Source organism: Pinus tabuliformis, chromosome 8 (genome assembly GCF_031772625.1).
Source record: "Pinus tabuliformis cultivar Carrire ecotype Pingquan chromosome 8, CPIR1, whole genome shotgun sequence".
Lineage (NCBI taxonomy): Eukaryota > Viridiplantae > Streptophyta > Pinopsida > Pinales > Pinaceae > Pinus > Pinus tabuliformis.
Window position 1 is genome coordinate 21,350,449 of NC_142294.1, and position 72,089 is coordinate 21,422,537.

At 39.6% G+C, this 72,089-nt stretch overlaps 1 protein-coding gene across 1 annotated transcript; it reads left to right on the plus strand.

Moving 5' to 3' along the window:
• Positions 1-37,711: 37,711 nt before the first annotated feature.
• Positions 37,712-41,643, plus strand: LOC149233947 (pto-interacting protein 1-like). Its single transcript, XM_089371691.1, has 6 exons — positions 37,712-38,838; positions 38,970-39,221; positions 39,548-39,714; positions 39,913-39,992; positions 40,393-40,537; positions 40,894-41,643. Exons 1-6 carry the CDS (start codon positions 38,190-38,192, stop codon positions 41,245-41,247), a joined length of 1,647 nt encoding a protein of 548 aa, XP_089227817.1. The 5' UTR covers positions 37,712-38,189; the 3' UTR covers positions 41,248-41,643.
• The last annotated feature ends 30,446 nt before the right edge of the window (positions 41,644-72,089 follow it).

Here is a 72,089-nt window from a genome sequence, read left to right on the forward strand (position 1 = left end):
AAATTGTTAAGGTTGATCAATTGGATTATTCTCCAGTTGATCCTCGAGCAACTTTGGATTCTACTATTCCCTTAGTGGATAACCCCTGTCCACCTACTGAGAATCTAGGAGTTGGGATGTATTCTTCATTGATGGGTACATTTGATTTTCCCTCTCCTATTGCTAGAATCAATGTCATTTCATCATCCAAGGAGTCTTCACGAGAAGACTTCCTCCGAACTCATTATTTTTTAGACCCTTGGACCTTGCCTTCGCCTACAACCACATTAGATGAAGGACAAGTTGGTGGAATGGCATTTCCTATGTTTGCAGTAGAGCTTAGATATCAGTTTATCATCAACTCTGCAGACAACCATTCTACTCCTTTCTCTGAAGAGGAGTTAGATGGTGATGTGGCCCCAAATTGGACCCTTGATTCTACCTCCACTATGGACTTCTTAGTTACAGTTTTACCATCGGAAGAAGCAATCTTAGAAGCGATGATTGGTGTAGATCGACCTTGGGGAGACTTACACCATCGTTCACATTTTCTTCCCCCATTGCGAGAGGTCGAGTTCAAGTTTCCCAATCTGCTCACTAGCGATGTTTGTATGGTTTCAAACCCTTTGGCTCCAACACACATTCATGTTGAAGGTAACATGTCGGTCATTTCAAAAACCGTATCAATAAACATCTCTAGGAACCCTAGTGTGATAGAAAATGTCTTCATCATGTTGGGTGTGGAGCCTAATTATCTTTTGTCTTAAAAGGTTTCAGCCGGATGTATACCCTAGGAAGACTGTACACCCCTCCACATGGGGGGGGGAGGGGGACTTGTCCCCCTCGTGGGGGTCTGGGGGCTAGTGGTCCCCAAGTGGGGGTTCGGGGGCAGTGCCCTCGAAGCTAAAAAAATATGTAAAATTGCCTTGTAAAAGTCTAGTAATTTCTAGTCAATCTGGGTCATTCATTATGTGGATGATCTGACGGTAGAAGTTATGTTTAATTTAGGGTTTTTTTCCCTAGAAGGAAACCCCTCACTATATATGATGGAATTGTATAGAGTCTATGTAGATTTGTATTATGAGTGAGGAAGAGAGAGGAGATTGAGAGCAAAGAGGGTGTTACAGTGAATCTGTTGTAGGTTGTATCTCTTCAGTTTGCTAGATAATATAATAAAAGAAGGACTGGTTGTTTCTCCATGGATGTAGCCCAAACTGGGTGAACCACGTATATCTGTGTCTCTCTTGTTTTTATGTGTTTTCTGTGTTTATATTTCTGCAATATTTTATGTGTTCCATTGCTCTGTAATATATAATTTTCTAACACATCGGAGCCGAGTGTTCCCCTAAAGAAATCCAAATTTACATTGACCTTTTTAAGGAGTTTCGAGATGTATTTGCTTGGTCTTATGAAGAAATTCCTGGTATTGATCCATCCATCATTCAGCATGAGATCAAGACGTGTGAAAACGTTAAGCCGATTCATCAAAATCTTCGGCCGGTTAATCCTAGGAAAGGAACAGCTATTAAAGCTGAAGTAGAGAAGCTGCTCAAGGTGGGTTCCTTATACCCTGTTGTTTCTAGGAAAACTAGTATTCCTAAAGAATGTTGGCCCTCTAGGTTTGGCAACTACCCTAGAAACAACAGTTTAAAGCTATTCAAGATTTCTTCTATGTGTAACAGATAAGAGAAAGATAATGGAACCAACCTGGAACTTCTGCTTGATTCCTTGCTTAATCTCTCTCCCCTTTGACAGAACCCGCAACTCCTCCCCATACTTAACACACTTGGAGAGTACATGCACATGTACAGCAACAAATAACTGTCAAAGAATTGTGATCTATTACAACATAAACATTACAGAATTAGATATATAATAAACAAATGATAGGATTCACAAATGATAACATTCACAATTACACCATCATATGGAAGAAAAATTGAAGAAATTTATTGATAGAAGGGAGAATTACAACCCATTTGTCTGATCTAGCATCATCCTCCCAGCTTCAATCCTTCTTCACCTCATGAAATATCAAGATCACTCCAACAATACAATGCTCTTTCCTTAATTACAAACTATCAGCACTTACATGCAATTCACAACATTCCAGCCTCCGGATCTCTTGAATGAGGGATCCATTTATAGATTTTTGAAAGGGTGTGAGTCATCCATGGGGTTTGATTAGTGTCATTCCACTTGTTACATTTGGTTCCACAAGAGAGGGGGTAACTGAAGTTTAGATCCCTTACTCATCCTTGGGCGAATTTAGAGAGGCAACTGGCATAGGAGAAGTTTCTAGAAGATTTCATGAGCATCCACTTAGCAAACTGTCCCGAACATTTGTCCATCCTTGCCCATCACACGCTATAGAAGGCCTGAACAGTATGCATCACACCCTGGTAGTGTACCACTCAGTATGCATCACACTTTGCCAGTGAAGCAGTCAATATGGTTCAGTTTAGGCATTTTCTGGATGGTTTCTCAAATGGAACTTTTGGGGAATGATGTATTCAAATGATTATGTTCTTCTAGGGTATGAAACAACTCTTTTAGGGGTTGAATGAACCCTAGTTTATCGACATATAAGCTTGGGGTTGATGTGCCCAAATATTTCTATAACACCTATTCCTCTTACGGATTGGGTTTCTAATCCAGTTCTGTCAATAAAAAGCAAGGAACAATCTGTGTATGCATTGACTTTAGGAATTTGAACAAAGCTTGTCTGAAAGATAATTACCCCACACCATTTATTGATCAGATAATTAATGAATGTGCAGGTAATGAGATTTTTTCCTTCATGGATGGATTCTCCGATTATAATCAAATATCTATCTGTCCAGAAGACCAGCACAAGACAACTTTCATATGTCCCTGGGGTACCTTTGCATACAAAAAGATGCCTTTCGGTCTTAAAAATGCTGGAGTGACTTTTTAGTGGACCATGTCATATGCTTTCCATGAAATTAATCATGTCATCGAAGCATACTCAGATGATTTAGCTACTGGTTCTCGAAAGAGAATCGATCATCCTGGTCACCTTCGATTGGTTTTTGAACGATGTTGTTTTTACAAGATCTGGATGAATCCAAATAAATGTGTTTTCGCAGTTACATCAAGTCGGTTTCTAGGGTTCATCGTGTCAACTGAAGGGATTCAAGTTGATCCCTTCAAGGTAGAGGCAATAATTCAATTACCTCCCTTGTCCTCTATTCGTCAACTTCAAAGTCTTCAGGGGAAGGCTAATTTCTTAAGAAGGTTTATAGCGAATTATGCCGAGATCACTAAAGGGTTTATGCATTTTCTGTGGAAAGGAGTTCCATTCGTATGGGACAACTTTGCGCAGCGGTCATTTGATGCTTTGAAAAAGGAATTAGTCTCTACCCTGCTTTTGAGTCCACCGAATTATCGTAGGGATTTCCTTTTATATCTCGCCACTGCAAAATCAACCATAGGTATGGTTCTCATTTAGGAAGACGATGCTCTCATGGAGCATGTGATTTATTACTTGAGCCGAGGCTTGGTAGGTCCTGAACTTCACTATTCTCCTATTGAGAAGTTGGCCTTAGCAGCTGTCCATGTTGTCCAGTGGCTCTGCCATTATATCTTGCTACGCAAAACTTTTGTCTTAGCGGCGGTTAATCCATTCCAATTTGTCCTCAGTAGGTGAGTGATTGGGGGAAAATACAATCGATGGATTGTCATTTTACAAGAATTCGATCTCGAGTTCTTGTCCGCCAAGTCTAAGAAATCTTTGGTTTTCACGGAGTTAATTTCCGAGCTGCCTTGTGGAGAGGATATTGTTTATGAGGAAAGTTTTCCTGACGAACATCTATTCCTCATCTCTTCACTAGACCCCTAGTATGGAGATATCATTGTCTATCTCCAGACTTCGAAGTTTCCCTCTACTTTCTCTAAGGATGAACGTCGAAAATTACGTCACCTGGCTAAGAACTATGTCATCATTGGTGATACATTATATCATCGAGGGGTTGATTCAATCCTTAGGCATTGTTTAACCTTAGAGGAAGCAGAGTCAGTGCTCAATGATTGCCACAGTGGAGCTTGTGGTGGTCATCTTTTAGGGCTTGCTATAGCCCAGCGTATCTTGCGTGCCGGCTACTTTTGGCCTTCACTCTTCAAAGATTGTGTTGAAGTGGTCAAACGTTGTCACCCCTGTCAAGTTTATACTCAGAAGATGCATGCACATCCAGCTCCTCTTTTCCCCATTGTCACTGTCAGTCCTTTTACTAAGTGGGGTATTGATTTTACAACTTGTAATCCACCTTTAGCAGTGAATCACAACTACATTATCGTGGCCGTAGACTACTTCACAAACTGGGCTGAGGTCATGCCCACTTATAAAAATGATAGTGAAACAGCGGCATTGTTCCTTTTCAATTGGATTATCTCAAGGTTTGGTATCCCGAGAGAGATTGTCACTGACCATGGCAATCATTTCTAGAATCAACTAATGTCTATGGGTTTCCATTAGGAGCACTCATCTCCATATTATCCTTAGGCCAATGGACAGGTCGAGGCTATGAACAAAACCCTTAAGACAATCCTGGAAAGGATGATTGACGAAAATCGGTCCAATTGGCATCTTATTTTGTATCCAACTCTTTGGGCATACCAAACCTCGATAAAGACCTCCACAAGTTTTACACCTTTTCAGTTAGTTTACGAGCTGGAATCTATCTTTCTGGTTGAATGTGAAATTCCATCTCTTAAGCTAGTTGTTGAGCTCCTTCCAGAGACCTCTAGTCTCGAAGAGCACCTCCTTCATTTGGAACATCTCGATGAGCAGCGTCAAGATGCCACCACAATCAATGAGACTCGTAAGAAAAGGGTTAAAACTCAATACGATAAAGCTGTCCGTCCTCGAGTCTTTTCTGAAGATGACCTTGTCTTGGTCTATGACAAAGATAAGGATGCCTTGGGGGCAGGCAAGTTCAAGCCTATGTGGTACGGTCCCTTTATAATTAAATGAGTTTTAGAAAAAGGGGCATGTGAGTTAGTTGATTTTGAAGGAAACAAATTGGCAGAGCCCTGAAACGGGCTATACCTTAAGAAGTACTTTGCTTAAGTGGCAGCTAGGCAATGGCTTCTTTGTACATTTTGTATTTTTGTACATATCTCATAGGGATTTTTTTATATCAATGCTTTTTGGTCTGCTGTGGCAAGTTTTGATGGATGACTTGGTCTATTTTGGATTTGCTGATGGTGCTAGTAGGCACACTCAAAACCTCGCTTCCACAGCTTGGGTGATCTACTATCCAACTGGTCAATTGATGGTGTCAAGGGGAGTATGCACAGGTCCTGAATCAAATAATATGGCTGAATATATTGCCGTCATTAATTTACTATCCGAAGCTGTTTCGTATGGAATCAATTCGTTGGTAGTCTATCTTGATTTACAACTGATAGTGTCACAATTGAATAACATTTATCAGGTAAGGGATCCATGTTTATATCGCCAGTATTTAAGAGTGAAGTTGTTGCAAAGATCATTTACTTACATTAATTATTTGCACATTCCAAGATCTCATAATTGGTTAGAAAATTCTATCGCTAATCAAGCTTTAGACTAGCATGTCATTCATTCATCACAATAAAATCAAGCATCAAAAAGTCGAAACTATATATATATATATATATATCATAAAACATCCCGAGTGTACATAAGTGTGTCCAAAATAATATACAAAAATTGGGACACAAATGCCCATAATCATGTCCAGTGTATCTAATGCCCTAGCTTAGGATGAGTGACTAAGTATGCGACTACTGCTTTGGCCACATGCCTAAGAGTCTGAACCCAGTCTCATGGCATTCCAACCATGTGACGCTGCATGTCTATAGGGAGATCCTCTATAGCTTCCATCGATACTCAGTGAGTTAGCCTCACCAAGTGCCACTAAACTGTGTGTAGGAGTCACTCTGTATCAGTAGCCACCTCTTCGGCACCTCAGCCGTGATGTCCATGCCGTGGGAATCCCTCTGGTCGTACTGGCCCAATATCTAGAATATGATCATTACATTAGTCATTTGAATCCCATCAAAAAATATTTTTCAAATTTCATTTTAATATTTGAAAAAAAATCGTAAAAATCATAAAATCATAAAATCAAAAACATTTGTTACCTATATTGCCCCATGTCGCGCTGGTGGTAATGCTAATCTCCCTGGAAGTCCAAGCCGCATAAGGGTAATCATACACTGCGATGATCTTTTGCTCCCACCAGGAGAAGAAATCATCATTGAAAGTTGTCTGTTGTCCGCCTAGTCGTTTCATAAGATCATCCCCATGGATCTTGCAGGCTACTGATCGGAACTGGTACTCTAGGGCATAGCATTAGGACCCTCTCAAAAAATAAGGAGCATAGAATGGTCCCATACCCAATGTTTTTGGTATGGCCCTTTTTGATAGATGATAGTTGGCAAGCCGTGAAGCTTGGTGTAAGGATGTTGATCCATTCACTCTGGCTATAGTGAACAAGATGATCATGAATGATAAACTCTCCACGTGCTTGATTGGAATTTGGCTTCTAATATTTTCTGGATGACCCGGGCAATATATATGCACATAGTCCTTGATAGACAGGCTACCTCATGATTGGCCCATGGAATGTACTACCTCTCCCCTTTAGGAAAAGCCTATGATGAAATAGATATCCTCAATCTCTATCTTCAGTGGCATTTGGTCAATCATGAATGAGTCATCCTCGATGCTCTAGTAGTGAATGAGCATTTCGAGCAAACGAGTGTTTGCCTTCATATTTGGTATTTTGAAGAACTTTAGCAAACCGCATCCTCTTAAGGCATCCAAGGCCTATGGATCATTCATAACCTCATCATCCATTGTGGCATGCTCCCTTTCCCTCCAAGTGGCTGGCATCTTGAGGAAAAAATAGGTTTGGACCGTTAGTTTTTGTTTTGAAGTTTAAATGGCATATACGCAGGTCTATTTCATACACAGTCGCGTCTAGGGCCTGCGTATATGCAGGTTGCATATAGCCAACCCGCGTATACACCATGACAAAACGTTTGACATAAATTCAATGGTGAAACTTGAACTAAATTTTTTAAAACCAATCACAAATGAATGCAAGACAAGTTTAAGAGTTACCTGGTGATTTTGGGAAGATTTGAACGGTCGAATTTGGAAAATGGCAAAGCTTGATTCTTTTCTCCACTCCTCATGCTCTCAACTCAAACGGTAACAATGGTGAGTCAAAAAACTATTTTATAAGCATTGAAAATGTCAAATTTTTTCAAAACTTGATTTTGTTTTGTCTCATGTAACTTTTAACTTGGGAGCTTGGAGTGTTGAGAATGGTTTGTTTTTCAAGACATTTTGGATGCTTTTTCGATAGTTTCGAGACGGTTCCATGACTGTTGACCCATCATGGCAAGTATCGTTTTCTCACTGGCATATAGGTTAGGGAAGCCATTTTTCCATTGCATTATGCATACTAGCCTCCATTTGTTGATACACTTGCCATAGGGTCAATCCCATCGTGTTATAGTTAGTAAACCATCTTCACTCGCCGATTTTTTTAAATCATGGCATGATGGTAGAGTCATACTTTTCATGGGCATCATAGTTAGCACCTCACTGACATTTGTTGCCCATGTTGCTTCGATTTGAGTAGGCTCGGGAGTCCTCTGTAGTCCTACCATGACTTATGCGATGAAGACTCATTCCTCTTTGCTTCTTCATTTCATTCTGGCCATGTCATCTGCAAAATCAAACTTGCAATCGCTTAGCTTCTACAACTCGACACCTTATGACCCATGGAAGGAACATACCTTTGAGTGTCTTTGACTAGTTTTTGCCTCGCTGCATTGAGCATAGGATTGTTCCAATCCCAGGAACTAGAGCATCTGCTTCATCGACACTCATTCTTTCCACTGTATGATAGAATTCTTTTATTCTTTTTCCAGCAAAAAAGAAAAAGACAAAAAAATTATATATTCCAAAAAAGAGCAGGAACTGGACAATATTTCCATTTATTGTTGGCAACAAGATTCAATCATGTCACCCTTGAACAAAGCACTCTAAACAAACTCTCCTCCATTTGGGTGGGATTTAGTTTGACTTAGGTACGCCTTAACCTTGTTATTGAGTTAGTTCTCCTCCAATTGGTAATCTCTTCCAATCATATGGAGAGTTTTTTCGTGCCTCCTGCATGACGAAATTATACAGAGTCATCATATGCTGCAACATAGTCATCATTGAGTCGTGATTTTGTTCAAGGGAAGTTAGCCTAATTCGGCCTCTCTGCGATGTCTCTTGACTCATTTTCAGTCGGCCATCCCTAGTTGTCAGTTTCTTGTCTATCATCACATCAGTTATATTGGTCCTTTACTCGTGCCGGTTTGAGAAGGTCTCCATTGACTTCTTGCTGGCGGGTTTTATCCTTATCAGTGACGACATCTTGCTCTGAGGACAGGCCTAGAGCCGCACCCTGGCCCTATTTTCATTATTGATAGGTCACCTTGTGCTCAGCATTGATCAATATCATGGGTCTTTGACTGAGTGGTTTCCCTTGTGTTCGATATCAGCTTGCACTATCACACATTGGGATTCATTTAGTACCTTGGTTTCCATTTGACCTTATTGGTGGATACCTTGCCTCTGTGTCAGCTTTCATTATTGGTTGGTTCAAAGGGTTTCCGTCGTGCGCGAGCCACATCTTGTGTATGTCGAGAACGTGCTTCAGTTGGGTTACTACATCTTTTTTGTCTGATTCCTTCCACATTATTGGCCTGTGGGTTACACTCGCACTAGATTGATGAAGGATGCCTTAATTCCTTCCTTCTAGTGGATCTTTCCCCATCGACTATGACTCATTGCTCTAGGGGCAAAGGTCTAGAGTCCATTTGGAAGTACCTTGGAGTTTGCAGTCATTAGTGGCAGATCCTTCGCTATTGATAGTGGGAAACCATCATTCTCTCCTGATCGATAGATTCTTCCAAGTGTTCAACTTCAGCTCATCTATTCACACTTGTTAGATTGTACTGGGGACCTTGACTCTCATTATCATTATCGGTGAGTAGTCTCACATTTGTTAATGGTATACATCAATGACCGATAATCAAACGATTTCTCACATGGTTGACTTCAGATCATTTATTCCCATTATGTAGAAATGTACCACGGCGGTCAGTGAAGACCTCAGGTTGCATCAGCATTCATTGGTTCACTTGACAGTTGCTCCTGTTGCTGCTAGTTGATAGCATTCCACCTTATATGTTGCAGTCATTCATGGCAACATTCTATATGCTGGCACCCGAGTTTTCAGTGTAGTGCCATCTTATTCCATCATGTTCATTTGGTACTATTGGGATCATCCTTCAGCATCATTGACATTCTTATATGTGATATTCAGACATGTACTTGTTCAATCATGATCAGATGACCCATTATGTATTTCATGTCTTCTATACTTGTATACTTAGTGGATCCGGTTGCACTTGATATGTGGACATGCTTTACTTTCTCTGAGAATGGGTGTGCCCACCTCAGACAATGTTTCTTTCTGATCTCCTTTTGTGGCTTGGCAGGCTAAAATCTGGTGAAGTCCTTCTCAATTTTTGACAGGTTTCCTTTCCATGTACTTAATACATTTCAGCCATCACGTACCCCTTCTGACCTCATATATTAGGGGGCATCTATTATAGCTCCAAATATCACCCTTGATATTTTTATGCTCCATTTATGGCCTAGGGCAAACCCTCCTTCCAAACCTGGTCCAAATAATTAAAAAACTGTGTTTTACTCCCTATACGCAACATTGTCCTGAGCTAAATGCATGTGTACATGGTTCTAGGTATACCCAACCCGCATATATGTCTTAAAACACTTAAAAAAATTAAATCTCCTTAATTTCGGGTGGAGATCATGGGTTTTACCTATTGATTACCTATTAGTGCCCGTGGCCCAACTGTTCCCAATGAATTCCCAACTAAAAAACTACTTTGGGAGAAGTATAAAAGGCTTCAATGGGAAGGCCTAAAGGAGGAGAGAATAGAGAGAAAATTACTCTGCTGAGATTATCCCTGATCAGTCTGAAGATCCTTGTGCTTCCAGCATTCCCTCCATTACAGGAAACCCTTGTTTCCTTGAGCTTTGATGTTATTTCACTAGTTGAGATATCTTTGTATCAGTCATGGAAGGAGCCTTTTGAAGACTTGGGATTGGATGGATCCGGAGGACAGTTCTGCTTGGACCCAGCGAAAGGAAGATTCAAGTGATATCATTCCTTGCTTTGTTTTAGTTATCTGCAATAAAGAAACATTTGTCTTGTTCCCGAAATCAATCTTCTTCATGCATATGATGTTAATGTTATGGTTTATGTATGAATAATTGTTTCAATTGTATACCTAACTACCTTTCAATATGTTATGAAGTTGATTTCTATATGATACTTGGTCCATACATTTCTATGCTTCTTTGAATCGGTTGTTTTGTAGGTCTAAGGATCGAAAAGAACTCTAAGAGGGTTTAGACCCTGGCTGGATCTACCTGAACGAAGGACCCCCAGGTGCACGTCTCTTCACGTAGTTTTCTTATTTAAGTATCATGGCTATGTGGAATTCTTGTTTTGCTATAGATAACCCCCGCTCTGCTAGGGTGTTGACCCAAAACCCTAGGGGACTCTGTCCCTCAACACCCCCATACTGCTTCCGGTGAGACTTCAGTCCGCACTCTGCAGATTGATGCCAAAATGGCTAGTAATGTAGGGATTTGCTTGGCTGACTAAATGCTGAACCTGGGTCACGACCCATCAAGCCAACATAGGTACCAGAAACCATCTAAAAACTATCAATAATTATAACATCATGATAATGTAGAACTCTGTCCAAATCCCCATGAATTTTCCCTACCTAGTAGTCCACCTCATGCACTCCAAGGGTAAACTCCTTAAGATACAACCTAATTCCTGTGGAGATGATTCTCTCTTGCATGAGCTTCCCCTAATATCCTCTTGTTAACCAACATGCCATGCTCATGAAGTCTTCCATGCCATCAACAAGTCACCAAAGCCTAATGAAAGATCTAAATGATCTCCCCCTATAGTAGCTAGCTCATCCCTAAAGGTCGTTGAGATGTCAAATAATGTTGTCACTGAGTTCCATGCTAGTCTCAGAAGGGTGCCACCATGCTTTCATTGTGCCAGACTAACTCTAACGGGATGCCCATCATGCACACATTATATCCTCCTCCAGTGAAACTTGGTGGCGAAATACTAATAAAGGCCAAGCTCAACCTACCTAGGTATCTCTATGATGTCAATATCTACCCATCCATTGATAATCCTGGTCTTGAGCTTCAACTAAAAAATCTGACCTCACCATAAAATGGAGGCCTTAGTTATCCCCTATGTATCAACCCTAAGGTGATCTATATCACCCTTTGTTATGGTCCTGCTCCTCACGAAATGAAGTGGCAGGTCAGCCAACAAAATTCCTGGATTCCATAACTAGATCTACTGTAGCGTATTCCTTATGACCACTGAAATCCACATGCCCCACATCTCTACCCCCAACATGTAATCGATATATATACTCCACTTACCATGAGTAAATCTAGTGCATGCAAAACTACCCAGCGCATGCCATACCACACTATGGGATCTTCTGTCCTATCTCCAAAAAATGCACCCAGATACTTCCTGGAGACAAAACATCCACTCATAAGAAAGGTCAACCATTTTTTGTATATGCTCTTGTGACACCTCAAAGTACCTCTCCCAAAATGTATCATGCATCCCTTTAAGTGTGAACTCGAGGATGGAACATATGCTACCTCTGGAAAAAACCTCACACTCCCCGAACTTGTACCTGTCATCTCGTGGCCTAACCCAATGCCACTGCTAAGAAGTCCCTCCCTTGGTGCATTGAGTCTCATCCAAATATCTCATGTGAGCTCCCCGCACCCTACTACTCATGCCCAGAGTGTCAAGGGAAAATAGCCAAATCATATATGCCTATAAGTGATGTAGAAGAGGGACAAGCATGTGAGTCCCCATGGATACAATCAACTATCATTGATCTGCATCCTCATCGATCATGGGTGAACTAGACCCAAATATATTCCTGGTGTCCCTGTCCATAAGTCTCCTTGTAGGAAAAGCTCCAAGACGCCATCGTACAACACCATATGCCCCTACATACCACCAAGTATCCTTGTACTCCTCGACATGCCATTGTACACTGCGGCCTATCCCTATACACCATTGGATACCCCCTACTACTATCGTACCATATTGTACCATCTTGTGTCTTGCCTATGTCACTATACCTAATACTCCCCATACTTAATCAATGTGATATGAGTTGCTCCTCCCACTTTATGATGTAAATCCATGCACCGCAACACATTGCCATGCACCATCGTGCTCACTTGCAAACCACTGCTCAACGTTGTATGCTCCTACATGCCATTGGATGCCATGATCTAAAGCTAAGAAAGTACATGCTTTCCCACATCTTATCGGTATCGCCACCTCCATTGTCACATTACCATACCATATGATGCATGGGCCTCACCTCCAAATCCTTTTTGAGAGACATAAGAGGTGAATCCCCTAATGTACCAGTAGTCATGCCACCAATGCATTGCTCCTTTATGACCTTTGTGCCCCACATAACTGGGGAGAACCCTCAGCCCCATACAAGCCATTGTTTGGTAGCCTACTAATGTTACCATTGAAAAACTTCTGCTAGAATATGATGATAATCCTGTGATCCCATGTACAACCACCATACCATGACAACCCAAGGGGTTTTTCCATAAACTAACTGGCCACTAGTGTTGACTGAAACTCCCCTATTGAATGTGTTCGCTCAACTGCTAGGTCAACCATACCACCAATTTCATAGTCAACCAATATATCTAGTAAATGATTAGTATTCCCACCTAAATCCTAATGCTAATCTAGAATTTGGTATCCCTAATATCTGGAAGCTCTTGCTAAGCTTCACCCTAGACTAATACCATCTCCATAATCCTAGCCCACTCCATTGGGTACTAACTCAGAATCTCTCATCATCCAACCCTAAGAGAGGAATCAAATGCATGAACTCCCATACACATAACAAGCCCTCCATCCTGCAAATGTTGCACCCTATGAAACTCAAGTCACCTCATCTCACTGTCCCGGTCAACACATAACACTGTTGAGGTGACTTTTCCTCTCCCTCTCCAATGTGAAGAAGCAACCTACCAGTGCTACAAACCCAATCTATGTATGTTTGAAGAGGGCTGCTCTAATGCTCCAATATGTACCATAGTTGTACCATTAGGGAATCCAACCATTCCCCAACATGAGTTATTTTGGCCACTAACTCATCAAAAACCATTATCATTCCCTCCACCTCCTCGTTTTATTGTAGAATGGCATCTTGCACTCCCGTGGCCTTCTTTTTCAATGGTAGAAGGTCGGCCTAGAACTAATTGTGGGCAGCTATCATCTGTAAACTCGATCACAAATAAGGCACCTCATCAATGGAGGATATGTCTCTTGGTACCTCATCAATGGTGGATACCTTCATGTCTCCTAACACCTCATCAACATGATTTAGGCGTCCATCATCTAGAAACTCTTTCCCAACTTTGGGTGTCTCATCAACGAATACCTCCTCAACGGATGGCCCTACAGGTGTATTCTCAACTATCTCTAATTGAATTGCACAATTCCTTAGTTTGATCATCTGACTTCATCCAACACGTGTACACGCAAGACTGGTCTATAAATGATGTTACACTATCTTGGAATCTCCACCTTAACTGGGTAACTCGAATTCTCTACATTCACTAGCTATTTTGGGTTGATTAATTAGTTAACTAGATGATCACCAAGTTTAACTGAACTCCCCCTGCTTAACTGACCTTCCACTAGTTCCTCTAAAAGTTAAAGCTAGTTTAACTAAAAACAACTTGAGATAATTGACCTTGATTGCAACAAATTAGCAATCACACATGTAGAGCAGAACTCTACCTCCTCCAACTCGAATTCACTGAGTAAACTAGGGGACACAAGCCATGTCACGCAATTTAACATCATCCAAGTTGTCTGCTGATGTGGAAATTCGAATCTTCTCAATTTAACCAAGGAAAATTCAATTTGAGAATTTCCTGTTGCAATTTTCAACACTCCCTCTCTACAAGAAAGGGATTATCAACCACCCCTATCCTGCACTTGTGGAACTCGAACTTCCCTCTTGACAAGGCCTTTATCAAAATGCCAGTGTCTTCTTCCTCTTTCAGAATGTACTGCAACAATATTATCTACCTCTGCACATAGTTTCATAAATGGTGATATCGTATATCTATATGCTTGGATTGATCATGAAAAATAGTATTCTCAGAGAGCTTTATGTAACTACGATTATCACAGTAGATCACATTTGGATCCATCATCTAACCAAACAATCCAACAAGTATCTTTCTCATCCATATTACCTCATATGTTGCTTGATTGGAAGCCGTGTATTATGCTTCTGCTAAGCTGAGTGCCATAGATATTTGCTTCCCATTGTACCAAGAAACCGTTGCAAACTAAACACTAAAAATTCCACTTGATGTACTTTTTCAATTTTTTGGACTCCTTGCCCAATCTGCATCTGTGAACCCACATAGCTTCACTCCCTATGTCTGTTTGTACCATATTCCGAACTGGGTAGTGCCTCTAAGGTATGATAGAACATGCTTAGCTACCCTCCAAAATAATTTGGTTGGCCTAACCATAGTTTGGCTCAGTTGGTTGACTGCATAACACATATCTGGTCATGTGTTCACAAGATACATTAGTGAACCCACCAATTGTCGGTAAACAGTAGCATCCACTTCCTCACCTAAAGTGGCATCCTCTTTCCTCCAGTTGGTTGCTAGATGTGTTTCCATGGGTTTGCAAATTTCCATGCAGAACCTCTGAAGTATCTCATTGGAATATTTTCCTTTGAGAGATAAACAGTTCCCCATCGCCTTGCCATACTTTCAATCTAAGGAAGTAGTGCATGAGACCCATGTCCTTCATTTCAAACTCTCTTGCAAGGTCCTCCTTGCAAGATCTGATCAACTGCTCATCACTAGTTAAAATCAAATCATCAACATATAAGACAATAATCAACAATTTACCTTCTACCAAGATATTATAGAGGTTTGCATCCGCTTCACTTTTGGTGAAGCCAAAACCAGTGAGATATCTATCAATCCTGATGTATCATGCACAGGGTGCTTTCTTTCAACTGTACAATGCTCGCTTGAGTCTACACACATGAGACTCTCAATAAAAATTATTGAATCCTTTTGGTTGCTCGATGTACACCACCTCCTCAATAACTCCATTGAGGAATGTTGTTTTTATATCCATCTGGTGTATCTTCCACCCCATCTATGCATCCAGAGCAGGAATTGATCTAATGGATGAGTACCTTGCTATAGGGGAAAAGGTCTCCTCATAATTAATCCCCTCAACTTGAGAGTACCCCTTGGCCACAAATTTGGCCTTATAGTTTTCTATGCTTCCGTTTTCTACATGATTTAGCTTGAAGATAAATCTCGAACCCACAACTAATTTATCTGCTAGTCTTGGTACCACTTACCAAACATTATTCTTTATAATGGATTCATATTGCTCCATCATTGCATCAACCCATACAAGTTTCTCTACTGCTTCCTCGAAAGAGGATGGCTTAGTCTCTACAAGCTCAATCATTAGAGCCATGTAGTCAGTGTATCGATCTAGTGACCTTCTCTTCCTACGTTGATTTGAAGGAGCACCCACATTCTCCCTCACATCCTACACAAGTATCTTAGCTTTCCTGGTCCTTTTTCTTCCTTCTTTGGATGGTTCTGCTTGAATGGTTGTCTCCACCCTTTGCTCCTTAATTTGTGGCTACTCCACAACTTCCTGAGACTCCTCCTTTGGAGCTAACAGTTCCTCTTCTGGCAGGATTTGAAGTTCCCTCTCAAGAGAGCACTGCATGGATTTATCTTTGTCAATTTTTTCATCCCTTCACACAACTGTCATTCTGAGAGATGACAAGTACACATGGTAGTTGTGGGGAGTTTCTGTGTAACCCATAAATACCCCCAATTATGTTTTCAGCTCTATATTCTTCCTTGATTCTTTGGAGACATGGCAGTAAATAGAGGCTCCAAAAATCCTGAAGTGTGACACATCCAACTTTCTCCCAGAGAAAGCCTCCTTTGGTGTAATCATGCCCAGAATCCGATGAGGGCTCCGATTTTGAAAATAGACTGTTGTGGAAACCCCACGGGGTAGGCGAGTTGGTAATCACACTGCAGTGAAGTTCGTTATAAAGGCAGGCTCCATACTGAAGGTCACAAGTTCAAATCCCCCGAACTAACCCAGAGCTGTCGATAGGGGCGGCCGCAGTCTCCCAGAAGTTATAGTGGTAGTGGCCAGAATCGACACCGTGTTACATGAGTTGCGAGGCTGCCCCAGTTTCCGATTCCCCTGTCAACAAAAAAAAGAAGAAAATAGACTGTTGTGTTGCATGCCTTGGCCCACAAATGTAGAGGTAGGCCTTGATCATGCAACATTTCCCTCATTGTTCCCACAATGCTACAATTCTTCCTCTCAAACACCCAATTCTATTGTGTGTTGTGAGGTGATGTCAATTCTCGTCAAAGGCTTTCTTTTGCATAGAAATTTTTAAATTCATTTGAAACATACTCACCTCCATTATCGCTCCTGAGAGCCTTCATCTTCTTACCCATTTCTTTCTCAACCAGTGCCTTGAATTCTATGAACTTAGAGAATGTCTCATCTTTCTTCCACATGAAGAAGATCTAGCACTTCAATGAGATGTCATCAATATAAATGACAAAATATTTGTGCTTGGAAGTGGAGGATATCGAGAAAGCTCCACAGACATCAGAGTGGATCCTTTCAAGGACAGCATGTGCTTTGTTGTCTCGATCATGGGATGTGGATTTTTTGTACTTCTCCAAGGTACAACCTTTGCATACATCTTGTTTCTTAAGTGCTCCTTTGGGGAGGCTTGTGGTTATCTGTTGCATTATCTTCAACGGGCCATAATGCAAATGATCAAGTATTCTATGCCAAAGTTCACCGACATCATGGCTTTGCACCTTCTTCTCCTTTGTTCTCAATGCAACACAATCCTCAAATCTAGCTTATACAGGTTATTCACATAAACCCTACTATGTTTCACCTGTCCTGTGGCTATGTGTCTCAGGTATTCCTTTCCTTTGTTGAAGATCACATCATAACCACAGTCTTCCAAAACTACAAGAGAGATGATATTTTTCTTTAGGCACAGAACATACATGACATCCTTGAGTCTGGGGGGGGAGCCTGAATCCCTATAAAAGGTGATTGTGCCAATCCCGAATGCGCTATACCTTTCATTGTCTCCCATCTCGATGTGCATCTGCAAATATTTTTCTTCTAGGTCACTGAAAGAGTCTGTATTCCCTGTCATGTAGAACGATGCACCTGAGTCCAAGTGCCACACGCTCCCCTTCACTATGCTTCCCATGCATGCAATGAGGGTAAATTCAAGCTCGAACTGTGAAGCCAAAGCTTCACTTACTTCTCCTCCTGAGTTATTCTTTCTTATCTTCTTTTGTGGACACTTTGTGGCATAGTGTTTGAATTCATGACAATGGAAGCATTTAATTTTTGACAAATCTTTCTTCTTGCCCCCTTGACTAGATTCTGGTTTAGATTAGGATATATTCCCTTTTCCCTTCTTTTCCTTTCCATCCAATGAAAATTTTTCTTCATCCTCACCCTTGGATGAAGTCACATATTAAGTATTTCACCTTATTTCCTTCTGTACCAAATTGGACCATAAGTGCTCCCAATTCGGTATTTTCTCCCTCCTGATTCATAGCTAAGGTAGCTCTTGAGAATGCCTAGAAGGGCTAGGCTTACCAAGTATTATTTTGGTACATTAACACCGACCCTACCAAGTTCATCCCAAAATTATGTAAACATGCTCAAATACTGAGAAATTGTGTCATTCTTTTTCGTCTTGTACTTCGAAGTGAATAAATTAATGTGTAGATTATAAACATCTCATGAAATTTACTAAATAACAAGACTAGTAGCTACTCTACTCATCCGTGGAAGAAAATTCATGATCAAGAACACAAATCATCAACATGCATCAATATTTAACACACATACACAAAGGTTTATCTAGGGGAAATAAACTGCTCAAAACCCCTTACCATCTATATTGCATTAATCAAAGAATCTAGATGAATACAATATGCTTTCCTCAAGCTCGAGCTCAACCTACACCTGTATCTTCTATCCTCTGCTTGAATGACTGAGCTTGGTCAATACTTAGCCAAAATTTCGACTCTCCAAGATCTTATTTCCTTATGATGTTCCCTTGGGGATTAACCCCCTATTAATTAGAAAATTCCTCAATTTGGAATGCGCAATTCCTATAGGTCCTTCTCTAACTGCATGCATGACCTGTACAACTTAAACTAGTTTACAACTGATAGTACATTGCCCTTGAACTTCAATCTCAATTGGGTAACTTGAATTATATACTTGCATGATTTAATTTAGGTTGATTGGTCAGTTAACTCGATGATTAATCAGTGTGAAAAAGGTTACACACCCTTGCCATTCAATGTGAAAAAGGTTACACACCCTTGATTGAACCTTGACTAGTTCTACTAACAATGAGTACTAGTTACACTGACAATAACTAAAATTAACTAAAATAGATTGCTACAAATTAGCAATCAATCATCTAGAACTGAACTCAATTCTCTCAAAATTGAATTTATTGAGTTAACTGAGTGACAAGAGCCATGTCACCTCAGTTAACTACCTCCAAGTATTCTATTGAAATTGAAATTCGAATTTCCCCTAATTTAATCAAGGAAAAATTAAACTAGGAATTTCTTGCTGCATTTTCAACACTTCCCTCTTAGCAAGAAAGGGACTCATATCTACCCTGATCTAGCACCTTTGGAATGTACTACATGAAACAACTCTCACTATTGTTTCCACAATTGCAACACCTGCAACTGAGAAGCATAAAAAAAGACTAAATCAACTATGTCTGCAACTGTCTAGTGGAAAAATTGTGTTATTGTTGACACTACTACCGAGCCTCTTGCTCTACTATCAACACTCCTCTACACTCCTCAGTATCTGACTGACACTGATCCTTCTGCTACTGAATATTATGGACCCCTATAGTAAGGTAATGATCCATGAGGAGAACACCTCAATGGACCCTTTCCAGATTTCTGAAACTCTTGGACTAATGATCTACATCACTCCGCCTCACTCCTGGAGGTATAGTTGCATGCGCTCCCTCTTCCCACTTGGCTCAAGAACTCCCCCTGCTGGAGGTATCTACTTTAGTGGATATCTCCACTTTGCCTCCTATTTGATTCTCCATTTGTGGCTTCTCCACAAATTCCTGAGGCTTCATGTTGAAAGGTCTAGCATGCTCCCTATTAATCACCAAATCTCTAGTCTCTGCCTTAGTCCTCAAGGCTTTGCATGCATCTTTTACCTCAAGTGCATACATGTTCTTGAATCAAACCCCAATCTGATTCACTTATCCCATGGCTACGTGTCTCGGAATTCCTTTCCTTTACTAAAGATCACATCATAGCCACGGTCCTCCAACATAGCTATGGAAACTAGGTTCTTCTTTAGACCCGGTACAAAAATCACATCCTTGATCCTGAGAGGGGAGCCAGACTCCCTTTGAAAGTTGGCAATACCGATCTTGTTCACATTGTACCTTTCTTCATCTCCGAACTCAATGTTCATCTAGAGATATTTCTCCTCCAAGTCACTGAAAAATTCTTTGTTCACCGTCATGTGGAATGAGGCACCACTATCTAGGTACCACATGATCCCCATCATTGTGCTTTCCATGCATGTGATGTGAATTCAAGCTCAAACTATGAATCCAAACCTTCACCTGCTTCTACTATTGTGGTATCCTTCTTTCTTTCCTTTTTCTATGTACATTTCGTGGCACAGTGCCTGAATTCATAACAGTGAAAGAACTTTATTTTTGACAAGTCTTTTTGCTTGCCCTCTTTGATGGAATGAGCCTCACTTTCGAAATTCTTCCATTTTTCCTTATTTCCCTTGCTCACTAATGCAAATTGCTCTTCCTCTTCTTTGGAAGCGGTCCTGTCTCTGTTGCTCTGCCTTAATTCTTCTTGCACTAGATTAAACCATAATCGCTCCCACCTTGGTAGTTTCTCTCTACCATTTACCGAATATTGATCACTATTCCAACTCTTAGGAAGAACCAAGAGGGATAGAGATACCAGATATTCTCCAGGGATAGTAACACTAACCCCTCCAAGTTCATCGCGGCACTATGTAAACTTGCTCAGGTACTGTGGAATTGTTTCATTCTTTTTCATCTTAATACTTCGAAGCTTGTCCTTGAGTGCAACTTATTTTGGTCACTATTGTTCTCAAACAACTTTTTTAGTGTTTACCACATCATGAATGAAGTCTCTTTCCCATGGATATTTGAGACAATATGATCCCAAACTCCCTCCAATATGATCCTCCTTGTTATAGCCACATCCTTCTTCCACTGAGAAAGATCCTGGGCATCATATGTTGGGGGTTTTTCTACATCTGTCTTGATATATTCTAACAACTCATTATCATCAAATACTACCTCTATTTGAATCTTCCATGCCACAAAATTTGTGGTTCCTTCCAAAGCACACTTGAGCCTGAGTCCACTAAAAGCGATTTTCTCAGTCCTGGAGAAAAATTGTAACACTGATCTTCAAATTCGAACCTCCTACAATGATAACTTCAAATTCTCTTCTCTACTATGAATCTAACTCTAATACCATGTATAAATTAATGTGTAGATTCTAATCTGCTCATGAAATTTACTAAATCACAAGACTAGAAGCTACTCTACTCATCTACAAAAGAAAATTCATGATCGAGAACACAATCATTAACATGCATCAATATTTAGCACGCATACACAAAGATTTATCTAGAGGAAAGAAATAGCTCAAAACCCCTTACTATATGTTTTGCATTAATCAAAGAATATGGATGAATACAATATGATATGCTCAAGCTTGTGCTCAACCTACACCTGTATCTTCTATCCTCTACTTGACTAATTGAACCTGGCCAATACTTAGCCAAAATTTTGAGTCTCTAAGCTCCTATTTCCTTGCGTTGTGTTCTATGTGACCCAACTTGGTCCAGTTTTGGTCAAAGACTCCGCATTTTGAGGAGCGGAGTGCACAGAGTTCGTGAAGTTCTATTTACCATGCAATGTCTACGGGCTTCGGAGTGGGTTGAAGGCCTCATTTTGTAACAAGTATCGAGGTTTTAGTTCATTGTTTTGTTGAGTCCATGGTATGTGGACCATGGTTTTTCTAGCAATTTAATGTATTTAGGACATGTGATGCTTTTTCTAAAATGAATCAATTAGATCATATCATAGAGAGAGAAAGAGTGATCGAGTCTTTTGTTTTGTGTTTGGTGTCTTAAGGAAAGGCTCTGCAATTGAGTGCACAGAGACCTTGGAAGAGTCTGCAGCTAAGTGCGCAGACCACCTACAGCTGGGTGCGCAGGTCAAGAAGTTGTATGTACTGAAAGATATATCTTAATAAAGAAGAAGAAGTTTTGGCGAAGTCTTTTATACCTGTATATGTTAATAGTGTTCTATCTATCTATGCAAAGTAATTGCAAGTAAATTGGTAGGTTAGCACAATTGTTATTGTTCTGTAATGTGTGTATATTAAAATGAATGTGACAAAGTCTATATTTATAATACATTGTGTAGTAATGTTATGAATGTTAGAAGGATGATTAAAATACAAAAGGCAAAGTTAAGAATCACTCCGCGCAGTCCCTCAATGTTGCAGAAACTTGGTTCTTCAATCACCCATAGCCACCTTAGGTGAGACTTCGACCTGCTTGCAGGTCGTTGCCGAAAGGGCCGATGTCTAAGGGTTTTGTTGGTGCGAAGTACAAGCTAAACTTGGGTCAATCCCAACCAAGCCAACGAATGGTTCCATTGTTCGGACTAAGATTTGTTTGAGGGATGTGGATGTGGCATCCATCAAAGAAGGAAATACAATATTGGGTAGATCAAAAAGAACAAGAATTCGTAGTTCAAGAAAACAAAAATTTGTGATTGTTGACTGAAGCTTGGTTGCAGAAGTATCTCTTTATAGAAAAACATGAGGTCTTCTTCACGATGTTTTCTAATGACCTATATGAATGGGTATCAAATTTGATCGAGCATAAGACTTTTTTCAAGAATTACGAGCCTACCGTGTGGAGCCCTGAATTAAAACAATGACTCAAGAATACTAGCAACAGTATCTCAAGAGCGGTTGATTTTTGGATTGACAGTATCCTTTAAGGATTTATTATTGAGTTTGAAATAGACACAATTGTATATTACAGTGAAGTTGAGTGAAGATTTTTCAAGGGTCAACAAGGTCAGTACCTAAATTATTTGAAGTTGTGGATTAAAATGCTTTTGTGTGAAAAGGGCGTACTACAAATTCAGTTATATTAATGTTTGGACGAAGAGGGAATAAGTCTGAACTAGGACTGGGGCCTACACAAAGTGGAAAGCGATATAGAGTACAATGTGAACCAAAGAACTTTATTGAGACTAAATATAGTCCCTTGTTAGGTGGATCTGAGAGTGAAAAAGAAGGATATAACCTTGCAACCCCGTGGTATTCCCCCTCCCATCCTAAAGGTGCATAGAAGTTAGGATTTGAGAAAAATCAAGGCATCTTTGGGATTCCCCATCCATCTACTCCCATTAACCCCCCTCCCCATAATTCCCCTACGCCCCCTCCCCCTCCCCCTAACCCCCAAGAGGAAAAATGGCCAATGACATTAAGTTGCCTATCTTTAAAGGACTTGGATCAGAGGATCTTGAGCAGTTCTAGTTTGTAGCTGATGCAGTATGGAAAGCAAGACAAATCACTGATGAAGATGTAAAGAAGGTGTAGCTCATCACGATGCTACAAGAAATAGCACTGACATGGTACATGAAGTATTATGTGACTAATCAGGTTGCTTTGTTGGATGATATTAAGAAAGCGTTGGTATCATAATTGAAGAAGCCGAAGTTAGAATCATATTGCATTATGGAGCTGAAGGAAATCAAACAGATGACTACTGAGTCTGTGTGGGAGTTGGATCAATGATTCAAGGTGTTAATGGGACAAGTAAGCTTTAACATACCCCCAGAACAACATAAAGAATGGTTTATAGTTGCGTTGCTACCACATATCAGGTTACCCTTGATGCAACAGAAGATAGCAACTCAAGCTGAAGCATTGGAGATTGCAATGAAGTTGGAAGCTTCGCCGATCGGAGATACTCATGCAGGAGTACAGAAAATTCAGAGTCAACTAGGAAATTTGACCTTAGGATTGCAATATCTCAAGGTAAAGAAACCAGATCAGAACTCTAGTGCACAAAATGAAAAGCAGAGGGCCATTATAAGGATCAATTCCCTGTGTTCAGAGATTACTTGGCAAGTGGAGCACCTAATCCAGTAAACCCAGGATCAAGCTTGTGGTGCGAGATTTGTATAATGAGAGGTCAACATCGCTCTAAATATTTCTATTTATTACTTAAGTACGTGCAGACCCCAAAATAATTGATATACAACTTTCATATATCAGTAGGCCATGATGAGAGAAATTGTCTAAGTTATGACCTGATGTTGGAGAACACTATTGATGCTTATAGATTGCAAGCTAAAGGAAATACATGTGAGGAGTCAGGCTAGCATGTTGGTCGAGGAGGCTTCCAAGGACGAGGATGAGGAGCTGGTCAAGGATGCAGCCAGATTATCTATTATAATAGTGGATAGGCAGGACACTTTGCAAGATATTGTTAGAACCCTACTCCAACCTGCAGCTATTGCAAATATTTTGATCACGTAATAGAATAATGTCCTATCCTTATTACTAAGATGCAGGAGAAAAGGAACCAACAACCCGCATAAAATATTCAAATGATGACCGGTGAGCCAAGGGAGGATGAACTGCGCATCAACATCGTCACAACAAGTGGAGTTGGGACAGGAGACGATAAAGGTAAGAACAAAGTAGAAGAGACATGGATAAGAAAAACCGCAGAAAAGGCCCCTGGATTCAATATCCAAAAGGAAAAAGAAATGTTCATAGGAGTGAAGCAAAGCTTTATGGATGTCGGGGCTTCAACATCTAGTGCAACTAAAGTTAATACCAAAGAAGCACTGTGACAAAGCATCTACTCTGACGCAATAATTAGGTCCAAGTAGTTTGAATTCATTTTTACAAACTTGCATGAAGTTGTTAAGGAATCAGAGGGTTGTTGAAGGACTTCATGAGTTGATAGACTCATGCATTGATAAAGAGGTACCGTGAAGCGATCTGTGCGCAATGAACAATTTACATCGACACAAGAAGAGAACGAGGAAGGAAATGAGATTAACTACACAAATTGGGGAATATGATATGCATCAGGTAATCCTAGATTTAGGATCTGATGCTAACGTGTTACCTAAGCAAACTTGGGAATTAATGGGAAGGTTGAAGTTGCAATGGTCGTCGATATAGTTGAGGATGGCTAACCAACAGAAGATCCTCCCTATGGGAAGGTTACCTGGCGTCATAGTAGACCTTGAAGGAGTCTGAACCGTTGCAGACTTCGAAGTGATTGAAATTGTATATGATAGTAAGCCATATCTAGCATTGTTTGGATTTGATTGGGATTTCGATAATTTGGCGATAATCAATTTGAAGAAGATACAAATGGTGTTCGAACAATATGATATGAGGATCATTGTCCCTCTAAACCCCTCAGAAGGAGTGCGTTATACAAACCCTATCCGCAATGAGTACTGCGTCGCAGATGTCGGAAAAATTATCAGATAACAACTAAGGAGGAAGATTGGATTAATCCCACTACAGATGGAAAATTGGGCTGGGAACAAGATAGTTCTTGTACTTTAGATTCCGAGGAAGAACTAGAAAATTGGCAAAACAAGTTATTTGAAGTCTCTACCACAAAATCACTTCGTTGCATAACTTCTGAGGTATGTGATCTACCTTATTATGATGGGATCGAAGATGTAATATTGTTTCTTGATGAATATGAAAGAGAAATTCCAGAAGAACAGAGGTTGCAAGCTTTGGATGTAGCCCTGAAGGCTACACCTACTAGATGATGGGGTACTCATAAAAGAAATATAGCAGATTGGAAATAGTGTCGAAGATTAATGAGGATCAGGTTTGGCTCAATCGACAAAGAAATAAAAGTAAAGTATGATGGTAAGGTTGATCCCTGGGAGAATACTCATCATTGCACTTCAATTTGGAAAGAAATTCCAAAACAAGAGTCGGTACATGGGTTTATCCACACACTAGAAACGATTCCTATGTATTGGTATCTTGACACAGAACTGCGACATGGAACTGCAAATTGGACAAATTTGGTTGAAGGGTTCATACTAACATTCAACTTTGATGATGATTGCCCATATATAGACTCGGGTCTTCAAGAAATCAGAAAAAAGATTTTGGGAATGAAGCTCCATTAACTTGGTAGCATGATTGGGTTGTGTAGTCACAAAATGCATTGGAATGTTATAATATGACTGTCGAAGAAGATGAAGATCCATGCAATATTGATATAACATAATCAGAAGGACATCGCGAAGTTGTTGGACCAGAACCAAAAAATGCCCAATATAACGAAACCAGTAAAAACACAGAAAGTGAGTATTGGGACAGAGGAAGATCCTAAGTTTTCGACGATTGAAGACTATTGGGACGTAGATACAAGTAGTAAAATCACAGAGCTACTACATGAATACTAGGAGCTATTCCCTACGAATTGTTTAGAAATGAAGGGCATATTAGGGGACCTAGGAGTTATGAGGATCCCTTTGAAACCTGACACGAATCTTGTGAAGCAAAGAACCTATAGGTTGAATCCAAAATACAAGGAAAAGGTGAAGGAAGAATTAGACAAAATGATAGCAATAGGGATCATTGAACCTGTTGAAGAATTTGAATGGGTAAGTCCCATGATAGTTCAAGAAAATAATACTAAGGGAGAGATCAAAATTTGTGTTGACTTGAGGAAACTAAATTATGCATGTGTACATGACCCCTTCCCTACACCATTTACAGACGAAGTATTGGACAATGTAGGAGGTCACGAGGCCTATTCTTTCATAGATGGATTTTCGGGTTACCATCATATCAGAATTCCATAAGATAGACATAAGACAACTTTTGCAACAAAATGGGGCTCATTTCAGTACACGGTGATGCCTTTTGGCTTAAAGAATGCGACTACTGTATTTTTAGAGTTGTAGTTGCAACATTTAAGGAGTACATACACAAATTCTTGGAAGTTTACTTTGATGATTGGACAATCTTTGGGCTATTAAAAAAGCATATTGCGAGCTTAAGGCTTATGATGGATACATGTAGGCAGCATCAGATTTCACTAAAATTGAAGAAGTGTATATTTTGTGTGCCTTGTTGCATACTATTAAGGCATATTGTGTGCAAATAGGGTTTGTTGGTGGATCCCGTGAAGATAGCAATCATTGTGAACATGCCATCACCGAAAACAGTGAGACAACTACGCAAAACACTTGGACATGCTGGCTATTACATAAATTTTATAAAGGGATATGCGCAGATAACTATGCCAATGGAGACGTTATTGAATAAAGATGTCACTTTTAAATGGGATGAAGAATGTATGAAGAGTCTGGATATATTGAAGGAGAAGATGGTAACTACACCGATCTTAGTTTTTCCAAACTGGAATAAGGAATTTCATGTACATGTTGATGCATCTTGCATAGCATTGGGTATAGTGCTGGCACAAATAGGACAAGGTGAAGTTGATCACCCCATAGCTTTTGCAAGCAAAAAATTGTCCAAGGAAAAGAATAACTACACTACAACATAAAGAGAAGGGTTAGTTATGGTTTGAGAATTACAAAAGTTTAGGCACTACTTGTTGGAAGCACATTTCACAATGTTCACTGATCACTCCACGCTATAATATTTGGTGCATAAGCCTATTTTAGGAGGAAATTATTTTCGATGGTTGTTGTTGTTACAGGAGTATGATTTTCAGGTTGTAGTGAAGCCAGGGATATTGAATGTTGGGCCCAATAATTTTTCTATATTGGATACATGAGAAGAACCCACTAGTATCGAAGATAACTTGCCCGACATGAAGTTGTTCACAATCAGGGTAGCTGATGATCCCTTTGTGAATATTATTCAGTTTATGGCCACAGGAATGGCGCTCACAGAGCACACTACACAGCATAAGAAGCAGTTGGTGGTAAAATTCATTGATTTCACGTTGATTACAAGGCACTTGTACAAAATGGGACCAGATGAAATACTATGAGGATACGTCCCATAACATGAAAGGAAAAGTATTTTAGCATAAGATCATGGAGGAGTTGTAGGTGGACATTATGCAGGAAAGGCCACTACGCAGAAAATCTTGAGAGTTGGATTATGCTAGACCACAATACATAAGGATGCAAAAGAGTTTTTTCAAGCGTGTGATATATGTCAAAGAACAGGAAGGCCATCTAGAAGAGACAAAATGCCATTAAATCCACAGGTGATGTTGACTTTGTTGGACCTATTAATCAACCAGGAAAGAAGACTGGTGCAAGATACATAATCTTTGCAACTGATTATTTGACGAGGTAAACCAAGGCACAACCGGTGAAGGATTGCAGCGTAGATATCGCCGCGAAGTTCATTTTTTAATACATTATGTCCATATTGGGGTGTCCGAAGATATTAATGAGTGACCGAGGCTTACATTTATTGAATCAGACTATTGAGGCATTGACTAAAGAGTTTCAAGTACACCATATCACCCTCAAGTGAATGGGACAGTCGAAGATTTTAACAAAATTCTGGAGAATGCACTCACAAAAGTGTGTAATGTGAACAAAAATGACTGGGATCTAAGTATTCCAGCAGTGTTATGGCCATATAGGACAACATGCAAGGAATTGATAGGCTAGACACCTTTTAGTTTGGTATATGGACAAGAAGCAATCATACCTATGAAGTACATTGTGCCTAGTTTAAGAATTTCAACCTTCATAGACATGGCAGATTCCGATAAAATCGAGGAGAGGATGGCACAATTGCTTGCTTCGGAAGAGGACAGGTTTATAACAGGTTTTCATTAACAAGTAAAAAAAGCAAGGGATAAATCTTGGCATGACAGGCACATCAAGCAAAAGACATTCTGGGAAGGATGTCTTGTACTCTTATATGATAGAAAATTCGCGAAGTTCCCAAGAAAATTTAAGACACATTTGTTAGGGTCATATATCATCAAACATGTCTTTGATGGTGGTGTGATTCATCTCACGAAGTTAAATGGTCAGTTGATTCCAGGATGAGTGAATGGTAGTAGATTTAAGGTATAGAGGGACAACTTTGTCTCTGGAGCTTCGCACTAAAAGACAAAAGAAGAAGAGTCTTAGTGCCACCTACAGTTGAAAGTGGGCACTAGACTATAAACTACTCTACAGAAGGGGACTTCATTGAAGAATAATTACTGCACTATATTCAAGGGTATGTCGAAGTCAGAAAGAATCGTGCTAAAGAAATATTACTGCGCGATATTCAGAAGTACGTCGAAGTCCAAAAGAACTATGACGAAGGGTATATTACTATGCAATTGTTGAAGATAACCAGAAAAATATGATCGTTGGAAGGAAAAAGTTGTCGTTAAAAGGAAGTTGTCATTAAAATGCATGGCAGAAATGAATTTATGAACCACAAATGGATGGATCTAGCACCATACCTGCATTAAATGAACAATATCTAAGCTAATCATGAGGTTTGAAATTCAAATTCGCTATAAAATCCAGGTCCCGCTCCACACTTTACACTTTGATATCTAGAGAATTCAGTTTGAGAATTTACAATCAAGAGCGAGTCAAGTGTATGTATGAGAGAATATTTGAAGAAATTACTCAAACATTTGCAAAGAAAGGGCTAGTAGGAGTCATGGAAGCCCACATTGGAGCACCAAATGTACTCCTGCCCCCAACGCGCGTGAGGTCACCGTGAAAACAAGTAGTTACAGAAGAACAACCTAAGAAAAGACTCGAAAAGAGGCCAGCTGAAGCCTCTGGAGTAGAGCTAAGAACGTCCCTAAGGAAGAAGACAGCAAAAAGGTGATGGATGAAGACCAAGCAAGATAAGAAACCTAAGGAGAAGGCAAAGCTGTCAGTACAACAGGAAGAACCAGAGGAAATCCATGATAGTGAGGCAGAAGCTGAGATACTCAAGTGGAGACAAAGCACACAAAAATTCCCTTTGTGCTGCAACCATATTTTCCACTAAGGAAATCGGGTGCTAAGCTGGTTAAGGACCCGAAAGACACAAAATTCAGCACTTTCACACCACTGCTACAAAAAAAAAGTGCCATTTGAAGTCGAAGTGTTGGGGAAAATCCTGCAATTAAAAAAGGAGGATTGGGACTTTAATTACTTATTTGAAATGGGGCACTAAAGGCTTCTTATCAGCTTACAAGAACCTCTCCCACTCCAAAGCTTAAACAATTTCCAAGATCTATGCTTATGATTGCTAATTGCGGAATTAAAAGTGCTTGAAATAGGTGTTTTCATTTAGTTTGCCTTTAATTGTTAAGTGCTTTAAGTTGATTTGCTTAAACTGAGATAAAAATATATAACAGTAAAATGCAACTAATAACCAACACACATAACAACAATATAATTAGGTGTTCACCCAAACCTCTTGGGCTACATTTCCGTGAGCTCTAGTCAACTCAACTAGGCTCTTTGGGATTATGGTAATGCTTCTTTTACAAGTTCCACACTCAACTCCATAGGTTTACAACTGGACGTATGGGCTTAGAATACCATTTTACCCCTGGCTGTCCTTACTCTGCAGACAGATCTAGGATTCTCTAGACTAGACTCCTTCAATCAGCACTCTGAGCTATCTTGAGCTCTAGCTTGCACTAACTCCCTCAGAGTTCTTTCACTATCTCTAGAACTCCTTCTTTTGTCTTCAACACACTTTGGACATTAGCAATAGCTTGATCATTTGATCTCTTTGCTATTCTGAAACTTCATTACCGCTCCATGGATCTTAGAAGTCTTCAGGATTTTTTGAACTCCATCTCAATGGATTCAGCAGTCCCCTACAGTCATCTCGACTATTAGAACCTTGAGAATGAACACTAGCTCTATTCTCTACAACTGCCTCTAACCTCTAGCGGCCTCTGCTTCTACTCTCGGCTCTGGCTCTTGGCTTTGGCCCTTAGCTCTGGCTCTCATGAGCTTCTGGGTTCGCTCGACCTCCAAGCAACTCTCCGTCAATTGAGCTCTCTGGTTTTGCTCGACCTCCAAGCAACTCCAAGCTCCCCCTGTCAATTGTTATCTCTGGCTTTTGTGAGGCATCCTTCCGGCTCTGCGACATCCTGTCTATTTTTCTATGTGTAATCATTCCTCTACCTCTGCATTTCTTCGACTGGCCCTCTGTCTCTCTAGCTCTGTGGCTTTGTGACTGGCCATCTGGCTCTGTGTATTACATAACGCATCATTATTACAGAAACGCCCGTTGATAGCGTGGCACAGGTGTGATGGTTGTTTCCAAATGGAAATGAACCGGTGGGCATAGGAAACCCAGTTGTTTGGCCTTCCTGTGCAAAAATCCTGAAAATAGCCACATAATGGAATAAACAGGCAAACTGATGAAAAACACATCATGGAGCATTTTGTCGGAACTCAAACAATATAGAATCACCCCCATAATCCTCTCGGGTCCGTCATTCTATCACATATCACAATCGCATTGTGTATGGCCAAAAACCCAATACATGGGAAAATACAAAGAAATCTCATAAATATGGATTTCAAATGATATGAAATCACGCTTATAAGCCTATCAGGTCTATGCCCTGATCGAAAATCGCAATTGCATATGTCAATGGCCCTTTATATTGGGGATCCACTGACTGCTGATCACTGATATCGATGCATCGCGTATCACTATCGACCCCATCACATCAGCGTATCACTATCAGGCCCCTCACATTGGCGCTATTGCTGATAAGTGCCATTGCATATCGCAATCGCAATGGCTCGAGGCCTATACAACATCCCATGGACTGATCCAATGCGATATATATATCGCTGATCGTCGATCTGCTTCATCGCAATAGCTTTATTGGTTCGATCAGGTTCTGATATTGCATGGTAGCCTACCTCTGATGTGATATGTCAAAGATCGCAATCAGGGATTTGTAAGGCCTGCGGTTAAGTCCTCCCTTTGAAACCTTTTCGATGCGACATTTACATAGAACTCTGCCTTTGACCCTTTTCTTTATCTGACTCAGATTTACAAAGGATTTGTGCCATTTATCACCTTTTACCTCTTATAAGAAGTCTCTTAGACTTAGAGGTTTATCCAAGATCCATTCTGGATCGATGAGAGAAGTAAATATTCGCAGTTCGAGTCAAGCAAGTACCTACACTAGGTCTATTATCCAGAGAGCAGAGTTATGAGGTTAGAACCACACTAGTGGGATGCATGATTGCAGAGATCATGATTGCTAAACATGCTATATGTGCCACACTTCGGTAGAAGCACGCCCAACACAGCCTATATTCGATAGTTACTAGTATTGGTGCATGACAGATGCCTCTTATTGGGGAAGAGGATCCCGATTGACGAGATGTTTATAAGAATAATTATTGGGATGCCCTACAAAGGGAAGGACCCCACTGAAGAGTTCGTTGGCAAACACCAAGACAAGGAAATGGCACAGACCATGAAGGATAAGTTCAAGATTATCAAGAAGTCGTACGGTTACGATATCAACTCTATCAACGACCAAGGGGTGCACTTCGCCGCACACATTTTAGCAGGAAAAATAATGAGGAAATGCAGAGAAAATGAAGTCCCCGCAGCCATGGTTTCTTTGGTTGTGCAGTGCATTGTTGGGGTTCAGTTCAACTGGGCCGAGTACTTATGCAAGGAATTTTTGGAGGATTGTCGCGAAGCACAGGAGGAAGGAAAAACATTTCATTATGCGTGGTTGATTTTGATCATCGCATTGTTAGTATGGAATTAGCCAGAGGACTCATAATTTCCACTATGGCATACCAAGGAGTCATTGCGCACATAGGAGAACACAATTTTTTTATGCTATTGGACATGGATTTGCACATGGTGGTGAATCAGTATCCCAAGTTATCACCTAGCTTATATGAGCAGTATCATAGATAACCAGACAACTGACGCAGATAGGTCAACCACTGCACCTAGAGTTACAAATAGATCCAACGATTAGATTGAGGATTTTGTAGATACCAGGTGGAGCGTTACAATTTGAATCCGTCGAGGATAGAGAACGAGCAAGAGGGTGGGACTGTGTTAACATGAACATCGCCACATTGCTAACTCAGGTAACACGAGTTCCATCAAAGTATTACAGATGAACTAAAGGAGCGAGAAGAATGCCCTTCGCTGTTAAGCATTTAGGTGGAAAAAGAAAGAGCTTCGTTTAAGAAGGAGCTTGATCAATTGATCAAAGAAAGGGAGAAAGTATGCCAACAAAAACAACATCTAGAGGAAGCCATTTCAAACACTTGTAGTGAAGTCTCGGACGAAAATTTCTGCAAAGAAGAACCACCAACAGAGAAGGTCATGAAGCTCGTCCTCGCAATAAAGGAGTCAAAGAATAAGCTCGCAAAAATAAAGTTTGAATATGAAGTGAATATTTATGAGTTGCAAATAAGGTTACAACCAGTCATGCCACTGGAAGTATGTGAACAAAGGGAGAGGTATCTAAAAGCTGCAGTAAAATGAATCTCTGACACAGTGGTGGATTGTGGAAAATTACTAGATGAGACTATGCATATTTGGACCTTACTGCAAGAGGATCCAAAAACTCAGAGGATTGAAGAGGAGCCATAGGTGAAGAAGAAGCAGTGGGAAGAGATCCTGGCAACTGCAAAGATCCTACCAGTCTCGTAGAGGCTCGCCAACATCACTAAAGGGAAGAATCTCTAAAAATAAATTGAAGATCTTCAGAGGAAAGAGTAGATTTTGAAAGAGAGGACTCAACTGTGGCAGGATGAGGCCCTCTAGCTTTCACAAGTAGTAGATGAAAGGCTCAGGGAGTTATGATAGAGGGAGAAAGAAGTGTTGCGGAAGATTGTCAGACCAACCAAAGAGGCATTGCTGGAAGAAGTGCACAGAGAGGAAAATCATGTAGGAGAAATAGTACAACAGTACAATGCCATCTACAATGGCATCACAACAAAGATCAAGGGCACTGCAGCTAAGTGACTCAGGACGAGTCACATGTGAGTATTGGGGGCATGTTGGGAGTGACCTAAATTGGTCCAGTTTTGGTCAAAGACCCCGCATTTTGAGGAGTGGAGTGTACAGAGTCCACAAAATTCTATTTACGGTTGAAGCCCTCATTTTGTAATGGATATCAAGGTTTTAGTTCATTGTTTTGTTAAGTCCATGGTATGTGGACCATGGTTTTTGTAGCAATGTAATGTATTTAACGAAATGTAATGCTTTGTCAAAAAGGGATAAATTAGATCATATCATAGAGAGAGCAAGGGTTATCAAGTCATTTGTTCTGTGTTTTGGTCTTAAGGAAAGGCTCTGCAGCTAAGTGCACAGATGCCTTGGAAGAGTCTGCAACTAAGTGCGCAGACCACATGCAGTTGGGTGTGTAGGTTGAGAAGTTGTATGTACTGAAAGATCTATCTTAATAAAGAAGAAGAATTTTTGGCGAAGTCTTTTGTACCTGTATCTGTTAATTGTGTTCTATCTGTTTATGCAAAGTAATTGCAAGTAAATTGGTAGGTTAGTGCAACTGTTATTGTTCTATAATGTGTGTATATTAAAATGAATGTAGCAAAGTTTGTAGTTAGAATACATTGCACAGTAATGTTATGAACATTAGAAGGATGATTAAAGTACAGAAAGCGAAGTTAAGAGCCACTCTGCATAATCCATCAAGGTTGTAGAAACCTGGTTCTGCAATCACCCATAGCCACCTCGGGTGAGACTTTGAACTTCTTGCGAGTCATTGCCAAAAGAGCCGATGTTTGAGGGTTTTGTTGGTGTGAAGTACAAGATAAACCTGTGCCAAGCCCAACCAAGCCAACATGTTGTTCCCTTGGGAATTAGCCCCCTATTAATTGGGAAATTCCTCAATTTGGATTGCGTAATTCCTCTAGGTCCTTCTTTGACTGCATGCATGACCTTTGCAACTTGAACTACTTTACAATTGATAATACATTTCCCTTGAACTTTAATCTCAACTGGGTAGCTTGAATTCTCTACATGCATGAGTTAATTTAGGTTGATTGACTAGTTAACTTAATTATTACTCAGTGTGAAAAAAGTTACAAACCCTTGACTGAACCTCCACTAGTTCTATTAACAATGAGAACTAGTTACACTGACAATAAAGCAATTTGACTTAACCAAATTGCTACAAATTAGAAATCAATCATGTAGAACTGAACTCAAGTGTCTCCACCTCAAATTTTACTGAGTTAACTAAGTGACAAGAGCCATGTCACCTCAGTTAACTACCTCCAAGTATTCTAATGAAATTCAAATTCAAATTTCTCCTAATTTAATCAAGGAAAAATTAAATTAGGAATTTCTTGCTACATTTTCAACACGAAGTTTATCCTTGAGCGTCAACTTCCTGTGGTCACTACTATTCTCAAACAATTTTGTCAGTGCTTTCCACATCATGAACGAAGTTTATTTTTCATGGAGATTCGAAACAATATGATCCTATTCTCCCTCCAATATTATTCTCCTCACCTTGGCTACATCTTTCTTCCATTAAGCAAGGTTTTGGGCATCAGATGCTTGAGGTTTTGCAACATCTATCTTGATGTATTCTAGCAATCCATTGTCATCCAATACCACCTCCATATGATCCTTCCATGCAAAAAAATTTGAGGTGCCTTCCAAGGCATACTCTAGCCTTAGTCCATTGAAGGCCATCTTCTCAGCTCTGAAGAAATCCTGCTACATTGATCTTCAAATTCAAACCTCTGAGAAACAACTTCGAATTTCCTGCTCTAATGTGAATCCAACTCTGATACCATGTAGAAATTAGGTTGTAGATTTGCAGTTGCTCATGAAATTTTAACCAAGATCACAAGACACAAACCTACTCTACTGCTCTACGGAAAGTAATTCACAATCTAGAACAAAAATTTTGGACATGCAATAAGAAATAACACACATGCAACAAGTATTTTTATCTAGGGAAATCAATCTGCTAAAAAACCCTAATGCCTACTTGCATTAATCAAATGAATAAATATGTATTACAATTTCTTTGCTCAACTGAGCTCACCCTGCAAGTGCACAACCTATCTCTCTGCTCACTGAAGGCCTCTGACCCATACTTAGTCAAATTTTGCCTTGGCTTGAGCTCCTATTTCCTTGTGTTGTTCCTTGAGGAATTAGCCCCTATTATTTAAGAAATTCCTCTAATTGAATTGCAAAATTCCTTAGTCTGATCATCTGAATGCATGCACCAACTGTGCACTCAAGATTAGTCTACAACTGGTGTTACATTGCCTTGGAATCTCCACCTCAATTGGGTAACTCGAATTCTCTACATGCACTAGCTACTTTGGGTTGATTGATTAGTTAACAGGACGATCAGTGAGTTTGACTAAAGTCTCATTGCTTAACTGACCTTCCAGTAGTTCCTCCAAAAGTTGGAACTAGTTTAACTGAAAACAACCTGAGATAACTGACCTTGATTGCTACAAATTAGCAATCGCACATGCAAAATTGAACTCTAACTCCTCCAACTCGAATTTACTGAGTAAACTGGGTGACACAAGCCATGTCACAAAATTTAACATCATCCAAGTTGTCTGTTGATGTGGAAATTTGAATTTTGTCAATCTAGTCAAGGCAAAATCAAATTGAGAATTTCTTGTTGCAATTTTCAATAGTTGACTTGTCCACTCGCTGGGGCGACTTGTCCACTAGCTGTATTGGCTTGTGCAACTAACAAAATGTATATTGAATATTCCAAAAAATCATTTATCCATTAGAAAGGTCTTGGAATAAGTTTTCCAACCATGTATGTTATACTTACATTTGAGCTAGGTAAATGGAGTAAAAGTGCATTCAAAGATAGGATATCCAAATGGGGCACCTAAAATTCAAAAATCATTTCTCTTCAACTGTGAGGAGTTAGACAAAGTACCATATACTATTGAAAAGAGCTTGATGAGGGCTACATGATGACATATTCCTTCCTTGAATTTTCTTTGGCTTTGACCATCTTTCCCTTGATTTTCTTTTGACTGTCAATTTTGCATTTAAGGGCTTAAACCCTTTTTCTCTTTAGGACTTCTTGAACTATTATCACATGCTTTGATCATCCCAAAGCTAGGGCATCATCCCTAAGATTAGGGCTTTGACATCAATAGCAACTTTCATCCTTAAGTTAAAATTAATATATTTTTGTTATCATTTTACTTTGAAAAATAAATTTTATTTTGATTCTCACTGTATTTAAAAAATTAATAAAAAATTATCTTCAAAATTTATTTATTTTAAAAAATAATAAATTTATATTTAATATATTTATTTACTCTTTAATTAATTTACAAAATTTTTAACAAAAAAACTTTTACAAAGAATACTTTAACCATACATTCTAGCACCATACATATTCAACATGCTTATCAACATTATTTATAAAACATATATTTATACAATATATAAAAAATATTTAAAAAACAGTTATTTACATAAAATTCAATTTGATTAAAAAATCAAAATATTTAATATAATTTTAGGATATAGTATAATTAATAATAAATGGAATGGTCACTTCCATCTTAGCAACATGTGATATAAATTTAGGCAATATTGTAATTTCTTATTATTTAAAATGTGTTTTTAAATACATAAATAAATTCAATACTCTAAAAAATTCCCCTCAACATTCAAACTCTCCAAGTTCAACAATTTAAACTTATAATTCTTAAAAAAATCTAACTAATTACAAATAAAATTAAACCCAAAAAAAACTATTTCATTAATTAGTTGCACTTCATTGTATTGATATAAATAACCCAACAAATTATACAGTCAAACACACTTCATTTAACTAAACATCCAACAAACTGTCCCACATTTTATTTAACTAAATATCCAAACAAGTCATCCCATCATAAACATGATTTACTCCGAATTGAACCCATGAATTACGTTATAAAAGTCCTAATAATTTACCCGCATTACAAGGTTACTTTAACTCTAATTGAAACACACAACTTAAATGTTCCTAAAAGTCAGTCAATACGTCCAAGGTAAGTCAATGGATATCATACTCTTCATTAATTCACCTCGATAAATTCTAGATTCCTTTACCTTTGCCCTAAAAGAAATATTTAACAATTTGTCCCCGTCATGTCACAAAGTAACTTACAACTTAAAGGCTGGGTCAATGAATTTACCCAATTAATTTAGCTTTGATAAACCCTAAACCACCTCACAGGGAGGGGAGAAGAATTAATAAAAAACAAGTGAAGTTGTGTAGGTGAGCTAAATCTATCAAAATCGATTGTAACAAAATCCAGTTTCTTCTCCCACACATGAAATGGAATAGCTGTAGCTGTGTTGGTCCGCTGGCTATTAATTTAAAATAAAATTATCTTTCCTTGTAGGTGCAGATTTTGCGGGAAATTGGGCGCGACAACATGTACAGATTCACTTTTCCCATCAGAATTCATGCCCCACCTTGAGTTGCACCTGTTCTCCATCTCTCTGATCTATATAACTCACCTAACAATGTTTGAACTTTCTCTGTGACAGTCGTTCATGAATATACTCCATGGATGCTTTGATAACTCCTCCAGTGTTTGAATAAACTGCCCCTGTTTCTCAGACTACGCATTCACTTATTGTGGCTATTTCTTGCGTTCAAAGGAACAGAGTACCGCCAACTTTGGAAAGTGTCCCAGAAGACTGGCAGCTTTTCAGCAACTTTCTTTTTCGTTCTTCTGCTTTTTTAGGGGTGCAAATTCCAACTCCAGATCTGACCGGAGGACATGATATAACATTATTCATGGGGTGCGTCTCTAGCAGCCAGGGAGTTAATAGTGAGGAAAAAATTGAGTGCGGTAAGCAGAAAAATCATAAAAACAAGGCTTGCATTCACAATGGTCCTGTTAACAGCGAGGAAGAGATGATTGCACAGGTTTCGGTGGATTGCGAAACAGCCATGAAAATGAAAATTCTGTGCAGGAAAAATCGATGGGGTCTCGCCACCATGGGACTTCTAACTGGAAGTAAAAGATCGGCCAGAAATCTTAATAGTCTAAATGAATTTGACCCCAATGACACTTGGCTTCTAGCGGGCGATTTAGTCGATCAGTTGGGGTGTTGTAGTCCAGGAGCCACAGAAAACCTGGATATCACTTCTGTTAATTCTTCTTTTCGTTTCAGTTTCGGCTCCCAGTTGGATTTGGAGGCTGCATGCAATAATAACAGCAACAATAATCCTGTTGGTTCCAGACCCACTGTACTGTTAGTGAATCTGGAGAAAGGAATGGATACCCCAGATTGTAAGGACGGTATCATCGCTTCAACCAACAAATCAGACGTTCAATGGGCAAGAATCCAGTCCTTGGAACGTCACATTTTGCCTGCAGTGGAAGGCTTGTCTAGATTCGACTATGAAGAGATTCGATTGGCTACATCAGACTTCTCTCAAGGTATTTTCTGATCTGATATCTATTTACATATAAATAAAATCAATTTCCTTTATGCAAGGCACATGAAATTCTGTATACTGTTCTTCTTGTTTGGTGTTATCTTGATTATGAGAATTTTTTAATGGACATAGACAAAGTGCTCGGAAGGGGAGCTCACAGCTGCGTTTACAGAGGCAGGCTGAGGTTTGGGAAACTGATTGCTGTGAAAAGGCTGGACTGTGATGATAAGGAATCAGACAAGGCATTCTGTAGAGAGCTTCACATTGCTGGCAGTTTGAAGAATCGTCATGTGGTTCCTTTGTTAGGTTACTGCATTGATCGCCTGGGCCTTTTTCTGGTCTACAAGTTCATATCTGGTGGAAGCTTGGAATACCATCTTCATGGTATTGTTATATCTGTCTTTATTATTATTCTTTTGGGCTTTTTATTCTCTGTTGGACTGAACAGAAGAACTGTGATTACTGGTGTTTTTAAAGTTTGGAATACCATCTTCATGTGGTATTGTCATATATGTAATTACTCTTCTTTTGGGCATTTATTTTCTGTTGGAATGAAAAGAAAGAAAGCTGCTTATTGTTTAACGGTGGAAGTTTGTCATACCATTTTCATGGTCCTGTTATGTCTAGAATTCATCTTCTTTTGGGCATTTTATTTTCTGTTGGTCTGAGAATAAGAAGTCTGATTACTGATGATTTGTCTGAAAATGCAGAAAATAAAAAGAAAGGGAAGGGCTCTCTGTCCTGGTCAGCCAGGTTTCGAGTCGCAGTAGGAATTGCCAAGGCTGTGGATTATTTGCATCATGGCACTCAAAAATGCGTCCTACATAGAGATATCAAACCCTCAAACATTCTTTTATCCTCTCGGAAAACAGCTAAGGTAATGTAACAGTAAGTTTGCATATAATGGTGAGAAACCATGTATTGGTCAGATCTATTTCTGTTGCAATCTGCATATGGATGCTACATTCAATAATGTTCAGAAGATCTATTTTTGATGCAGCTTGCATATGGATTCCACATTCAATAATGTTCAGATCTTTGGCATATAATGCTTATGTGACTATTTCTATTGCAGTTGTGTGATTTTGGGCTAGCAACCTGGACGCTGGGGCCTTCTGTACCCTTCTTGTGCAAGTCAGTTAAAGGAACATTTGGGTGAGGCAAATAATTCTTGGATACCATTTCCATGTAAAGACCATTTTCTTATCAGATCACATAAGATACTTGCACATAAATCTAAACTGGAATCTGAAATAAATCTGGGCGGAATCTGACATAGCCCTTGACATCAGATTTCAGAGGTTGCATGTCTGGTTCGGCCATTTGTGGATATGTATCAGACCTGGTTTATATGGGTTTCTCATAGTATCTATATTCAAATGCGTTTGTGCTAGGATACATATTTAGATTTTTTTTGTACACTCAGTGCACATTGAATTGTGCTGATATCCATATTCAATGTACCCAATGCACTGTGTAAATCAATTGGTTGTTACATGGGCTAGTGCGCAAGCTTTGATGATATGGAGAATAATTAAAAGGGCATTGGATACAGGTATCTGGCTCCAGAATATTTCCAGCATGGGAAGGTGTCTGAGAAAACTGACATTTATGCATTTGGAGTTGTTTTATTGGAATTGCTGACTGGAAGGAAAGCCATTGACACAGAACGCCCTGGGATTGAGAACTTGGTCCTTTGGGTGAGCCACTTTTCTTCTATTTTGTTTTGTTTTGTCAATATGTTTGATTGATTTTGCTGAGATTAGCAGAGATAGCCTTAAGAATTTGGAGGTTGTGGAGTTTGCCTGCTAATGTTCATATATGATACACCCAATGAACTTGTTGGATTCAATGGGTTTAATGTAATTGATACTGTTGATATTCAATTAACCCAATCAACCGATCCATCCAATGAACTGGTTAGATTCAAATGGGTTCAATCAATGCAAAATTGATAATGTTCATAATCAATGCACTTAATGAACTGGTTAGATTCAATGGGTTTGAAGAAATAATTGATGGGCAGTTAGATTCATTGTTGTGTGTGTTTGTTCAGGCAAGGCCGTTACTGTACAGGGGAAATGCAGAGGAGCTGGTGGACCCTCAACTGAGATCGTCCTGCAAGGGAAAGCAGGTAACGAGAATGATGGGGGCAGCGGCTGTGTGCCTCCACCCAATGGAGTCATTGAGGCCATGCATGAGCCACATTCTCAAAATCCTGAATGGCGAAGAAGACACGAGACTCATACAGCATGCTCGCCTCACACTGCTTGACGACGTCAATGGGGAATCTGAGAAGAACATGAAGGCGCGCCAGGGCCATCTCGCCCTAGCCATGGTCGGAATGGATTTGGATTTAGAGTTTGTCGATAATAACAACGACGAAGACAATAATAATTCATCCCACTAGGTATCCTGCTGCTGGGAAGATAACGCCCGCACTGCTAGCATACAGAAATCTCTGACAGGGACTGTACATCAGCTTTTCCTTTATAGGAAGAAGACACATATAGAAATGAAATGAGCCAGAAGAACTGTAATATGTAAGAAGAATGGTAGGTAGGCGTGGTTCGAACTCGTGACTTCTGGTGTATTCGTTTGAGAGTTGAGAAAGATGTTTACAAAGCTGCTATCGATTTGTTTAATGACAAAGATGTGTACCTCCTTTGTAAAATGCGTTTCATGAAATTTTGGGGGAGTTTCTGAAGATGAATGTCATTTTTTAGTTTAGAAATTATTTTTCCATAATATATGTTTGTGGAGAGCTAATGAATTGAATTTCCAAAAAGGAAAAATGTTGTTGGTCTTAACTTTGGTTAATATAATCTTTTAAACCATTAAACAAAAAAAACTTAATAATCACAATCATAAACTTTGTTAAACTACTCTCCATAAACAATATTGTTTTGGTAAAAAAAAGACTAATATAAGGGACACGTGGATATCTTATTTAGGGTTGATATCAAAAGGAGTTTACCCTTTTAATAATTTTTGTGTATACGATTATGGTTCCTCATCGTTAAATACAAAAAGGTGTTATGATTATTATTATTATAAAAACAAAGTTTTTTTTTGGGAAAATAATATTATTATTCGAAAAACAAAGTTTTTTTTTGAAAATATCATTTGCGTTTCATTCCCACCAATAAAATGGTAATAGTCATTACTAGTGCTATGATAATTAAAAGAACTAAGTGAAAAGGTTTATAAAGAGTAGTTCATGAGTTGAGTTAAGTTGAGTTGATATCCACTTATATTAAGATGGTAGTGATATTAAATTATAAGAAATTAAAAGAACCAGGTGAAAATGTTTATAAAGAGTAGTTTATGAGTTGAGTTAAGTTGAGTTGATATTCACTTAAACTTGATTGATTAAGATGGTAGTGATATTAAATTGATAATTTTTTTATAGTTAATTATGATGTTAGTTATGTTAAATGAATAGTTGCTTATTACGAGTGCTAAAATAATTAAAAGAACTTAATGTAAATGTTTATAAAGAGTAGGTCATGAGTTGAGTTAAGTTGATATCCACTCATACTTTACTAATTAAATTGATAATTTCTTATAGTTGATTATGATGTTAGTTATGTTAAATGGATAGTTGTTTATGATGTTAGTTAAGCGTATTTATAGTAGTTATGATGTTAGTTATGTCAAATTTATAGTCACTCATAGTTAACTATGATGTATATGATGTTAGTTATAAGAACAATATTATTGTAGTTTATTTATTGAAGGGGATAGTGGTATTATTATCTTTTCCTTGAAAAAATAGTGTTGACAGTCACCAAAACACTATTCTTTGAATTTATTATATCCTATATCTTTGAAAAGTGAAGGAAGATGCCAACATCCTTTATTTTCATATGTTCATCATTATCATTTTGTTCTACCAAAGGTCCTTTTGCATTCTTGACCATATTGGGTTGGGGAATCATGACAACAATTTAAATCTTAAAATTTTGATTCAATGGTTTATAACATGTTTTCTAATTCTAATAGATTGGCTCTACCCAACTAGCCATTGGAGAATAAAATGGAGGTTGTTCCCCTGTCTAATGATGCCTTAAGGACATTTCCCTATTGGCATTTGGCACCTATGAGAGAGTGTGAATGTGCTTGGATGCATAATAGAATTATTAAGAACATTGGAGACAAAATTGTTAGCATGAATAATGGATATTACAATTTGTTGGGGTCGTAAGAGAGATATGTCAAGTTGCATTTGTGCCAACAAATGAGTGATTTATAGAAGCATAAGGTCTAGGTGGTAATAATGAAGCCTTGAGCTATTATAGATCTAAAATGGATTTGAATAAGAAAATGATCATAAAACTTAGTACCTGCATACCTAGAAGTGCAACTTGACAATTAATAAAGGTTAGATTAAAAAACATAAGGGACAATGCACTATTAAAAGGAAAGAAAGCAAATGAGACGAGAGATGAAAAACAATTCTCTTTGCTTTTTCATATATCTATCTATCTATATATATATATATATATATATATATATATATATATATATATATATATATATATATGAAAAAAGAAAGAGAAAAGATGGAAAACAAAAAGATATATACATGAAAAAAGAGAGAAAAAGACGAAAAACAAATAACTCATGAATCTTTTTATAATTAGCCTCACAAACAACTTTTTGCTAGCCAAGAGAGGTGAGGATGCACAAATAACCATGCACTACATTCTAACCAGAGATTGTTGAAATGAGAACTAAGCAATCATTTCAAATTGGTTTTCTCATTTGAGTTTTCAAGGCAAAACTTTATATGTTTTTATCATTTGTTTTAGTTTGTTAGGTCTTTAATGCATGTTACTTGTGCATTTTTTATTCCTAGTGGCTTGATTGATTTGACACTATTGCATTGAATTAATTGAGTATTTTAATGCACGACCTATGTAACTTGTTATTGTTAGAAACTAATGGTTTTCCAACACTCTTATGTGAGTTAACTTAATAGAAAGTTAAATCCCAATGGTCATAATGAGTTCAATCTTTCAATCAATTTATTGCTTACTCAAATTGAGGGCTTTGTACACTAAGTTAAATAAATATTGATTGTAGCCTAGTAATTCTAATGTCTATTCGCATGTTATTGTTAACCCTTGCTTAAGGTTCATTCCTTTCATTTGATTGGTTAATTACAATATCTAGCATGCTTAGACCATCCATTCTATGTTGAATTGAGATAATTGGCTATTAGAATCTAGATGTTGGAATTTCCAAGTGGATTTTCTAATTTCGCATATGAAGAATGGCAATATAATTCCAAAGAAGAACGTAACCTCAATCTTTTGAGACCATTGGCATTCTTTGGTACTAGAGTTTTTCTGCTCTAAGGTTGTGTCTGTTGAAGAAGGTGTAACTAGGTTCAATCTTCATAATGACATGATATTTGTCATTATGAAATAAAAGGAAATGAAATTATTTTTTTATTCCTTGCTACATGGGTTTCATGAGCAAGAGGTGGATTTTTTAGTGGCTCCGATTGAGAGCCTTAGGATTTATTATTGAGTCAAAGAGTCAATGTCATGTATGAAGAAGCTCTTATTGAGCATGAGTCAATGTACATAAGTCAATAAATATGTCTAAATAGCCCTCCAAAATACAAGCACAATCCCTCTTGAAGAAGTTGACCTCCAAAATAGCTAAAGAAGTCACGTCGGCTCACCTATAGAGACACACCCATTCAGCATGTCATATTGGCTCACATGTAGAGGCAAACCACTATATATATGCGGCTAGGGTCACCACAAAAAACACAGAACTCAGATTCATTTGAAGTTTTCAGAAGGTTGTCACAGGAAGATTTCAAATGTCACAGGAAGAGAGGGCAGTCACAGGAAGGGTTTCATATGCCACAGTAAGATATTTTAGAAGTTTGTCCATGGTGCAGGATGAGGTTATCTTTGTGGTTTTTGGATGGGTACCATAAAGACAAGGTTTCAGACTCCTAATGATTCTTGGTGATCATTGTCTCGCAGTCACAGTCTCAACATAATTGTGATGAGGAGGATCTCTGTGATCCCGCGGTGATCACTGTCTTGGCATACTAGACACAGTCATCAACATACTTGTGATGAGGAGGATCTAAGTGATCTCACAGTGATACACTCTTGGCATACACTCTAGACACAGTCATCACAATCTCGGCATGTTTGTGATGAAAAAGGATCTCGGTGATCCCATAATGACACTCTTTGTCTCGACATACATTCTAAATGCAGCCATGATCTCAGCATAGATGGAATCATGATCTCGGTGAAGGTGCAATAATGATGATCTCGGCGAAGGTGTAGCAAAGATGATCTCAGTAAAGATCTTAGCAATGGTGCAGCATCAATGATCTTGGTGGTGCAGTAGAGATGACCTTAGTGTTACAACAATGATGACTTCAGTAGCAGTGATGATGATCTCAACAATAACAAAGAAGACGATTGGTCAAGGGTCATGGTCTTGGTATTCGTCAGCTGGAATCTCTATAAGAAGAATTTTGTGCGGGTAATCCTCTCAAAGAGTGAGAGGCTTTGGCCCTGGCAGAAAGGAAACATCTTGTGTTATTGTCTCTTTTGTTTTGGTAACTATTTGATGAACTAATAAGACACACTCTAATATTAACAAGCAAAGGTTGTGCTAATAAGAAAAATTAAAAGTACCTCACAAACATTTATCATGGGAGAAGAATCTTATTAATCTAATTGCCCTAGATTCTTCAACAATGTCCACTTCCTACACATTCCTTTATCCTCTGCCATTGAAGTAAATGCTTCTTGAGACTATATGTCTCCTCCAAGTGGTCATATGCATCATTGAATGCATTGTACCTCTTACTATGTGGTTTTACATTGAGTTGAGTTCTCATTCCAAACTTTTTCTATTAAATTAATTTATAACTATCACTTAATGTTGTAAATACTGAGAGGTGGTGAATCAATATTTCTTATCAATTAGTATATTTTTTATTCCACAGAGCTTTAATTGTTATTAGTATCAGATAAACATAAACATCTTCAACACAATTCAATAATGCATAACAAATAAGGACAATAGACACAAATATTTTATTGGTGGAAACCCCTCTACGACAAAAACCACCAAACACTTAGTACTTGTCTTTAGAAGATTTACATCAAGTTTTCAGCTCCAACTAAAGGAGGGTCCAATCCCTGTTTTATAGGCTCCAACCTATAGGATCCTCTTATGCTCTATTTACTAGTTGCAATCGGAAGGATGCTCCAACACCCTAAAGATCAGGCTCCAACCTGACGAATGCTCCAACACCCTGTCTACCAACTACTACTGGACTAATGCTCCAACATCCTATGAAAGCTACAACCTACCCTAACACCACCCTGTTGCTCTAAAGTGTTCTCAAGCTCCAACCTAAAGGAGACTCCACTCTCCTACCTCGCACCACCCTGCCACCTTGATTAGACGACGGACCACATTTCACAATTTTCAAACTTGATCTGCCTGTGCTCTGAATCAATACAAAGGAATGCAATACAATAAAACTTCAACACAAACTCTATCAATCAAATTTTCATTTTTTCTTGTCCAACATCAAACCCTATCATTCTCACTGCTCAACTCACATCAAAACAGTTCTAATTGTTAATGCAAATGCTCAAATTCTATCGTTGAAACCCTAGCCACTATCAAAACTCTTAATACACATCATAGGAACAACATAAATGTCATTTGTTATTGCAACAAGGTCATTCATCAAGGTTTTTTGTCACATAAAGGTTACATCGGTCACTTGTCATTATCAAGGTCATTGTTGCTAGTTGTCACTGTAGGTATCATTGTCATCTATGTTGTCAAGTCATTACATCACAACAAGAGTCACTATCATCAATACTGTCAAGTTAAGTCACTATTATTGTCATACTAGGATAAGTCTCACTACCATGTCCTCATATATATCACTATCTCACAAGGTATTATTATCATTGTCTATTATAAGTAAGTTACACACCATCTCAAGTTTATTTCCATACAATACATAAACCATATGTGAATCTCTTTATACAACCAAGTTAATGTTGAAAAGGGGACTGCCACAGTTAAGGACCTATTGTCTAACAAGGTCAATACATTTTGGGTCACTGTTCAAAGTCAAAACAAGTCACTATCCAAAGTTGTTGTCAACTACAACATATTTTTCACTACAAGATTGTTGTTCATATTTCAAGGCTATAGTTGTATCAAGGATCAAGTCACTATCAATCACAACAAGTCAATGCCAATATTGTTGTCACATAAATGTTGTCAAGCCAAGGGTCAATGTATGTCACTAATATCAAACTCACTCAAGATATCTTGAGCAATGTCATGTATAACCAATGTCATTGATATTACTATCACATACAATGAATTCATTGTCACCAAGTCACGTCACTATTATATGTAATCTGCCAACCTTGTCATTAGTTTATATACCACTGTCATATGAGATCCATTATTTTTGTCATATGAGCACAATGCATCATACATCTAGGTTAATTGTTACATGTATTCAAGTTACTGTCAAAAGTGTCATCATGTCACTATTATGCTACAAGAGTCGGGTTACTATTGCATAAGGTATCTTAGCCTATCAAAAGTTACAGACAAATCTCAATTTGTCACTGCTATATCATTGTTGTTCATTAGCACCACTACTATACACACAATAATTAGGATATGGACTATCTTTCATCAACATAATAAGACATTCTAAAGGATGCCCATACTAAATATTACTCTGCCACAAAAAGTCATTTATCTATGCATCAAGAGGTCATAATGATGTCATTATCATACCTCTATTACAATCACTATTAAGAGAACATTACTTTCAAGAAGACCTTCCTAATTCACTATTCTACTAGCTGAAAGAATCAAATTCCCTTTTATGGGGATGCATATGTATGTATTGTGTCAATAGAATCACTTCTTAGTCTACAAAACAAACTTTACTACCTTAACAAGTTTTACTGATGACTGTTGTGACTCCTATACTATGATGCATACCTCTGTTAACATTATATAGGCTCCAAAAATGCCACAAGTTATATGACTATTGTCACTGTACATTCAAAGGAATTCCTTAGGAAGGGCCGAGGAACCTTACTCCAAGCTACTGTAATTTCAATGCATCATGCCCAAACTTGATGCTATTTGGACCTATAAAATGTGCCCATTTCCTTGATGCAAGGACCACACAAAAAAATCATATTCCTTGTCAACAACTTTGTATTGATAATTTGGCTATCTTTATGAGCCTCAGAAGTTACCAAGTGTGATCTAGGGTTTCCTTAGATTAGGTTGCAGATATAAATGGATGACATTCGTCCTAAAACAAATTCGGTCTTCCACTTTACAGATTTGTTTCCCTAGTGAGCCTTCCAAAATTCAGTCTTTTCCCTACAATAATGTATGCCCAAACAAATCTCAAACAAATCAAAACTAGGACTTCAAAACAAAACCCTTAATGTTGTCTTCACAGGGGCCGAGAATGATGGAATTTCAAAGCTTCAATCACATGGATTTTTTCATTCGATTCATCTCAATTGGAGGAAAGATTGAAGTCCTTTTATATTTACCAGAGGGGATTGTAAGGGTAGCCATTGGAGGAAATTAGAAATATTAAAATATAATTTTGTGGAGTCAAAATGCATTATGATGAACCCAATTATTAATTGAGGGTTATTGGAATTTGAACGTCAAATATTTTGGAGCCACAAACATTGATCTTCTTTGATATAGATATTCTATTTTATTCTTAATAGGAAGGTCCATTTTGTCTTCATGGACTTGTCAATGAAATACCTCATCATCAACTTATGGGGTTTTTTCCCACAAATTGGGTTATTCATTTCCAAATTTGAATATCTCTCAAACCGTGAAGAGCGACATGGCGTGCCACATACCAGCATAATAAAATCAATGAGGAGAATCTAATGGTGAGGATCTCCAATTAAAAATTCATGATTTTATTCTTCAAACACTTCCGATAAATGTGAGGTACATTCATCACCCATGGAATCCAAATCCTGGAGCTAAGGTTTCCACCCACCCTTCTATGGAGCTTCCAACTTAATGTAATCTAGAAAAATATAAGAGTGTTCATTAACTAATGTTGACATAAATGAAAATACCAATCAACAATGTCCCCCTTTATAATTGATGGCAACACATGTACTCCCCTCGTGATCACTTCTCCCCCTGACTTCATACCTCGATCTTCTACTCTTGATTTATCTCCCCCTTTGACATCAATGGAAAAGGGTGACTCCCCTAGACAAATTTTCTACTTCCTGTGGACCTGTAACCTTCCTACTCTATCCCTGAAGAAATTCCTTCCTCTGTCTACCTTCAAGATGCTTGTCTGCTTCTATTCCTTAATACTTGTTGCAATCAACATGTCTCCCCCTAACATACTATGTTTCATTTCCATAGTTGATTGTACTTGTCAATTAGAATTAATTTTTCCTTTCACGACCTTCTGCAATTTTTCTTGACAAGCCTATTGTTCCTTAAGCTGATTGATTTGTCCACAATGTTGACAACTGCTTCACATCTAACACCTGTCAACTTGCCAATGATCGATATTCAAACACATAGCTATTGGTGCATAAACTCCCTCTTTTCCAAATATTTACAAGGATTCAACATGATGAACCTTTAAAATAATGTGTGAACCATCTCTTCAGTTGGATCACCCTGAACTTCATTCCATTAGAGATTCATCATGCCCTTTTGCCTTTACAAAACCTAAAAGAATGACTGCTGGGACTTTCTCATTTTCTTGGTCTTCTTGCATCTATTCTCTTCTCCATATCTTCTTGTACCTGATGTTAGGGCTGTCATTCACCGAAGGTTCCATATTGTACCTGCAATTGTGAGCTATATGTCAATAGTTATGGAATTTGTAGCATTCAACATTTGGCCTGAATGATGGAGTGACAAAAATATACTTTCGGCTGACGAAATAATTGAAGTATCTATCTTGAGTTCTTGCAACCATACTTCTAGGGTTTTGATAATGCCCTTGATAATTGTACCTATCATAATTTTTACAATCCTTAGCCATATGTCCAAAGTTAATACATGAAAAACAATAACCATTAAATAAATTAGCGTACCTAGATGAGTTATCTTGTCTGGATGATCTTATGTATTCATTATTTCTTGGAGGATGTAAAACCTCTTGTTGATCCTTGTCCTTGATTACTTCAACATTACTTCTTAGAGCCACAACATTTGTAAACTTATTTTGTGCTTTATTTTGATTTTTCCTTTGAGAAATCCTACTATCATACATCTCATCAATCTCACTTTGTGAAGTATGAGAGAATGTGCCTTCATTACATGGAGCTTTACCTACTTCCTTTGCCTTTATATTCAATTGATCCAATTCTTGATCTCTCCTTTCAATAACCTACAAGTGTTCTTTTTTCCATTCCTTGAGCTTGTTGATTTTAATAAGAGTTGCATCAAGTTCTTCTTGCTTTATAGAAAGGTCTTCCTGAAATTTTCCTTTCAACAATTTCCTTCTTTCTTCTGCTTCTTCTACTTGTAGATTTAGAAGAGTGACCTTTTCTACTTCTCTGTTAAGAACTTGTATTTGTTCCTTTTGCCTTTCATTTTCCTTTCTAAGCTTGCTAATTTCTGTTGAAGATGCATCTAGTTCCTTTTGTTTTTGATCAACTTCAAATATATACCTTTGACCAAATTCCTTTAGTTGTATTGTGAGGTATTTCTCTTTCATTTATGCTTCCTACATTTGGAGTTTCAAAAGAGCAACATCTTCTTTGAGTGTCTGATTTTCCTTTACTATTTTCTTCCATTCTTTGAAGATATTAATCAATTATTTTTCCTTGTCCTCTTCTGCATCTTCTTCATCATCGTTGTTTGGTTCTTTTATATGAGGATCAACATGATCTTCAACATATTTATCTTGACTTGTATGCTTTTGAATTTCATAGAGATATTGAAGCTTCTCCCCAAGATGTTTCGTTTTTTAGCATTAACCAACTTTTGATTTTATGATGCCTGGAAAAGTACCAAAAATTATATTCATAGCTTTTGTATTGTACCTACTGTTAGCACCTAAATCTTCCTTAGGCTGAAGGAAGGCAAAAATTAGGGTAACCACAAACCACGCTCAGTCTGGTAGCTAGCCCTACCAGAGCAGGAGAGGGCTCTCTCCGAGTCACACTCAATGAATATATAATCGAAAACGGTCTGAGATGACTTACAATGAAATATTTACCTTAGTCTAGCAAGTGAATAGGGATTCTGGAAACAATTTTATGAAATGACCGAGCTTCTGGGATGTTATGGGACCGGCGCTCAGCAAAGAACAGAGAATTTAATACAAAGGCACATATTATTCCGTGAGGCAAGGTAGGCAGAAAATGTAACAATTTAGTTTGAGGTACCGCGGCATGAATAGATTGCTGAAGAAAGTGAAAAGGGCATAGTGACATGAATCCTTTTCAACAGAAGAATAACACTAAACATGAAATTTTCCCACAGGCAGAGCAATAAAATTGAATTCTACCTAATCTCACTCAGAAAATTTCACTGGAAATGAACATGAATTGAATTATGAAACATAACGAAATACATATGAAAACATAAGAAACACATTTGTTACACTCACAAACACAAGAATCTCATGAAACAGAGCCGCTGCCTTTCATTAATTCTCTGTAAAAAATACACAGTGAAGAAACAAAGTTTCTTTCCCACAATCTCCCAGAAGTTACAAGCCAACCAAACCTTTGCAAATAACTTGCTTACAATATATAGAATGTGTGACGAAGAGATAGAACGCCCAAGGGTTGGGGAGTTACTCGAATCATTACAAAATGGAGATGGAGAGCCAACCATCAGCTACAGGTGCAGCGCTGCAAACATGACATTTGGCTTGGGGTGACCGTTTGCCTTCCTTCGCCACTTGGATAGAAGCCAATATGGAGAAAAAATTCTTTAAATGCCACCTTTGGTGCCAAAAAACTGAAGTGTAGATGAGCGGGCCCACTTGGAGAAGTTGCGAACCGAAATTTCGCGAAATGGAAGCAAATTGGCAGTTTTTTCCTCTGTGCACCGCACCATTTTTTCTGTGCGTCGCGCTATTTTGGGACCTGTTTTGGGGCACTTGCAGGTGTCCAAAATGTGCCCAAGTGGGCTTGCTGGAAATCCTTTCCTGTCTACTTCCTAAACCAACTAGAATTTTCAAATTTGGTGCTCATTTGCTCCTCCAAATCTTCATTCTCCCTAGACTGCTTTCTGTGTGTCAAAAAAGTGGCTGAGAGGCCATTTTTGAGTGTTTTTTGACCTTTAGGAGACCCAGATCTTTCCCAAATCTCTTGCCCGAACACCAGTAGTCGTAATTTTCCATGCTGAATCTAAATCTGCAAGCCATTCCTCATTTGGAGCCCTAGAATTTTAGTGTCGCGCCAGTGGCGCGGCGCACAGGGAGAAAATCCCTGTTTTTTACCCAAAAAATTACCAAGTGACCAAAATTTCCCCAAATTTTTTGAAATTTGGGCTGGAAGATCTCTATGGGGTGCTATGATGGTCCAAGGAAGCCTCAGCCAAGATTCGAAGACGATCTTGCTCTTTTGCCCTTTTTTCTCTTCTTGTTGCTTTCCTCAGTTTTGCCTTCAAGTTCCTTATCCGGGGCTGTGCACTCATGTTTCACACCCTGTAACGGAAAGCCATATGTCTCAATAGAGCAAGGTCCTGGTCGAATTTGTCTAGTATCCTCTCCAAATGCATGTTGACCCTCTCAAGGCTGCCCTCTCGATCCTCATTGATTGCTTGCTCCAAAGATGTGAGCGCAACCCTTCTTCTTTGAGCAGCTTGGCGATGCTCACGAATATTTTGCAACTCCATGATCGTCTGTTGGTCCTCAAGCTGTTTGTTTCTCTACTCCAGGTATTTCATATTCCACTTGGTTCTCTCCAAGTCAAGGGACAAGGACTCAATCACTGACTACTGCTCCTGGATGATCTCTGTAAGCTCCGCATTTGTTGGTTCTGCATCTATCTCATCATCCTGGAGGAGAAAAAACTCGGTCTCTCGCTCACCTTATGGCCCTTCCTCCTGCACTGGCTCCTTACCCTTACCCTACTCCTGTGATGCTGATGTCGGAAGCGAGGCCCCTTCCACCCCGGGTGGAGATAACACTCGCTTTGCTGCTGCAAATAAGGGTCTACTGCCTTTCTGATAGGTGATGTATACTGGCATAGTGGCAGTCTCATGTCGCTCATACTGATGAGATGGCCCCGCTACCTCATGCTCTGCTTCTGAAACCACCTGAGGAGTGCTGAAGAAATCACGGGAGATGAAGTCGTCCCAAGAAATACCCTGCAATCCCAACTGATGGTCCACCAAAATCCGGATAAGGGCAAAGTGATACACACTGTTAAGCTGCTGTCGAGGGGTCTTGTGCTGCATGAAATTTCTCATTCTCTCTATGTTCCCGCAGATGAAAAATGGGAGGTTCATCATCCGCTCCCTGGTAGAGTGCATGAGCAACCTGATGTGGTAGGCATAAAGGCGAGAAAACCTCCCCTCGCAACTGAAGTATTTCATGATCAATTTCATGAGCAGGGCATACTCATCTTTCAAAAATCTGAATGGAAAAACTCTCGTGAGGTGGCTCAAACAACTGTCTTTGATGTAAGGCTCATAATGATGCCTCTCTACCTTCTTCTTCTTGTGCCACTTCTCTCCAATGTTTGGTATGCCTGTTGCCACTGATATGGTTTCGGGTGTCAATGTGAAAGTGACCCCAGCCAAGATAGACTGTCCCCCATGTAGGTGAAGTGCAAAAAGACGGGCCAACTCATGATGAACTCTGACATTTGCCACCCTTTGACAAAATTCAAAACATGCTAAGTGCTGGAAACAAGACATAGCAAGAGGGCATGCCTGCAACTCGGTGAGGGTGTTTGGCTCATCTCTAAGATGTCTGCCACTCTGGTGATGTCTCCTTTGGGCCCTTTCTCCCGAAGATGTGTCACTGTGGGTCTCCTCCTCATATTCTGATGAAACTTCAGATGCCATTACTGTTGTTTGTACCCTGAGTTTTATGCTACCCTTGAATTCCAATGAAGCTGGTAGTTGCTCTGAAAATCTGCCACCAAGGGGACAATAAAATAGGGAGTATTAGGAGGGGAATGATGAAAGGGGAATAGGGGTTAAAGGGAGAGATTTGTCAGGGATTTGGGAGTAGTTTGGGTATAGTGTTGATGGGGTAGGGTTTGAAACACTTTGGCAGCACTGTCACTGTAGCATAAACCCTAGGATCATGATTTCGTTGTGTCTTCTTTTGTTTGCCTTATAAAAATTTTTGCATTTGATTTATACTCCTAAAACCATGCTATTCCTTTCAAGTTTGATGCAAGAGTGGAGGTAGGTTGCCTACCTTTCAAATTTGGTGAGCATCCAAATTTTTTTAGGCAAATTGATTGATTTTTGGGCTTTATATCTCTGTTGCGCCACGCACAATGCCCAGTGCGCCACGCACTCTGAGTGCGCCGCGCGAGTGGCGGATTTACACAGTGGACGGGCTTTGTGTGTGCCGCGTCCAATGAGTGCACCACGCTCCTTGGTGTGTGCGCCGCTCGCCCTTAAATCACCCTAAATTGCTCTTAATCATTTGACTCTTCAACCCTTCGACCATGCACTTTTCTTTCACAGCCTTGCTTGCATAATAGGCTAGTCCTATGGTGATTTTGCGTTAACCAAATAGTGGAGGGATAGGGAGAGGGTTTGGTAGTGACTTAGGGAAGGGGTTTAGGAAAAAATGATAAAGGGAGGATGGGAAAAATGATAGGTGAGGGGAAAAAGGTGAGTGGAGTGAAACCTTGGCACTAACAACGCGTTTTGACAACCCCAGCCATCATTTTCTAGGTGATTTCTTATGGTTGACCTTATGCATTTGGGTGACATTCAAACATCTCTATAAACACCATATCATTAACAAAATTTGATGAACCGGTGATGTCATAAGGCCTACCTCTTGATTTTATAGCATCCACCAAAATTTGGAGTACCTTGGCAACGATTTTCGGCCCCTGGTCTATGTGCACCGCGCGCTTTGTATGCACTGTACCTGTGTAAACCTTCAACTGTGGGCTGGCTGCGTGTGCGTCGTGCTCCTGGGTATGTGCGCCGTGCCCTCTAAAACCTGCTCCCATTCACTTCAAATGCTCCAATCTCACACTCACGCCTTTGCAATGTCTTCTCCAAGTCTTGTAGCAGCACAATGCCTTTGATTTGGGTCAAAACATGTATTTATAGCCTTGGAAGAGATGGGTTTAATTTTTGCTTCCTTGAAAACCCATTTTTCTAATGTTGTGTTTTGCACTTTTTAACTGACTTTAAAACACACTGATTTTCACTTTCCCTTTGACATTTTGGCTCAAATGATGAAATTTTCGGCAAATCTTTGCAGGGACTGTATGACAGGGCATTTGGCCACGGAAACCATGACTGTATCTGAAAAATTCAACTAGCAATTTTTTGGAAAATTTTGTCATAAATGACCTTGTTTGACTTTTCTTCAAAACAGAGTTTTGAAGAAGAGTCGAAGTCTATCCACGTGACGATGAAGCTCTCTGAACCATAGCTGTGTAAGGGCCTCCCTCTGGCCTGCATGGCTTTTCTGGACATGTTTCAAAGACCAAATTGATGAATTCCTAGACCCAAGCATAGAAAATGAATTTTGTCATGTAAAGGACTAGACCTTGACTATCATGGACTTTGGTGATTATTGGCAAAAGACCTGAGCCAGCAGGAGGTGGACATGAAGGGAAATGATTAGCATGACTTTCTCCATTAGATCATGGCATGCCCCTAGCGAAATATAGCTGAGTGAATGGAGCGGGACACCTGAAATTGAAATGCACAAAGAGTTTTGATCTCTGATGGAGGGTTGACCAGACTGACTCTAACATTGGCTCCAATGGGGGATGGTAGCTCCTTGGAGGTGCCAAGAATAGCAGATCTCTGGAGGAGCTAGATAGTGCCTTTTGTCCATTGGGTTATGGAGTCATCATTTCGATAAACAACACAGGACTCTGACTTATTTATGAAACTGAAATGACCAAGAAATTGACTCAACTTGACATTGAAATAACTCAAAAACTAACTTTACAGACTGAAACCGAACTGAAATGAAAATGGTATTTACAATGACAGTGGAAGCAGTGTTAATAGATTAGTAGTGATACAGCTTGAGCAGCCGACCATTGATCGGCCCTCTAGGACACTCTTCCCTGTTCATTTCCTTCAGAAGAAAGGCATTCTGACCCCTATATGCTGCAATCTTGAAAGGACCTTTCCAAAGATTTTCGAACTTTCCGTGCTTGCCTTTCTCTTCATTCCTTGCATCCCACTTCAGCACCACATCATCCAACTAAAATTTATCTTCTTTTGCTTTTATGTCATAGATTTTCTTTATCTTCTCATGCAACTTGGATGTGTTCTTGAAAACTTCTTCTCTTGTTTTCTGCAAGTGGATCATTTGATTCAACCTTCTCTGCATGGGATATTCTTCACTGCCAGCCTCCTGAAGAAGTCTGACCACCAGGGTAGCAAGAGAGGTGGGGAATACTGTGTCCACTCCATAAACAAGCTCAAACGGTGACATACCAATGGACTTTTTCTGACTGATCCGATCTGCCGAAAGCGCATGGACCAACCTCTTATTCCAGCTCTTTTTATTTATTTCCAGCAGCTTCTTGATGATGTTGACCAATGATTTATTCGAAGATTCCCCCAATCCATTGCCTTGCGGATGATAGACAGTTGAATGACCCAAAATTATGTGATATTTATAACAAAATTCTACCATCCTTTTTTACTTGAAAGTTGTTGCATTATCGGTGATTAATTTGTTTGGACAACCAAAGCGAGACAAGATGTTATTTTCGAGAAATGAAATGATTACCGTGTCTGTGGCTTGTCTGGTAGGGGCTGCCTCAATCCATTTTGTGAAATAGTCTGTCACTGTAAGGATCCATCTACGTTGTCCGAAAGAGGCGGGATGAATTTCCCCAATGAAAGCCAACCCCGACTGCTGGAAGGGAGCACTCACCTCAATAGGCTTAAGTGGCAAAGGCTGTAATTTCTGTTTTCCTTCGAAAATATGACATTTATGACAGCGCTTGACCATCTTATACACATCAGCAAACAAAGTAGGCCAGTAGTACCCTGCTCTCAAAATTTTTTTCGCTATTGACTTCCCAAAAAGGTGACCACCACACTCTCCTCCGTGGAAATCCTCTATGACTTTCTTTGCCTCCTCTTCCACCAAACAATTTAACAAAATGCCACCGGGATCTTTCCAATACAATGCAGAATTCAAAATACAAAACTTTGTAGCCTTCAATTTGAGTGTTCTCGCTTTGTTTCTAGTCAGGCCGGGCGGTGGTGACAGACTTTTCAGGACATATATTATATCTGAATACCATGGGGACAAAGAAAACATTTCAGATACCTAAACAGATGATATTTCCTCATTCTCATCGGACATGGCAGCGATCAGATTTATGTCCAAGGCCTGCAAGTTTGACTCGGCCATTAGCTTCGCCAACCCCTGTCCTTTGACCAGCTTTGTAGGCTTTATTTCCACATCATATTCCAGCAAGGCTGCAATCCATTTGCCTCTTCTCCCTTCCAGATCAGTCTGCACTAAAACATCTTTTACAGCAGTATTAGGAACATAGGCCAGAATGTGAGAATGTAGGATATATACCCGGAAATCCTTCAATTCCTTCACCAATGCTAGGGCTTGCTTCTCAATGATGTTGTACTTTAAAGCTACATCCCTTATAGCCCTGCTAAAGAATGCAATGGGTCTTTCATGATCATCTCTCTTCTGCAATAATATTGCTGCCATAGTGTGCTCAGAAGCAAATGAAAACAATATGAAATCCTGAGTATAGTCCGGGCTGACTAGAACTGGAGCTGAAGAAAGGGCCAATTTGACCAAGTTGAAAGATTTTTCATCCTCCTTTGTCCATTTCACCTGGATGTCCTTCTTAAGCATGTTGGTCATTTCTCTTAAGTGTTCTGCAAGATTAGGCACAAAGCGACGCAGAAAATTCATCTTACCATTGAATGATTGTATCTCTTTTTTGTTCCTAGGCAGATCGATTTGCTGAATTTCTTGCACACGTGCTGGGTCTATATGAATGCCATCCTTTGAAATGATGTGCCCAAGTAATTTGCCTTCCTCCATGGCGAACAAGCTCTTCTTAGGATTCAGTGATAAACCATATTTCCTGCACTTTTGAAAGACAATTTTTAGGTGATGCATGTGCTCTTCATCAGATTTGGAAAATACCATCAAATCATCCAAGTACACCACCAGAAACACATCCTTCTCATTTACAAAAGCCAAGTCCATTGCCCGCTGAAATGTGGCACCTATATTCTTTAAACCGAAGGGAATTTTGGCGTAGTGAAAGGTTCCCCATGGGGTGGTGAATGCTGTCTTGTCTCTATCATATTCATGGATAGAAATTTGGTTATATCCAGAATAACCATCAAGGAGTGACATACGAGATGCCCCCACTACTCGCTAAAGTATATGGTCCGTCTTGGGCAATGGATAGTTTTCCTTCAATGAGACTTTATTTAGATTTCTGAAATCAATGCATAGGCGGATCTCACCGGTCTTCTTGCGTACAGGCACTAAGTTAGATATCCAATCTGAAAATCTGATGGGCACAATGATACTTGACTTGTACAACCGTTTACCTCCTTTTTGATAGATGGCAGCAACTTTGGATTTATCCTTCTCAGCTTCTGTCTAAATGGTTTTTGATTGGGCTTGATGGGTATTGTGTGCTGAATAGTATTTGTATCATAAGTATTTAAATCAGAATAGTCCCAAGAAAACACATCTGCAAATGAAGCCATCAAACTGATGTATTTGTCCTTGATCTTTGGCGGTAATGCTTTGGACAATTTTACCAACTTTGGATTGGCAGCTGTACCGATGTTGACTTCTTCTACACCCTTCTCTGTTGGCTGCAATGTTGGCTTGCGGGCTACATCATCCTGATCAAAAAGTTCCTCTAGAGGTATCAAACCTTTAGGAATGATGTTATTCTTCAGCTGCAATACGTCCATTTCATTGATATTCACTTCATCTGTACCATTCCCTTTGCCCTCATCATTTTCTACATCAATTGACGTTTCTTTGAACTTGCCTTTGTTTAGTAGAAAATCCTTAATCTCCTCATCATCTTGAAACACTTGCCAATATCGCTGATTGTCTGGATGTAGAAATTTTGAATAATTTAACACATATTCAATGGAGATTATCCTGATCATGTACTATTGCGGAAAACATACACAATACATAAGCTCCTCTACGTTGATCATCAATATAGCAGCATCAATAACAATAAAACATCAAGAGCATTCACACATTAACACAATATGTATCCTGGGGAAAGCATCTCGCTAAAAACCCCACACTATCTGTATATTAATGATTGAGTCATGTAACATTACACATCATAATACTTCTCACAAGTATCTCCACCTCTGTTACACACAATACAGCTCAGCTCAGATCTCCAAATCTCTTCCACTGCTTGCCTGCCTCCACTGCTCAATACTTGCTCAAGAACTGATGAGAATGGCTTACTAAACTCATTTTTCACCTGCAAAACAGTCACTCACACTTTGTTGGACGTGAGCACAAGCTATAATTGTTAGAAAATTATATATTACGGAGAAATGGAACACATAAAATATTGCAGAAATATAAACACAGAAAACGCACAAAACAAGAGAGACACAGATATACGTGGTTCACCCAGTTTGGGCTACGTCCACCCCGAACAGCCAGTCCTTCCTTTCTATTATCCAGCAAAATGAAGAGATACAACGTACAGCAAAACCGCTGTAATATCCTCTGTTTTCTCTCACAGTCTCACCTCTATGTTTCTCGCTCACCGAATACACATCTCTCTCTCAGCCTCAAATACAATGCCCTCATATAAAGAGAGGGGTTGCCTTCTAGGGCAAAAAACCCTAAACTAAACATAAGTTCTACCGTTAGATCATCCGCCTAATGAACAGCCCAGATTGACTAGAAATTACTATACTCTTACAAGGCAATTTTACAGCTGTTTTTAGCTTCGGGGGCGCTACCCCCGAAACCCCCAGCCAGGGGGGGGCGACCCCCCACGGCAGCGATTATTTTACGGGCGGCGTTGCCGCCCCATTTTGAACTGGGGTCCAATATGTCGGTACTATAGAAGATAATCAGGCTCCACACCCAACAATCTCCCACTTGGAGACTGATTGTAGCAACTCCACCGCTGCTCCATTTGCTGGACAATGACTCCTCTTTGGACCTGGTTGTTTCTCATCTTCATCGTCATCCTTGAAGACCAATTGAAACAGAGCATATTCTCAGTTTCTCCCTGGTTACAACTTTTGTTAGCATATCTGCAGGGTTCTGGCTAGTGTGTATCTTTTCCAGCTTCAACTCTCCATCTTCCAACACTGATCGTATGAAATGGTACTTGAGCTGTATGTGTTTTGTCCTGGAAGGAAATGCTGAGTTCTTTGCAAGATGAATGGCACTTTGACTATCACTGTATAACGTGCCCATATCATGCTCCTTACCCAATTCACCCATAAACCTTTGTAACCAAATCATTTCTTTACTAGCCTCTGTAGCAGCAACATACTCTGCTTCTGTTGTTGAAAGTGCAACAACACTTTGGATTTTTGAAACCCAACTGACAGCTGTTCCTCCGACAGTAAATACATATCCTGTAGTGCTCCTCCTATTATCTCTGTCACCTGCCATATATGCATCAACATATCCTTGTAGGGATATGTTTGAACCACCAAAGCATAATGCCTGATTTGTGGTACCTCTCAAATATCTGAGAATCCATTTCACTGCCATCCAATGTTCCTTTCCTGGATTGTTCATGTACCTGCTTACAACTCCCACTGCATGTGCAATATCAGGCCTTGTGCAGACCATTGCATACATTAAACTTCCAACTGCTGATGCATATGGAACTTTAGACATATAATCCATGTCTTCTTGGGTCTTTGGGCACATTTCTTTGCTAAGTTTGAAATGGCTAGCAAAAGGTGTACTAACTGGTTTTGCATTTTGCATGTTAAATATTTTCAACACCTTTTGTATGTACTCATTCTGAGACAATGTTAATTTTCTATTTTTCCTGTCTCTAGTTATTCTCATACCAAGGATTTGTTTTGCAGCACCCAAATCCTTCATTGCAAATGAATTTGCCAATTTTCTTTTGAGCACATTTATTTCCTGCATGTTAGATCCTGCAACAAGCATGTCATCTACATACAATAACAATATAATATAGCTGCCATCATTTTGCTTTTTCAGATAAACACAATGATCAGAGTGACATCTAGTATAACCTTGTTCAGACATAAACTTGTCAAATTTTAGATACCACTGCCTTGGAGCCTGTTTTAAACCATACAAGCTCTTCTTCAACCTGCACACAAGTTTCTCCTTCCCTTTCACCTCATATCCTTGTGGCTGCTGCATATATATCTCTTCCTCCAAATCCCCATGGAGAAAGGTTGTCTTTACATCTAACTGCTCAAGATGCAAATCTTCAGCTGCTACAAGACTTAAAATAGTTCTGATTGAAGTCATTTTAACAACAGGAGAAAATATTTCATCAAAATCAATACCTTTCTTCTGTGCAAACCCCTTCACCACAAGTCTAGCTTTATACCTCTGTTTTCCTCCATCTTCTTCTTTCAGCCTGTAAACCCATTTATTCTTCAATGTAGTTTTTCCTACAGGCAACCTGACTAAATCCCAAGTCTGGTTATGAATTAAGGAGTCCATCTCTTCTTCCATGGCTACCTCCCACTTCTTCCTGCTTTCAACCTGCATTGCTTCTTCATAACATTCGGGTTCACCGGAATCAGTCAGCAATAAATAATATAATGAAGGAGAGTATCGTTCAGGGGGTCTACTTATCCTGGTAGATCTTCTAACACCACTTTCAGGTGTTTCGGGTGCCTGTTGTTGTTGTGGTGGTTGCTGTTGTTGTGGTTGTTGATTATTATTATTTTCAGGCACCTTTACTTTTTCAGTGATTTCATAAAAAACTGCGTATTCCTTGTTTTCCTTTTCCTCTTTCTTTTCCTGCAACTGATTCTTATACAAGACCTTTTCATTGAATATTACATCTCTGCTCCTAATGATTTTGTGATTTTCGTAATCATATAAGCGATAACCAAAATCATTAACACCATATCCAATAAAGGTACATTTCTTTGACTTTGCCTCAAGCTTTGTTCTATTTTCTTTATCAATATGGACAAAGGCCTCACAACCAAAAGGCTTTAAAATAGAGTAGTTTACCTTTTTACCTGTCCATGCTTCCTCTGGAACACCACCATCCAAGGAACTTGAAGGCCCTCTGTTTATTAGATAAACAACAGTATCTACAGCATCTGCCCAAAACTGTAAAGGCAATCCTGCGTGCAATCTCATGCACCTTGCACGCTCCATGATTGTTCTGTTCATCCTTTCTGACACACCATTTTCTTGTGGTGTTCTTGGAACTGTCTTCTCTCTGCGAATTCCATGCTCTGAACAGTACCTATCAAAATATTTGCTGCAATATTCACCTCCATTGTCTGATCTAAGACACTTCAATTTCTTTCCTGTCTCAATCTCAACCAAAGCTTTCCATTTCTTGAAAGTATCAAATACATCAGATTTATTCTTAATACAATAAATCCAAGTTTTTCTAGTTGCATCATCAATAAAAGTAACATAATAACGAGAGCCACCAAGAGATGATACCTGAGCAGGTCCCCATACATCTGTATGCACAAGCTCTAATTTTTCATTCTTCTTTTCTTTCCCAACTCTGAGAAATCTGACTCTCTTCTGTTTTCCATAAATGCAATTCTCACAGAAGTCCAAATCAACATTCTTCAAACCCGGCAACAAATTCCTTGAGTGAAGAATCTTCATCCCCTTTTCACTCATGTGTCCGAGCCTATGATGCCATAATGCTGCATCTGCTCCTTTGGAAGTTAAAGCATTAACAGAGTTAGAAATACCATTGCATAAATACAATGTACCAACCTTTTCGCCTTTTGCTATTACCAGGGCTCCTTTGGTGACTTTCCAAGCTTTATCTGTGAAAGTTGTCACACAACCTTCACCACCTAACTGCCCTGTTGAAATCATATTTTTCTTTAGATCTGGAACATGCCTTACCTCCTTTAATAGCCATTGGTTTCCATTCTGCTGTTTTACAAGAACCTTACCCATTCCAACGATTTTACAGGGTTTATCATCACCCAGACGAACTTGTCCAAAATCTCCTTGAACATAGTCATGAAAGTATTTCTTATCAGGTGTGGCATGGAATGAAGCCCCTGAATCTACCACCCAGGAATCAGTAATATTTTCAAAAGAAAGAATCAAAGCATCTTGTAACACCTCACCTGTCACATTTGCTTCATGATTGTTTTCTTGCTGTGCATCTCCTTCTTTTCCCTTCCGAGATCTACAGTCTTTCTTTAGGTGTCCTTTCTTTCCACATTTCCAGCACACTATCCCCTATCTGGACTTGGATCTGCCTTTCCTTGATTTACTGTGATATCCTGAGCTCTTTCCTCTTTCCATTTTTCTTCCTCTAGACTCTGCACTCAAAGCATTTCCCGATGTCTCACCGGAGCTTTTCCGTCGCATTTCCTCGCTAAGGATAGCACCGACAACATCATCAAACTTTAAAGTACTAGATCCAGAAACAGAGTTACTGATGGCCATTACCAAACCATTCCAGCTTTCTGGTAACGAGCACAAGAATAACAGAGCTCTAATTTCATCATCAAAGTTTACCCCTACAGAACTTAACTGACTTGTAACTGTATTAAAATCATTTAAATGGTCTGCAACAGATCCACCTTCCGACATCTTCATATTGAATAACCGTTTCATAAGAAATACCTTGTTCGAGGCCGAGGGTTTTTCATATAGTTTCGACAACGCCTCCATCAAACCTGCTGTCGTGGTTTCCTTCGAAATGTTGAAAGCGACTAACGCAGCAAGGCACAGCCGTATTGTTCCGAGTGCCTTTCTATCGAGAAGGTTCCATTCTTCGTCTTTCATACCCGTCGGCATCTTTGTTTTTCCGCCCAATGGTAGGTATAGATCTTTCTGATACAGATAATCTTCCATCTGCATCTTCCACAGCGAGAAGTTTTGGCCGTTAAATTTCTCGACCCTAAACTTACCATCTTCTGCCATTGCTCCCACTCAAACCAGGAACCCTTCTTTCCTGCGAGTTTATCAGCCAAATAAACCTGGCTTTGATACCAGTTGTTAGAAAATTATATATTACGGAGCAATGGAACACATAAAATATTGCAGAAATATAAACACATAAAATGCACAAAACAAGAGAGACACAGATATACGTGGTTCACCCAGTTTGGGCTACATCCACCCCGAACAGCCAGTCCTTCCTTTCTATTATCCAGAAAAATGAAGAGATACAACCTACAGCAAAACCGCTGTAATATCCTCTGTTTTCTCTCACAGTCTCACCTCTATGTTTCTCGCTCACCGAATACACATCTCTCTCTCAGCCTCAAATACAATGCCCTCATATAAAGAGAGGGGTTGCCTTCTAGGGCAAAAAACCCTAAACTAAACATAAGTTCTACCGTCAGATCATCCGCCTAATGAACGGCCCAGATTGACTAGAAATTACTATACTTTTACAAGGCAATTTTACAGCTGTTTTTAGCTTCGGGGGCGCTGCCCCCGAAACCCCCCGCTAGGGGGGGGCAACCCCCCACAGCAGCGATTATTTTACGGGCGGCGTTGCCGCCCCATTTTGAACTGGGGTCCAATATGTCGGTACTATAGAAGATAATCAGGCTCCACACCCAACAATAATGTGGGAAAATACGTGGGAAAACTCATTGGCATACTCAATCCCTTAATTGTGCAAGATCTGGTGAACAACTATAGTCACAACTGATAGCAATCTGATTCTCTACCACCTGTCCCTGTTGAACTGAACATGCACTGACATGCAACTGAGTTAACTGATGTATTCATTAGTTGTATTATGAGTTAATAACTTGTGAATTAATTAATAACTAATTCACCCAACTCATCTCTAGTCTATTTTCCAGTTAGACTAAATACAACTAGTTTAACAAAGCTAAACTGAACACAACTCCATCAACTCCACAATCAACTCCACCAAACTCAACTGATTGAGTTCTAACTGAAGTCATGCATGCAACAACTCAACTGACTCATAAGAAAAGCGTATTTCCTTCTGACAGCTGCATGTGCCACCTCTGTAGCTCAAACTGAAGTGCTCCAAGAGAATAAGATTAAGTTTATAGTCCAAATATTATTGTGAGATAATAATATTTGACTTTTCTATTTTTGACTTTGATCACTCACACTGTGATCACTCACACTTTCATCAAAAATAGAAGTCCATCTATTTTTTTCCCAACTTGATCAATCATCCATAAACAGCAACCTGCAATCCATAGACATGATCCATATGTCTAAAAATAGACATAGTCTAAAAATAGACTTGCGCCAAAAATAGCCTGCGGGCCCACTTAGTGAAGGCGACTCTTTTCACTAAGCTCCATCATCTTGTTGCAATCTCAACACTCCCTCTCGACAAGATATGGATTATCAGCAACCCCTATCCTGCCTCGGTGGTACTCGAATTTGCTCCTGGTGAGAGCCTTCGTCAGAATATCAGCATCCTGATCCTCCGTTGGAATGTACGAAAGTAACATGATCCTCCACTGCACACAATCTCTGATATGATGGTACCTGATGTCAATATGTTTAGATCTATCATGAAATACAGGATTAGCCGAGAGTTTAATGCAACTCTGGTTATCACAGTAAATCACAGTAGGATCCAAATGAGAACCAAACAAACCAACTAGGATCTTTCTCATCCATATAGCCTCACATGCAGCCAAACTTGCTGCCATATACTTTGCCTCCACTGAACTGAGTGCCACGGATCTCTGTTTCCTGCTGTACCAAGAAACTGCTGTCGATCCAATACTGAAGACCCCTCCTGATGTGCTCTTTCTGTCTGTTGGGCTCCCTGCCCAATCTGCATCTGTAAAGCCACATAGCTTCACCTCATCCTCCTGTCTATACCACAAACCATTTCCCGATGTGCCTCTCAAGTAGCGGAATACATGCTTTCCCGCCTTCCAGAAGAGCTTGGTAGGCTTAACCATAGCTTGTGAAAGCTGGTTAACTGCATAGCATATATCAGGTCGTGTATTGACCAAATACATCAGCGACCCCACCAACTGTCGATAAACAGTGGCATCCACTTCTTCTCCCGAAGTGGCATCCTCCTTCCTCCAACCTCCAGGAAGAGGAGTATCAACAGGTTTGCAGCCATGCATGTTGAACTTCTCTAGTATCTCCCGAGCATACTTGCCCTGAGAAACAAACAGTCCACCACTGCGCTGCCATATTTCCAATCCTAGGAAATAGTGAAGGAGGCCCAAATCCTTCAGCTCAAACTCTGTAGCAAGATCCTTCTTGCATGACAGTATCAACAGCTCATCACCCATTAGAATCAAATCATCAACATACAGTACAATGATAAGCAACTTACCCTCCACCACAATCTGGTATAGGTTCGGATCCGCCTCGCTCTTGGAGAATCCAAGTCCTATGAAATAGCTGTCTATCCGTGTGTACCAAGCACGTGGTGCTTGCTTCAACCCATACAACGCTCTCTTGAGCCTGCACACATGTGACTCGCTGCTGAAGACTTCAAAGCCTTTGGGTTGCTCAATGTACACCTCCTCCTCAATGACTCCGTTGAGGAATGCAGTCTTCACATCCATCTGATGAATGTGCCATCCCATCTGCACTGAGAGAGCAAGAATCATCCGTATGGAAGAATACCTTGCGACAGGTGCAAAGGTCTCCTCATAATCGATCCCCTCAATCTGTGAAAAGCCTCGGGCAACAAATCTTGCCTTGTACTTCTCCACACTCCCGTCAGCTACCTGCTTAACTTTGTAGATCCATCTCGAACCCACCACTGATTTCCCTTCCGGTCTAGGAACAATCTCCCATGCACTGTTTCTGACAATAGAATCATACTCTTCCACCATGGCGTCTACCCATGCGGGATCCTCCACAGCTTCCTCGAAAGAGGATGGCTCAGTCACAACACACTTGCTCATAAGAGCCATGTATCCAGTGTACCGATCAGGTGACTGTCTCTGCCTACGTTGGGTTGTAGGTGGTCCTACAACTTTCTCTGCATCTTGAGCCAGTCGCTCAGCTTCTGTCAAGCGCTTTCGCCCTCTGATGGTTGGCGCTACATGAGTGGACTCGTCCACTCCATGAACCTCATCCTGTGGCTGATCCACATCCTGAAGCTCATCCTTTGGAACTAATAGCTCCTCATCTGCATGCAAGTGTAGCTCCCTCTCAAGCGAACACTTCATGGCTTTCTCCTCCTGAAATTTTATATCCCGTCGCACAACAGTTTTACTACTGTCTGGAAAATACACACGATAGTTGTGGGGCGTATCAGTGTACCCCACAAATATCCCAACCTCTGCGGTCGGCTCCAACTTCTTCCTGGCATCCTTCGTCACATGCATGTAAACGTTAGCACCAAAAATCCTCAAATGAGAAAGATCAGGCTTCTTACCAGAATAAGCCTCCTCGGGTGTACTCATGCCAAGTATCCTATGAGGACAACGGTTCTGCACATAAACTGCTGTATTGCATGCTTCCGCCCACAAGTGAAGGGGTAGGCCCTGATCATGCAACATTGCCCGTGCAACACCCACAATCATTCTGTTCTTTCGCTCAGCTACCCCGTTCTGCTGTGGGTTATGGGGAGCTATGAGCTCTCTACGAATCCCTTCTGTCTTGCAGAAATCCTTGAACTCATCCGAGATGTATTCACCACCATTATCGCTCCTAAGAGCCTTCACCTTCTTCCCCGACTCCTTCTCGACCAGTGCTTTGAATTCACAGAACTTTGAATATGTCTCGCTCTTCTTCTGCATGAAGAAGATCCAGCACTTACGAGAGAAATCATCAACAAAAATCACATAATACCTGTGTTTTGCTGTCGAAGCAACTGAGAAAGGTCCACACACGTCTGTGTGAATTCTCTCAAGGATTGTTGTGGCGCGACTATCCTTCTCGTGAAAGGTGGCTTTCACAAACTTCCCCAAAGTACACCCCTTGCACTGATCTGACTGCGCAAGTGTGCCTTTAGGAAGCCCTGTAGTGATCTGCTGCAGTATCTTCAAGGCTCCATGGTGAAGGTGACCCAATCTCCTGTGCCACAACTCGCCATCATCCCGGCTCACCAATCCTTCTGCCTTGCTTGCCATTGCTGCGCATCCATCTACATGCAACTGATAAAGGTTCCTCACTCGAACCCCTATCTTCCGGGTCTCACCAATTGTCTTGCTGCACAGGAAGGCCTTTCCCTTGCTGAAAACAACATCATACCCCTTGTCTTCTAACATCGCCACTGAGATGAGATTCTTCTTCAATCCTGGAACATGCATGACTTCCTTCAATACAAAGGGTTTACCAGACTCCCTCTCAAAGGAAATGGTACCGATACCGGTCGCACTGTATCTACCATCATCTCCCATCTCGATGTGCACTCCAAGATCTTTGTCCTCCAGATCAGAGAACAAATCTCTATCTCCTGTCATGTGAAAAGACACACCACTGTCCAAGAACCACACTGATCCCATCACACTTGAAACCAAGCATGCGATCAATGAAAAATCAAGCTCAAACTGAGAAGCTAAGGCCTCTCCCCCTGCAGATCCAGCAGCTTGCTTGTTCTTCTTCTTCTGCGGACAATTTGTGGCATAGTGTCCGTGCTGGTGACAGTGAAAACACTTCACCTTGGACATATCCTGCTTCTTACCTTTCGCACCAGACTGAGAAGCTTTCTTGTTCTTCCCCTTCTTTGCTTTGACAGCCAAAGCGCAATTCTCTTCATCAGATACCTTTTATGAAGATCCATTCTCACCTTTATTGTTACTGAGTTTATCCTTTAGCGCCAGGTCGCTCTTGCTTTGGAATAACATTTGCAATCCGTTGAAAGACATTTCAACAACACTGCTACAAATTCGATTTCCACCAGCAACCAACTCAACTGCTTCCGATCTAAGATTCGTGAGAACACAATATTTCTCGTACAGAGATTGACTGTATGGGCATTCACCGGATATCTCACCTTCCAAAGGAAGGATGAATCCAGAGGCTACCTGGCCCGATTACAGACTCTGCCTGAAGAAATAGAATGTAAACACTTCCTGAATAGTAGATCTGATGATCAATCCTCGCTTGATATCCTGTAAAAATCTCTTCTACAAATCAAGCAGCTCTGATACCATGTAGAAATTTTGAATAATTTAACACATATTCAATGGAGATTATCCTGATCATGTACTATTGCAGAAAACATACACAATACATAAGCTCCTCTACGTTGATCATCAATATAGCAGCATCAATAATAATAAAACATCAAGAGCATTCACACATTAACACAGTATGTATACCGGGGAAAGCATCTCGCTAAAAACCCCACACTATCTATATATTAATGATTGAGTCATGTAACATTACACAGCATAATACTTCTCACAAGTATCTCCACCTTTGTTACACACAATACAGCTCAGATCTGATCTCCAAATCTCTTCCACTGCTTGCCTACCTCCACTGCTCAATACCTGCTCAAGAACTGATGAGAATGGCTTACCAAACTCGTTTTTCACCTGCAAAATAGTCACTCACACTTTGTTGGATGTGAGCACAAGCTATAATGTGGGCAAATACGTGGGCAAACTCATTGGCATACTCAATCCCTTAATTGTGCAAGATCTGGTGCACAACTATAGTCACAACTGATATCAATCTGATTCTCTACCACCTGTCCCTGTTGAACTGAACATGCACTGACATGCAACTGAGTTAACTGATGTATTCATTAGTTGTATTATGAGTTAATAACTTGTGAATTAATTAATAACTAATTCACCCAACTCATCTCTAGTCTATTTTCCAGTTAGACTAAATACAACTAGTTTAACAAAGCTAAACTGAACACAACTCCATCAACTCCACAATCAACTCCACCAAACTCAACTGATTGAGTTCTAACTGAAGTCATGCATGCAACAACTCAACTGACTCATAAGAAAAGCGTATTTCCTTCTGACAGCTGCATGTGCCACCTCTGTAGCTCAAACTGAAGTGCTCCAAGAGAATAAGATTAAGTTTATAGTCCAAATATTATTGTGAGATAATAATATTTGACTTTTCTATTTTTGACTTTGATCACTCACACTGTGATCACTCACACTTTCATCAAAAATAGAAGTCCATCTATTTTTTTCCCAACTTGATCAATCATCCATAAACAGCAACCTGCAATCCATAGACATGATCCATATGTCTAAAAATAGACATAGTCTAAAAATAGACTTGCACCAAAAATAGCCTGCGGGCCCACTTAGTGAAGGCGACTCTTTTCACTAAGCTCCATCATCTTGTTGCAATCTCAACACTGGAATGGTTGGACGATGCTTGACATGGATTTCAAATTTATTGCTGGAGTTCATGGGGATCTTCAAGCTGCTCGCTGCCTTGGCAAGAGCATTAGCAATACTATTTTGTATACGAGGTACACATGTCAAGGTGTATTCTGAAAATAACTTCAAGATGTCTAAAACTGCATTACGATAGGCCCGCATCCTAGGATGTTTTGCTTGATACTCACCTCTGACCTGTTTTATTACCAACTCGGAGTTGCCATATACCGAAATCCTTTTTGCATTCAGCTTTCTAAGAATCTTCAGGCCAGCAATCAGAGCTTCATACTCAGCTTCATTGTTTGAACACTCAAAGGCCAGCTTGTAAGAGCAAACTCTCACGCTGCCAGGCACTTTTGTTTGGGGCGGAGAAAGGACTGCGTACCCAAATTCCAATTCCAACGCCATCATTTCCTACTGCTCCATCGAAATCCATGGTCCACAAGCCTTCTTCCTCCTCTTGTAAGTGCTGGAAATCTGTTTGCCATGCCTTGTCTGCTTGCTGTCCATTACTTTTAGCTGATTGCCCAACATTTTCCTGCTTTTCTTGTCTTTCTTTCTTCAAAATTTCTCTGAAATTTTCTGTTATTTCCGGAATGTCATCTGCTTCTACTATCTGACTATCTATCTCATTTAAACTATCTGAAAACAAAACAAAAGACTCTAAATCTGTATGTACATAGTTAATAGGATGATTTATAGGTTTCTCCTTGCTTGTGATCATATATTTCATTTTTTGTTCCCGATACAACTTCCTCATTTGTCCAAACACCGGGATTGTTGCATAGGAGAAATCCAGCTGTAGTGTCCCTTTCAATTTTGCTACCCAATACCTGGAAAGAAGCATGCCAAACCTTGGAGGAATATCTGCTACCACCACATCCATCAAAACATTTTTTATAGGAAGCTGATCCAAACTCACAACTAAGTCTTTGATGAGTCCTATACATCTTACTCTGCTGGAAACGAATGAATAGAGATCATGATATTGCTGGGTGATGTCCAGACCAAGCTTATCCATGATAGCCTTGGGCATGAGATTGTGAGAAGCTTTGGAATTGAACATGGCATTGTGTAACACAAAATCATGCAATCGTAAACTGATATAGAAGGGTGGCACATCGCTATCAGGAGACTCACCATTTGATGTTGGTCCAAAAATCATTTCAGGTTGATCATCTTCTACATTTACCATGTCGGACATTGGGTCCAAATTCAACATTTTAGAAATCTGTCCTCTATAACTGTTGTTCTTCATTATTTCAGTCAAGGGAATGGATACCTTTAACTTAGAAATCTCGTTCTCTAGGCTAAAAGCGGGAGTCTTTTCTACCTCTTTGACTGGGATCTCTTTCCTTTCCTTTTATTTTGATGTGGCTGGTTGCTGTGATTGTTCTACTGATTTTGATTTGCTGCTCTCTGGACCAACCACCTCCTTTCCTTTTCTTTGTGTAGTTGATGAATCATTTTTTGTTGTTTCAACCTCCTTCTTTTTCTGAATTGGTTTGGCTGGCACATATCTGTTTCTAAGTGAATATCGCTGCCGTT

Excerpts from the sequence above, each read along its gene's own strand:
- LOC149233947 (XM_089371691.1), top strand. The coding sequence starts at position 38,190 with ATGGGGTGCGTCTCTAGCAGCCAGGGAGTTAATAGTGAGGAAAAAATT. Across the intron at positions 39,715-39,912 it reads CCTCTCGGAAAACAGCTAAG|TTGTGTGATTTTGGGCTAGC; the intron begins GTAATGTAACAG and ends TTTCTATTGCAG. Across the intron at positions 40,538-40,893 it reads TTGAGAACTTGGTCCTTTGG|GCAAGGCCGTTACTGTACAG; the intron begins GTGAGCCACTTT and ends GTGTTTGTTCAG.